The sequence below is a fragment of the Mytilus californianus genome, unplaced genomic scaffold (assembly GCF_021869535.1).
Source record: "Mytilus californianus isolate M0D057914Y unplaced genomic scaffold, xbMytCali1.0.p SCAF_12, whole genome shotgun sequence".
NCBI lineage: Eukaryota > Metazoa > Mollusca > Bivalvia > Mytilida > Mytilidae > Mytilus > Mytilus californianus.
In genome coordinates, this window is record NW_026262604.1 from 14,346,260 (window position 1) to 14,418,169 (window position 71,910).

At 32.4% G+C, this 71,910-nt stretch overlaps 1 protein-coding gene and 1 long non-coding RNA gene across 3 annotated transcripts; both read right to left on the reverse strand.

Annotated features, from left to right (window-relative positions):
- Nucleotides 1–459: 459 nt before the first annotated feature.
- LOC127721423 (collectin-12-like) lies at nt 460–29,698 on the reverse strand. Its single transcript, XM_052228145.1, has 6 exons — nt 29,308–29,698; nt 27,759–27,857; nt 25,996–26,610; nt 24,136–24,230; nt 23,578–23,659; nt 460–3,083 (listed from the first exon to the last, which is right to left on the reverse strand). The coding sequence occupies exons 1-6, from the start codon at nt 29,498–29,500 to the stop codon at nt 2,857–2,859; spliced, it is 1,311 nt and encodes a 436-aa protein (XP_052084105.1). The 5' UTR covers nt 29,501–29,698; the 3' UTR covers nt 460–2,856.
- LOC127721425 (uncharacterized) lies at nt 4,330–9,965 on the reverse strand. 2 transcript variants are annotated; one of them, XR_007991250.1, is made up of 3 exons: nt 9,938–9,965; nt 5,530–5,630; nt 4,330–4,986 (listed from the first exon to the last, which is right to left on the reverse strand). It is a non-coding gene; the product is annotated as an uncharacterized LOC127721425 (long non-coding RNA). The 2 variants fall into 2 exon arrangements; XR_007991249.1 differs by having other exon boundaries at nt 5,530–5,635; nt 9,938–9,962.
- Nucleotides 29,699–71,910: the final 42,212 nt, after the last annotated feature.

The window sequence follows — 71,910 nt, forward strand, 5'->3', positions numbered from 1 at the left end:
TTTAATAAATCTCATTTGACAGACATTGTTTAAAGACTTTATAATTGGTCTAAGGGTTGTTTTTTTTTTGGAGAGTCCTATGTATTTTAACTATATGAATGTTCGTTCATATTGCAATACATGTATTTATGTCTGTTATGCGGAAGGAGTTTAAAAGATTGCGTAATGATTTATAAAAGAGAGTTAAAAAAGGTTGTGTAACATTTATTATTATTCGGTTTAGCGGTCAGTATAAAGAGTAACTGCACGAGTTTTAAGTTATCGATGATTCGGTAGTGACAAAACCAGTACACTTTATAGTTAGAATTCTAATTTCATCCAGACACATATTAAATCCTGTACAACTACATGCTGTAAATCATTGTCTCTTAATTTCTGTTTGGGTTTTTTTTTATTGAAAATTTATTTCAGCAACAAATTGTCGGAAATTGAAAGGACTGTGGCTGACACTACACAGAATAATAATAATAAGAGTTTATTGTCTTGATTTCTTCTTCTAGATATATCCTGCGGTCATCATACAGTTAAAATAAAGTCAATATAAGCAACACAAAGCTTAGCAAAAGTTTGAAATCTTTTTTACGGATCCGAAAAATACTTCTATTTTGGCTTTTACTTGTAATTGGAACGGTAATGATAATTAGTTAGTCCTCTTTTTATATTCTATTGATGAAAAAAGGCAACAATCATTTAGTTACAAGCAAATCAGAATGAACATAAGTTGTTCCAGAATGACCATCGTTTGTGTTTTAGTAGCTTCTATTAAAAATGAATTTAAAAGATGTTCAGTTTGTGTAAGATGTTTAAGAATTTCAAGAAACTGGTGACTTTAAGTGCAGGTATTGATAAGGCTTTGATGTTTGCGAACGGGAAATTTATGTTTCAGACATGATTTGATATGTTTTTATCATAATTTACAGTTTGTATGTAAAGATTTTTTAACCACTTGGTTTTTTTATATACTGTGTATCCTAGGCATCCTTAAATGTCACTGGACCGTAGTCACTCGGAGGTCACTGGACTGTTAACATTCAGAGGTCACGGAACCGTAAACTTTGAGAAGTCATTTCTAATAGGAGTACGGGACTAACAATTAATGAGATATTTTTTCATGTATTGACATAGTGTAAAGTTGGTCACTGGACCAGATTAAAATCATAACGGTATGGATCAATTATAGATTAATTTGAAGTGTTACGTAAACATACAAAATCTTTTCTATTTAATAGTGGTCCAAAACCATGAAGTGGCACATCCAGAGCTTCGACTGCATAACACATTTTACCAGCAGCTGATGGGAAGGGGGGGTTAAGATATGCAAAATGGACAGAAAGTGTCGAACATTAACTTGTTTTTTACCATCCAAAGAAAATCATGATCCTTACCTTCAACCTTTCACGAAATATACTGCAATGCATTTAATATTTCAGTTCACTTTTTATAGTATCATTTGGGCACACAATTAGCGGGAAAACATGGAAAAATTATCGTGATTCAGATTTAATTTCTGCAAGGTATCCATGACAAAAATATCTAGTAATATAAAGAAAAATAACCTCTGATTTTTATATCATTAAGTTTTTTTGCTGAACTTATACTTGCAGTAGAACACTCAAACTTGCACTTGCTTACTATGCGTTCTTTAGCTTATACATGTTAACACGCTTAAATGAATTTTCACATATTAAAGTGAACATCTAAATTGTTTGTGATGGTTACGAACGTGTTGTTGTCTAATAAAGATATATGACATATGATACGTTTATATGTATAACGATATCGTTCTTTAGTCTCTAATCATTTTGCATTAAGAAAAGAAAATCTGCACGATATTAGCTGAATTTGGCTCTAGTGTAACTGTTTTCGGTTTATATAGTTTAAAGCGGGTGAGGCTACAGCTGCCGCTCAGAATTATAAATCTGATAGAAAATGTTGAATGCACGGTCACTGGAAATCAAAAAGATCAAACAATAGAAACCAGCTAGAATTTTTACATAATCGTATAGCAGTTTCTAAGAATTTTGGAATTTAGCTTTAATTTAGCCTGCTTTCTTTGTGGGTCTAGCTGGTCACTGCGCCATTCATTATCCAAATATTGTGTTTGTGTTTCATTGCATTGAGTAAGAAAATGGAACATAATTGCATGTGCTCAATTATTTGCACATGGTTTCAAAGAAGATGGAGTATTTTAGCAAAAAAATAGTTTGTTTTTGTTTAAACAAAGTGAATTAAAGCGTTATGCGGAATGAGTATGAAAGATTGCGCAATGATTTTATAAAGGAGAGTTTGAATAGGTTTGTTTAACAATTGTTGTTATTCGGCGTGGCGGTCAGTATTTACGGTAACTTCACACGATTTAAGTTACCGAGAATTAGGTAGTGACTAATCCAGCACACGTTTTATAGTTAGAAGTCTTAATTTTTTTCTTCAAAAATATTTTTTTAGTTTTGCTTTCATATTGTTTAAGTATCTTTAACTTGTTTCTTATATTTTGTAGATTGTTTTGTTACAGAACACGTGTAGGATTCTGCAAAACAGTTTCTTTTGTGTTAATAGAGACTTTATATTTTAGTTTGGACTTTGAGGCAGAGGAGATATTTTGTATTTGAAAATAAAAGTTTAAGCTGGTCACTAGGCCATTCAGTACCCAAACATTAATTGTGTTTGTGTTTCATTGTTTTGAGTAAGAAAGTGAACATAATTGCAAGTAGCTGGAGCATTTTAGCACTTAAATATTTTATATATGATTTTACAAAAGTGAATTAAATCATAAAATAGAACGACTCAAAAGTTGTCATGTCCGATTGTTATTTCGATTGCTTTTCTTTCAACTTTTCAGCTTGATACTCAATGCAATTATTGTTTTTCACAAATGTATCCTAATCTCTTTGAACAGCTATTATCATTCCATGTGTTTGACAGGCCGTAGTCCAAATGAACACAATCTTCGCCATTTCGCCAATTATCAGGTTGGCGAGATGCCCAGTCGGTAAAAGTAACATCTGTATTGTCAGCTTCCCACACAAAATGAGATTCTCTCATTGAATCATGTGCTCCGATCCAAACGTGACCTGCATTCCTATCTGAAATGAAGTATGCTAATCAAATGTACGCCATGACAGGAAATTTGAATATATATATCTCTCTCTCTCTCTCTTCGTACGTTTTTATATGCTAACCTTCCTCAGTTAGCCTGCGTTTTCCTGTATCATCACAATTGACTCGTATCTATTTGCAACTATCTTGATTTTTTTTTAAAGAAAACGGTTGATATAATTTACTTGAAGTATTTAAGTATAAATAAAGGCAACAGTAGTATACCGCTGTTCGAAATTCATAAATCGATTGAGAAAAAAACAAATCCGGGTTACAAACTAAAAATACTGAGGGAAACACATCAAATATAAGAGGAGAACTACGACACAACAGAAACACAACATTAAAATGTAACACACACAGAAACGGACTATAATATAACAATGGCCATTTTCCTGACTTGGTACAGGACATTTTAAGAAAAAAATGGTGGGTTGAACCTGGATTTGTGGCTAGCTAAACCTCCCGATTTTATGGCAATGTTAAATATAAAACAGTTTCCGGGACAAGTTTGCACTTCCGCTGAGTGCAAAAGTTGTCACCTTAATTTTTGGAGTTAAGTCAAAATGAAGTTGATAACTTGGTTGGTATTGGTTCCCTGATATTTGTCTTAACAAATTTTGGCTCTAGCACCACTGTTGAAAAAGTTATGCCCCTTTTTTCAACAATTTCCTCAGAGAAAAAGTAGTTTCCCTCAAGGGAAATCAAATTTCCCTACAGGAAAAAGATTTTTCCTCAAGGGAATTGTATTTTCCTCAAGGGAAAAAGATTTCCCTTAGGGAATTTGCTGCATTAACATTTCCTTTGAGGAAATTCTATTTCCTTTGAGGAAATTCTATTTCCTTTGAGGAAATTCTATTTCCTTTGAGGAAATTTGCGGCTTCAAATTTTCCTTTGAGGAAATTCTATTTCCTGTGAGGAAATTTGAGGCTTCAGATTTTACTCTGAGGAAATACTTTTTCCTGTGAGGAAATTTGCATCTTCAAATTTTCCTTTCAGGAAATACTTTTTCATGTGAGGAAATTTTGTCAACAACAATTTCCTCTGAGGAAATTTTTGACAAACACTTTTCCTTGAGGAAAAATTCAAGACCAAAAATTTCCTCTTAGGAAAACATTGTTCTCCAAATTTCCTATGGAAATTTCTGTTATTCAATTTTCCTCTATGAAAATTTCATAACAGTAAAAACAGTATGAATATAATTTTTCCTGAGACTGAATAATTGATACAAAAGATAATTAAAACTTTAATAAAATGTTCACTGATGAGTAACATGACATACTAAAACAATAGGCTAGCTGTTTGAGACAATACAATAATAAGCAAAACGCTATGAATATCATACTATTTGTGATGTTATTAATATTGTGCTCATATTTGCAGATTAAATAAAATAACCACTTTTCATGTTAATTTAACTTTTCTTCTATTTAAGCTGTTGCGTACAATTATTCAATCCCCTACATAACAGTTCAGTGCATAAATAATTCCATCCACCAGACATCTTCCTTCAATTGGTAGAGAATACATTTTTGCAATTTGTTCTTCAAACATCTTCCTCTGTATATTTGATATGACAGAGCTATGTACATGAATGGATAAAGCAGGTGTTTATTTCGACAACAAAATACTATTTTTTTCTACATTTCTCCATAATCCTTCAGTGAATATGTAGGTTGTTGCAATTACACAATTGTGTTCTTGTGTGCATCTATGATTGTACTCCATTTTGTTTACAGCCATTTTGTAGAAATTTCCTATTTTTCTTTTTCCAGGTAAGCACACATTTCATTTCACATTAATCCTATTAGTACACCATGTAGAAAAGTATTAACCTTAAGTTTCCTCTGTACTGACCTGTTGATGATCATGAAAACCAAGAAGTCTCACCTATAAATACACAAAATATGAATTGAGAAAAAAACAGCAATATGAAATAAGCTTATTTTATCATGTTTAATATGAACATTTTGAGAAACTTAAATTTGATATTCTTACTAATCATGATTATGAGTTCTGTTATTTCAGTGCTTTGTGTCCACGACTTAATATCAGTCGTTTTAGTGCCTTGCAGTGATAATGAGTTGAGCCACTTGCAACAGTTTTTACAGTTTGTTCATATGTTGTGCTATTTGAACCACTGTCCTAGATTATGGTTAGGTGACTCGAGTGCTCACAGACATGATTTTTTTTATAAATTGTTATTGGCTTTGAACTAATTTGGATTGTTTAAATCTTTTCATGTTGGGGTCTTTATTTGCTGACTTAAAAGGTATGGGTTTTCTCATTATCGAAGGCAGTCATTGGTCTTTAATTGCTTGCATCCACTTCATTAAACTCTGGTGGATAGATAACTCACATACCACATCTTCTTATTTTTATAATAGTCATCATTCAAGGGCAATCACTTTTATTATATAGAAATGGTCTTACCATTTAGGCCTTGTTGTCTTCTGTTTATCTTGTATTGCCGATCATTTCTACTGTACAGTTTTAATTGTTTATATTTTTCTTTATCTTCTATATTTCTTGCCCTAAACTTAAAAAAGGTAAAAACTATAATTTAATGACTATAACTATTATTATACATCAGTATGTGTTTTTCTATATACCATGATATAAAAAAGGAATGAAATACTTGTGCTATTTCATTTCACAGACTATTAGCCAGTCAACAGTTTCAAAGACATAACCACGGTCAATAGTTTAACAAACAAGCATTCCCGTACTTTTTCATCGTGTTCATACTAATTTTTTAATGGACAGCAATGACGTGATTAACTATTCTTCTATGATTTGTGTGCTTGACAACATTAAACTCTGAAATATTGTAAACGGTATAATCTGTATGTGTCTTTCGTCAAAATTTCAAATTAATATATTACTTACAGAAGCAATTAAAACAAGAGGCTCACAAAATAAATGTGGTCTAAGAACTTAAAAATTTCTAATTTACCGATTCAAACCATATCATTATTATTTGCTTTTATATATAAATCAGTAATAACAAAATTTTAAAGAAAACAAAAGGAAAAAAAAATCCTCCCCCCCCCCCATTTGTTGAACCCCCTTATGATTCATCACCCTCTAATTCAATCCTAATCTTCCCTATGTGGTATGGTACCTTGCAGTACAATTTCAGAGAGATCCATACACTTGAACACAAGTTATTGTCTGGAAACTAGAAAAATGCTTTTTTTGCCCCTTTTTGGCCCCAAATTCCTAAACGTTTAGGGCAATTACCCCCAAACTCAATCCCAGCTTTCCCTTTGTGATATGGAACCTTGTAGTACAATACATAGATCCATACACTTACACACAAGTTATTGTCCTAAAACGAGAAAAATGCTTGTTTTTTGCCCCTTATTCCTAAAATTTTGATGCAATTACCCCCAAAATCAATCCCAGCCTTCCCTTTGTGGTATGGTACCTTGCAGTACAATTTCAGAGAAATCCATACACTTGAACACAAGTTAGTGTCTGGAAACTAGAAAAATGCTTATTTTTGGCGCCTTTTTGGCCCCTTATTCCTAAACATTGTGGGCAATTACCCCCAAAATCAATTCAAGTTTTTCCTTTGTGATAATGAACCATGTAGTATAATTTCAGAAAGATCCATGCACTTACACACAAGTTATTGTCATGAAACTAGACAAATGCTTGTTTTTTGCCCCTTTTCTGCCCCTAATTCCTAAAATTTTGATGCAATTACCCCCAAAATCAATCCCAGCATTCCCTTTGTGATATGGAACCTTGTGGTACAATGTCAGAGAGATCAATACACTAACACACAAGTTTGTCTGGAAGTTACAAAAATGCTTATTTTTTGCCCCCTTTTAGCCCCTAATTCCTTAACTGTTAGTACCATAACCCCCAAAATCAATCCCAACCTTCCTTTTGTGGTATTGAACCTTAAGGTGAAATTTCATAGAGATCCATTAACTTAAACTAAAGTTAGAGTGCGAAAACCAATGTGTCTTTGGACGACGACGCCAACGTCATACCAATATTTTTTTGCGGTCTTATAAAAACTGCAAAGTTTCCTTAAAATTACCAATCTAGTGGCAGCAACCCAACAAGGGATTGTTAGATTCATCTGAAAATTTAATGGCTGATAGAACTTGACATAATAAACAATTTTACCTCACATAAGATTTGCTCTAAATGCATTAGCGTTTGAGATATAAGCCAAAAACTGCATTTTACTCCTATGTTCTATTTTTAGACATGGCAGCCATGTTTATTGATGAAACAGAAAATAAAATACAAGCTTTATTCTAAATACCCTAAGGAACCTTTAGCCTAAGTTTGGTTGGAATTGGTTCAGTAGTTTCAGAGGAGAAGGATTTTTTCACGTTATAAAACATAAACAAATTGTGTAAAATTGTCGTTAAAGTGCAATAACTCCTTAAGGGGTTCATTGACAATTTTGGTTATGAAACTTATTTGTAGATCTTACTTTGCTGAACATTTTTGCTGTTTACAGTTTATCTTTATCATTAATTATATTCAAGATAATAACCAAAAACTGCAAATTTTCCTTGAAATTACCAATTTAGTGACAGCAACCCAACAATCATGACAATGGGTTATTAGATTCATCAGAAAATTTCAAGGCTGATAGCACTTTGAACCCCTAATGAACAATTGACTCTGTGTCAGATTTGCTCTAAATGCTTTGGGTTTTGAAATAAAAGCCAAAAACTGCATTTACCCCTATGTTCTTATTTAGCCATGACAACAATGTTTTTTGATGTAACAAAAACAAAACACAAAATTTATTGTAGATACCCTAAAGTTCATTCAGCTTAAGTTTGGTAGGAATTGGTTCAGTAGAGGGGAAGATGTATGAAATAGTTTACACCTGACGGACGCCAACGGTTGGCGACAGACAATGACAGACGACGACGGACGCCAAGTGATGGCAAAATCTCACTGTTCCTTCGGAACAATGAGCTAAAAAGGCAAATTTAAAAAATTGCGCTGGCTCTATCCAAAAAAGATTTTTACAGTGTAGTGTACTACTTTTGGGACAGGACATATTAACATAATAGAAAAATCTATAAGCTATAACACAAAATATGGACATTTCAATGTTTAAAGGGTCTATAATTTAGTTTGACAACATCAGACATACTAATATTTGACCTTTTCAAACTATACCAAATCACTACTTAAGGATGTTCGCTACTCTGTTTCAAAATAACAAGCTTTTTAAAAGACTGTTATAAATTGAAGGTATATGAATAAAGGAACTAAAAAAACAGAAAAAATGAAGGGTCCGTGTGCTTGTTTTTAAGATTTAAGCCATTAAAAATTTGGCGGGAAGTGATTCTCTCTAGATTTTTCATACACTTAACACTGGCACCTTTTTCTTTCAAAAGCTATGAAAAAAAAAAGGATTTTATAAGATTTTAAATATGGCTTTTTAAACAATGTAATGAAAATATGAAGAGAAAAGTATGCGGGCAAAGTTTTTTAATGGCACTGCATGGATAAAACCAGAGGATTCCGAATATCTGGTTAAAATTCAAAATCAAGAGGAGCGAACATCCTCAACCTAAAAAAAATTGCCACATTTTTTTCCAATGTAATTTCATCCATAATATTTAAAGCAATAAATTTGGGAGGAGTATGAAAATAATTTGCAAGTTATACACTATCCACACTAGAGACCTAATAGAGTAGAAACACTAATTTTAATCAAACTTGGCATGAACTAAGATTAGGGAATTATAAGAAAGTTTAGCTAGTTTCATGGCAATAGCATATATACATTAAAGACTATAAGTTCATTCTTATGTTTGAACTTTGGGTGTTAATTTTTTGCCGTTTAAAGTTTAACGTTTAACTTACTATCAAGATATGGGCCTACATAATTTAAATATTGCAAAAAATTGTTTTTAAATGTCTTTATAACTATTTATATGTAATTGTGTATTACTTTTTATGCATAAAAAATATGAATAAATAAATTTTGAAGTAATACATGGTCAACACTAGGGAATTTTTTTGTAAAAAATGAAAGTCAATGGATGATAACTGTGTAACAGTGATGTATGTACATGATTTATTTTAATGTAAAGCAGCTGAATACTCATTTGCTGTCTCAGATATATTTCAATTCTTCAAAAGTCGAATTTATATGAGCCTATGCCTGAAAATAGAGATTTCAAATTAAGGGAGGGGGAGGCTGATATAAAAATTCTTCATGTATATTTAAGAAGTTATTTGTAATACAAAAGGAAAGAAAATAACTTATCTGCTTATAGCATACCACATGAGTAATACAAGGTCCCAGTAGGCCATGCAAGACTGAATTAAACATTTAAGGTCAAAATAGGCAGTAACACATTCTTACATGTATATGAAAAGGCATACACATAAGCTAGAGGAAATAGAAATGTGTTTCTTTTTGGTAATTTGTAGGCTAAGGTGACATCATACAAGAAGTATGAGTGATTCTCAAACTAAAATAAAATGATTCCATCCCCCTACTTCATTGCACTTACTTTTTATGCATAAAAAATATAAATAAATAAATTTTGAAGTAATACATGGTCCACACTAGGGAATCTTTTTGTAAAAACTGAAAGTCAATGGATGATAACTGTGTACTTGGACTAGCAATTAAGAGTTCACATGCTGAAATGTCTCGTCAGCCCAATCTCAATCAGTGAAATAAATTATTGTTTGGTTTTTTTTTAAATTCATATGGAAGCAGTCCAAATAATTATGACGCATTGCAAAGCTTTTTTTTTTCTCTCTGACGCCGCAGGAAGGTGAAGTGAGTTGACATAACATGTATGTTATCATGCAAAATCAACAGTAATGAGTATACCTATGATTGTCATCGTCACTGCAAAGCAAATGGATCATTAATACTAGGGGAAATGGAACCAATAAATTGATCGGATCCGGTATGAAGTTCCCAGTAACGGAGAACCTCTAACTTTGAGGTATTATTATTAGTGTCGGTGGTCATACAAATGAATCAGGGTGAATTGCAGGTACATTAATTAGCAGAGAATAGACAATTATCAACTTGTTATTCATTATCTCGCAGTTATTTACGGTTAATTAGCTGTATATATTCCAAAACAGGTGCTCGGAGCTTGTACTAGTCTATGACTTTAAAGTAACAATTATATTTATATTCACAATTAGTGGCTGATCGAAGGGTGATGGGATCCGGGGGTTTGACTCCCCTTTTTGTGAACGATCAATGCATTTAATGGAGACATATATTTGGACCCCCTTTATCCAGGCTGGAATCGCCCCTGATATTACATGTAAATCAAGTCCGGGGTTACTCTTAACATAATAGCATAACGGTAATCATAAAGAGTGTGGTAATTTTTAAAAGGACGAGGATTTATAAATATACAATTCTTGAAGAGGGGGAGAGTGCACTTCACGATGATCGAAAAAAAAGTGCCTTGCACGTTATTTTCATCATCTTGTCTGAAACAGTCTGAATAATGAGCTTCAAGGCGAAGCGCGAAAACAATAAGTCATGTGAAATACTAATGACAAACACGTTGTACGGACAAACCCTTAAATCCCTCAACGTTATGTCAAATGAATTATAGCGAGGAAAGGTAAATTTAATTAATATCAAAACTAAATATTTGTTATATTTCGCTCCTGATTTCTCAAGAAATCATAGAATCAAGAAATGTATAAATTTTAATTATGCATGTCTTTGTGAGATCCATTTCATGAGACCAAGGATTTCTATAAAATCCTTGATGTGACCCTTTATATATACAGTTTTCTATTTTCCCCGGAAAAAGATTAAAAAAAATATAATCTTTTGGGAAATAATCCGATTTTGTTGAATTATTTCCTTTCATATTTATGATAAATCCTTTTAGTTCTTCAATTTTAAATTAAAATAAATATTTCATTTTGATCTAACGACAAACTTTTTAAATTGTAGTGGCATGGTCAGTCATCTGATTAGTTGCATGGCTGATTACCAGTTTACTGGTGACCCAGTAATTTTCCATATAACAGTGGCGTGTACCCTTGGGGTGTGTATAACTTATTTTGAATACCTTAATTTTCTGGGGAACATCCTGTCCACGTGTAATACTTAGTATATATTGCAACTGATGACATTAAACAAATTTTCTTTGTAGCATCGGTGTCCATTTCATGTTTAACCACTCAAAATTTTCACTAAAAAGATAATATAATAAAATCATTAAAAAAAAAATTAAAAAAACACTAACAAATAAACTTCGCAATGAGTAAACGTGGATTTGTGTTTTAAAGGGCTTATTTCCAGTGGATATATTTCGTACTAGATAACTAGACCTGAGATTACTTTTTTTGTAATATATATTTTATTATTTTCATATCATTCTCAAATCTCGATCATCTTAAATAAAGATGTACAAAAAATAATTTTGTTATAACTCATAAATATATGGTTAATCACAATTGTTACAAATTATAAAATGGTAAGTCAATGTCCGATGTGCCACCGTCTGTTGCAAACTACGATTTAATCTTTTAAATGAAAGACGTGCACTGCCTTCATCGGAACAGAGGAAAGTCCACCTAGTGTATCCGTTTGTTATGCTGAAAAAAAGAGATCATCATAAACTTTTTAGCAGACCTTCTCGTGTAAAAAAAAAACCAAACTTTTAACTGAATTAAACAAAAAATTATCAAACAAAACTCATTAGAACACTCATAGTAACATTTTGTTTAGACCTGAGATAACTTATAGTAAGATTATTTATATTTATAACAGTTAAAAAAATGTCCGATCTGATACACGTACCTATAATGTACAAAATTTTGAACAGCTTCAAATATATGGCCTTATCATTGGTAATATATCATTTTTGTATCAGTTATTGCTGAACGTGTAACCAAATTAAAATGAAGAAATAGGCTCGAAACCGCATTTTTTAAAGATTTTTTTTAAATCCCAAAACAGATAATAGCAGAGACATATATACACATATGTGTATATATGTCTCTGATAATAGATATGCAGATTAAAGTCCAGGTGAGAAGATTAATAACTTTCTTTTCTACCGAAGTAAATATATTAACAAGGATTTAGGATATCAATAAATTATTAAATTCATCAATTTATTAAATCTGAACATGTGAACCAAACAACGAAAAAAATAAACGGGAAATTGGCTATACCTTTTTAGCTCACCTGGCTCAAAGGGCCAAGTGAGCTTTTCTCATCACTTGGCGTCCGTCGTCCGTCGTCCGTCGTCCGGTCTCCTGCGTCCTGCGTCCGTAAACTTTTACAAAAATCATCTCCTCTGAAACCACTGTGCCAAATTTAACCAAACTTGGCCACAATCATCATTAGGGTATCTAGTTTTAAAATGTGTCCGATGACCCCGCCAACCAACCCAGATGGCCGCCATGGTTAAAAATAGAACATAGGGGTAAAATGTAGATTTTGGCTTATATCTCTGAAACCAAGGCATTTAGAGTAAATCTGACAGGGTAAAACTGATTATCAGGTCAAGATCTATCTGCCCTGAAATTTTTAGACAAATTTCACAACCTGTTGTTGGGTTGCTGCCCCTGAATTGGTAATTTTAAGGAAATTTTGCAGTTTTTGGTTATTATCTTGAATATTTTTATAGATAGAGATAAACTGTAAATAGCAATAATGTTCAGCAAAGTAAGACCTACAAATAAGTTGTCATGACCAAAATTGTCAGTCGACTCCTTTAGGAGTTATTGCCCTTAAAAGTCAATTTTTAACAATTTTTCATAACTTTGTGTTATCTTTTACAAAAATCTTCTTCTCTGAAACTACTGAGACAAATTTAACCATACTTGGCCATAATCATTATTAGGGAATCTAGTTTAAAAAATTTGTCCGATGACCCCGCCTTCCAACCATCATGGCTGACTTGGTTGAAAATAGAACATAGGGGTAAAATGCAGTTTTTGGTTTATATCTCTGAAACTAAAGCATTTAGAGCAAATCTGACAGGTGGCAAAATGTTTATCAGATTTAGATTTATCTGCCCTGTAATTCTCAGACGAATCCGACAACCCGTTGTTGGGTTGCTGCCCCTGAGTTAGAGATATCATTATAATATCTAATATCTAATACTATTAATTATGATTTTAACCTTATTTTACATGATTTCCAAAGCATCAGTAAATACAGGTGAGCGACACAGGCTCTTGAGAGCCTCTAGTTGGTATTAGCCATGAAGCCATGTATGTACTAACCATTTTAACTTATTGTTTTCTTAACCTTTAAAGAATACATTTTAAAATGAACTACTTTATTTATAGTAGTTCAAGAAAAATATCTATATATTAGATAACTCTTTCCTTTATATTCAATGGAACAAGAAGCGAATTCGTTAGCGAACTAGAGTAACTATAGAAATAGCGTCGTTACAGGTCTTCTTCTGACCGGCAATAAATCCTTAGCAGTAATGATAGTGGAACGTCCATTGCATGGGCTGTGCTCAGCCACGTCCGAATGGGGACGTTGAATCCTTGCAACAACTCTTCGAGTGGACTGTAAGTAGCCTGGTATTAGGCCAATTTTTTGTCCCTCCTTTTTCATTGGCAGTCGAAATCTTCCGACCGTATCACGGGCGGTCTCAATTACAAGACCTATATGTACCTATCATATATTATTCGGTACGTCAGACACACCCGACATTAATCAACCAAAAACTCAATATTTTACAATAGGGAATGAATATCTCCAACGTTCACTTGTCCCTTGAAGGATCAATATTGAATTTCTTCCATCGCCCCCCCCCCCCCCTTTTTTTTTATAAGATTACATTATGACGTATGTTTTTTTTTTTTAATTTTACGAAAGACCAACAAATCGATTTTTATCACCAAATTTGTTTTTGCTGAGATTAACACTAAAAAAGTATAACAAAACGTAACGATTGAAAACCGTTGGCTCACAGTTCAGTTTTTAAGAAATTTTTTTCTTTGAAAACTAACAGACTAATTTTCAAAAAGTTTTTTTCTTGAACCATTATTTATTAAAACGAATTTGTAAACAAAAGTTATTCTTAAATATTAATAATGATCAATGATTGTAAAGAAAAAAATCCATCATAGTAGTTTGTTAATTTACTGGATCCATAGTGTTAAACATGTCACCTTTCTTTTACAAATAACTGATTAAAAATATGAAGCCTTTACTGTAAAATAAATCATTCTAATAAAAATAAATTCATCCAGATTTTTCTCTCATAATCTTTCAACAGTTATTGTAAACAAATTTATTCGAACTATAATAGTCCTATGACTTGCTGTCCGTTTACCAATATTTATACTTTATAAAGTGTTTTCATATTCATTGATCATTAACTTCATGTTTTGCGAATACTTATAAGGGGGTAATTATTATAGCCAGTAATAGCTTACAATTTATTTTAAGAAAACGAGATGCTATATTCAAATTCTGAGATATGAATCTAGTTCTTAAAAAAAAAATCTCAACAACAAAATTCTACACATTTATCTGGGTCTTTTTGTCTCCGCTTCGAAGCCGCCATCCCGTACCAAACATATCTATTCGTTTGGCAATATACAATCATGTAAGCAATATACAACAGGCAGTAGATCTGAATTTGTAAATTGTTATTTTGGATTTTACCTGATTAGGACGTGTCTCGTTGAATTTTCTAATAAACTTACACACACATAATCTGACTTTTAATCGTAATGTTATGAGATCTATAAGAACATAGAGCTACTGTATAGTATGGAAAGCCACAGTGAACCCCCCGATTATTATTATTTTTCTTTTAAAAATACATGGATACAAATAAATCTTCGGCTTTTAAAATCCCGCCGATTATTATCAATTCTAAAATCTTCGGCTTTTCAAAATCTTCGGCTTTCAAAATCTTCGGCTTTTCAAAATCTTCGGCTTTCAAAATCTTCGGCTTTTCAAAATCTTCGGCTTTCCAAAATCTTCGGCTTTCAAAATTTTCGGCTTTTCATAATCTTCGGCTTTTCAAAATCTTCGGCTTTTCAAAATTCACCGCCGATTATTATATTATAAAATCTTCGGCTTTTAAAAGTCTGAAAATCTTCGGCTTTTCAAAATCTTCGGCTTTCAAAATCTTCGGCTTTTCAAAATCTTCGGCTTTCAAAATCTTCGGCTTTCAAAATCTTCAGCTTTTCAAAATCTTCGGCTTTCAAAATCTTCGGCTTTTTAAAATCTTCGGCTTTTCAAAATCTTCGGCTTTTCAAAATCTTCGGCTTTTCAAAATCTTCGGCTTTCAAAATCTTCGGCTTTTCAAAATCTTCGGCTTTTCAAAATCTTCGGCTTTCAAAATCTTCGGCTTTTTAAAATCTTCGGCTTTTCAAAATCTTCGGCTTTTCAAAATCTTCGGCTTTTCAAAATCTTCGGCTTTCAAAATCTTCGGCTTTTCAAAATCTTCGGCTTTTCAAAATCTCCGGCTTTTCAAAATCTTCGGCTTTCAAAATTTTCGGCTTTTCAAAATCTTCGGCTTTTTCAAATCTTCGGCTTTTCAAAATTCACCGCCGATTATTATATCATAAAATCTTCGGCTTTTGATCAAATGGCCGCCGATTATTATGAATTGTTAAATCTTCGGCTTTTAATCAGCCCGCAGATTATTTTCAATAATAATATCTTCGGCTTTGAATCAAGAGCCCGCAGATTATTTTCAATAATGAAATCTTCGGCTTTTAATCAAGATCCCGTAGATTATTTTCAATAATAAAGTCACCGCGCTGAAGTACGTCCATTATTCATTTTTCATTATTCAAAATTCAATAATGAATAATGAAATAGTTCATTATTCACTATTCAGTCTTTGGCTTTTAATCAAGAGCCCACCGATTATTATCAATAATCAAATCTTCGGTTTTTATAAACCAAACCAAAAATAATCTCCGGGACTCGAATATTATGATTGTTATAATCTGCGTGAAAATAAAAATGCAAAGACTTACATCAAATGAAGACGCGGAACAGAGAAATACATTTAAAACTCTCTATATTTGCATATTCTGGTTCATTACACCAAGAAAGGTTGAGATAGGTAGGTGTTATTGTTGAAAAGACAACTGAAAACCTTAAACACGCAAGCACATGCAGACTATAAAGTACGTGTGTATGTATATATTTAAGTGTGTGCGAAAGCGTCTGGATAATTTTTAAGCCCCCGGACGAACAGACGGACGGACAGGGGGTAAATTAATATCCCCCCTATTTTGTCACCGGGGGGGGGGGGGGGGGGGGGGGGGGGGGCGTAAAGGATTTTCAGACTGTTCGTCCGGGGGCTTAAAAATTCCCGGGGATTATTTTTGGTTTGGTTTATAAAAGCCGAAGATTTTATTATTGAAAATAATCTGCGGGCTCTTGATTAAAAGCCGAAGATTTTACAATTGATAATAATCGGCGGGGGTCAGACTTAAAAGCCGAAGATTTTATAATATAATAATTGGCGGTGAATTTTGAAAAGCCGAGATTTTGAAAAGCCGAAGATTATGAAAAGCCGAAAATTTTGAAAGCCGAAGATTTTGGAAAGCCGAAGATTATGAAAAGCCGAAAATTTTGAAAGCCGAAGATTTTGGAAAGCCGAAGATTTTGAAAAGCCCAAGATTATGAAAAGCCGAAAATTTTGAAAGACGAAGGTTTTGGAAAGCCGAAGATTTTGAAAAGCCGAAGATTTTGAAAAGCCGAAGATTTTCAGACTTTTAAAAGCCGAAGATTTTATAATATAATTATCGGCGGTGAATTTTGAAAAGCCGAAGATTTTGAAAAGCCGAAGATTTTGAAAAGCCGAAGATTTTGAAAGCCGAAGATTTTGAAAAGCCGAAGATTTTGAGACTTTTAAAAGCCGAAGATTTTCAGACTTTTAAAAGCCGAAGATTTTCAGACTTTTAAAAGCCGAAGATTTTATAATATAATTATCGGCGGTGAATTTTGAAAAGCCGAAGATTTTGAAAAGCCGAAGATTTTGAAAAGCCGAAGATTTTGAAAGCCGAAGATTTTGAAAAGCCGAAGATTTTAGAATTGATAATAATCGGCGGGATTCTGAAAGCCGAAGATTTATTTGTATCCATGTATTTTTAAAGCAAAAATAATAATAATCGGGGGGTTCACTGTGGCTTTCCATAGTATAGGCCTAGTTACATGCAAGTCTTTACAAATTATATATTTTGGTATGCTATAAAATTGAGAATGGAAATGGGTTTGTTTTTATAGACTATTTGTCATTTGGTCGGGTTTTTTTTTTTTTTTATAGTTTTTGACATGGCGTTAACTCGAGTTTGATATATTATGCATCTTTTGTGCTGTATTTTAACAATTATTTACAAGCATGCTGCATGTTTACACATTCATCACTATACCGCATCTAGATATAGCTTTATTGTAAAAAAAAAATAAGGTGATGAGACAACTATCAACCAGAATTTAAAATACCTGGCTGATATAAGCAATTGTGACTTACTTTCTTTACTCAGAGTGATCGAAAATGAATTAGCATTAGCTTTTTGTGATAAATATATAATAAACTCTCAGTAACAGAAATAGCTCTTGAAAGCTCTCTCAGATCCCGGCACTTTTAACTGTTTTTTGACGCGTGCTAAAAAATGCAGCACCTGGTTACAGGGGCTCATTTGACAAATTATCATCTTTCGTAATTTAAGTTATAAAATCTAAACTTTAAGTGATCTAAAATGTTCATGACTAACGAGTATATTTCCTTGTACGATTTTTCTGTGAAATGAGTCTAAGAGTATATATGTATATCGGGATACTCACTAAATAGTAAAATATTCATGTACCTATTAGTTGCGGCTCATTTTGGTCTTTTAAGTAAGTTTCTTTCCCCTGCATTACTTGATCGCTTTTGTAAAAAATAAACAGCACAACAACAACAGCACTCGACGTCAGTATTGTACCAAAAAATGAAAAAAATATTCAAAAAGAAGGCTCATAAAATTCAAATATTGGTAAGCACACACACTAACTTGTCACTACAGACATGATCTTTTTGTTAATGCGCCAAACTCGTTTCTTCCACAGGACGATGTCGATGACAATGGTGGGGAAAACTAGTCCAAATAATTATGACGTCTTGCAAGGCTATTTAGGCGTCCCAGAAAAAAAATTAAAATAGCCTTGTCAGACGTCATAATTATTTGGACTAGGGAAAACCCAACAAATCATTAGTTCCCCAAATGAGTATCCTAGTATAAAGGTTTTTTAATTAATATATACATGATATAGCTATTTTATATTGGAATGGCACATATTCATGAAAAATCAACAAATGATCCAAAAGTCGGAAAGATGAATAGTCCTCTGACTTCACAAACTTGGAAACAGTTGTGATGTTGCTTCGCTGAGCTATAGATAAACGTACGACCTTCAACAATGAGCAAAATTCACACCATATAGAAAGCTGTAAATATAATTAAAGGCCTAGAAATGACAAATGTAAAACAAATCAACAAGAAGCCTAACATTTATAATAGAATTTAAAATAAAATTGAAAATAGAAATGGGGAATGTGTCAGAGAGACAACAAAATAAAATTGAAAATAGAAATGGGGAATGTGTCAGAGAGACAACATCCCGAGCAAAGAGCAGATAACAGTCGAAGGTCACCAATGTGACTTCAATGCAGCGAGAAAATCCCACAACCTGAGGCGTGCTTCAGCTGGCTCCTAAACAAAAATGTATACTAGTTCAGTGATAATGGACGTCATACTAAACTCCGAAATATATAATAGAAACTAAAATTAAAAATCATACAAAACTGACAAATGCCATAGGCTCCTGACTTGGGACAGGTGCAAAAATATGGTGGGGTTAAAAGACTATTTACTGTAAATTTCAGAAATTATTGCATGCATTTATTAATATTGCCAATTATCATAATCATGATAATTTCCCTTTCAATTTTTAAAAATTTCTGATTTAAGTTTTTGTTGTATATTGGGACTTTGGATAGTCTCAAGAATGCTTTCACCATTTTTTATGAAACTTTGGTGAATTGTTTTTATATCTTAACTTAAACTCCCTTTTCATTTTTATGACCCATAGTGGAAGGGGGCATTAAGTTTAACCCTTGACCGTTAGTCCGTCTGTCCCAGTCATGAAAGTTGGTTTTTGTTCTCTAATTTAGATTGCCTCAACCAAATGTTATAAAACTTTTACAAAAGCTTATTACCACAATACTCAGATCAAGTGTGAATTTTGGTGGTGTCAGTGTTACCGTTTTAGAGTTATGCCCCTTTACAAATGGAAAAATTGCTGATTTTTTGGTTTCCCGCTCTCTAACTTTAACTTTGTTTGCCTTAACCAAATGTTATGAAATTTGCACACAATGCTTATTACCACAAAAAACAGTTTGAATTTTGGTGGTGTCACTTTTACTGTTCTAGAGTTATGTCCTTTACAAATGGAAAAATGATGAATTTTTTGTTTCCGTCCTCTAAATTAAGTTTGCCTCAACCAAATTTTATTAAACTTTAACGCAATACTTTTTACCACAAAATCAGATCAAGTTCAAATTTTAGTAGTATAAATTTTACCGTTCTTCAGTTATCTTCCTTTATAACTTTATATGATATGCAAGCCGGAGTATCATCCCCTATTTATTTTTATATAAGATGCAGAGTTATGGAATTTTAGTTGTTGGAAAATTGTTTAAAATTGTCCATTTTCACATTTTGGAAGGTTTTAGAATTGTATTTGTTAAAAAATCACTGCCTTAAACTTATATACACTTGCGATATCCCTAAATGGAGCCAAATTATTTTCATGTTTTGTTTCAATGAATACCACTCTGTGTGCATGTCCTTTTTTAGCTCTTCTGGCTTGAAAGGCCAAGTGAGTTTTTTTCATCACTTGGCGTCCGTCGTCGTCCGTCGCCGTTGTTAACTTTTTACATTTTGAACTTTTCTAGAGAACCACTGAATGGAATGGAATCAAACATGGCATGAATGTTCCTTATGAGGTGCTGACCAAGAGTTGTTACTTTGTTGCCGATCTATCATCCAAGATGGCCGGCAGCGGGGGACTTAGTTTAAGATAGGACCCTATCGGAAATACATACACATGTATTCTTTTAGAGAACCACTGAATGGAATGAAACCAAACATAGCATGACTGTTCCTTATGGGGTGTTGACCAAGTGTTGTTACTCTGTAGCCGATCCATCATCCACGATGGCCGCCAGCGGAGTAGGATAATATTAAACCAAATATGGTCTCAATCATTATTAAAGTATCTGTTATGATTTTTATCTTTTTTATATGATTTCAAAAACCCAAATAGAGTCAGGTGAGCGACACAAAAGAGCCTGTAGTTTTGTTTTTTTAGGGGGGAGGGTGTCTTAGTTGCGCAGTGCTCACAGTTTTTCTATAATGTAGTTGATCATTAAAATTCATTTAAAACATAAATCCAAGCTAAAAGGGCAACAAGCTTATCAAGCACTCATGGTACTGCTTTTTATGAAACACGCATTGATATATACATTAAACAGCAAAATAATTATTGATGCAAGATGTCATTAAATAATAATTTTTACTCTTCTTATGTGTAGGACAAGAACTATAGAAGATACAGAGAAATTATAAACAGCAGAAATGATAGGCAATTTTAAATTTGCAGAAGTCAACAAAATCTAAATGGTAAGTAAACTCATCATAGATACCAGGATTAAATTTTGTATTTACGCCAGACGCGCGTTTCGTCTACAAAACACTCATCAGTGACGCTCGATAAGACTCATAAGGCCACTTTTATAAAAGTTATTGCCCGTGAAAGATGATTATCATGATTATTATAAAAATAAAAAGATGTGGTATATTAAATATGAAAACTATTGATCACGACTCTAAGAAAGCAATAATAGGCCAGTGACCGCCTTCAAGAATGAGAAAATCCATACCCTTTTGTCAAAGTAGTCAGCTATAAAAGGCCCTCAGAAGATGAAAAATTTAAATAATCCCAACTGTAGAACTAATTGCCTAGTTTATAACAAAACAAATTAAGAAAAATGAATATGACAGATATGAAACAACAACAACCACTAAATTTTAGTGTCAGAATAAACTACAGGCTCCGATCTTGGGACAGGCACAATAAGAATATGGCAAGGTTATATAAAAATAAGAAGATGTGGCATGATTGCCAATAAGACAACTCTTCACCAGACAACAAATGACATACCGGTAGATTTCCTGCAAAACAATAAACAGTCCGGACTAAGCAGAAAATTTATACCTTTCCCTTAATCGAAAGCCACAAAGATCTGTTAGTACTCACAGTTACTGACAGCTAGTTAAAATAAATAAAAAAACTAATACATGTAAAAAAAAAACAGGTTTGTGAGCACTCAACCCTACCTTAACTTTGGACAGTGGTTTAACAGCTCAACATATAAAGAACAAACTGTAAAATAACCGTTGCAATTGCCTCAACTCTAAAGATTGATAAAATGCACAAAATCAACCAATATAAAAACCCATAGACAAAAAGCACGGAATTAAGAGAACTCACAAGTAAGAAAGGAAATATTCTTAATATGTTCATAAACATGACAAAATAAGCTTTTTTATTGCTGTTTCTCTCTCCATTTATAACATTTTATTTGTTTATTTTGTGTTTTTATAGGTGATCAGACATCTTGGTTTTCATGATCAATAGGTCAATACTGAAGAGGAAACTGAAAGTTGATATCTATCTACATGGTGCACTAATTGGATTAATGTAAATTGGAATGTGTGCTTTCCTGCAAAAAAGAAATAGGAAATTTCATCATAATCACATGATAATGGCTTTAAACAAAATGGAGTTCTATCATAGATGCAGAAACACACAATTGTATAAATGCAACAACATATTATATATATTCGTCAAAAGAAGGGAGAAATGAAGAAATAAATTGTATTTTGTTGTTGAAAGGAACACCAGCTTTATCCACTCATTATCAAATATACTGAAGAAGATCTTCGAAGAACAAATTGCAAAAATGTTTTCTCTAAAATTGAAGGAAATTGTTTAGTGAATGGAATAATTTATGCATTGAACTTTTACGTAGTGGATTGAATAACTGTACACAGCAGCTGAAACAGAGGAAAATTAAAATTTACAAAGAAAGTGTTTATTTTATTATTTAATTTGCAAATACTTGAAATATGAACGCATTCTTAAGAACACCACAAATGGTATGACATTCAAATTGGTTGCTTATCAATGTATACCATTGAAACAATAAAAAAGAAAACAGAATACTTTGCTACAAAAAATATTTTATAAATCAAAGTTAAAGTCATATAAAGTATGTACAAAACCTTGACCTAAACAGTCAGACTCGCTGTATTGTTTTTGTATGTCATGATAATTTTGAGTCAAAAATTTATTAAAGTTTTAAATATCATTTGTATTATTTATTAAGTCTTGTAAACATTATGTTCATACTGTTTGTATAGTGAAGAAATTTACAATGAGTAAAAATAGGGGAAACATTTCCTACAGGAAAAGTTGATGTACAGAAATTTCCTTAGAGGAAATTTGGAGAACAATGTTTTCCTTAGAGGAAATTTGTGGTATTGAATTTTCCCTCAAGGAAAAGTGTTTGTTAAAAATTTCCTCAAAGGAAATTGCAGTTGACAAAATTTCCTCACAGGAAAACAATATTTCCTCAAAGGAAAATTTGAAGCTGCAAATTTCCTCACAGGAAAAAGTATTTCCACAGAGGAAAATTTGAAGCCGCAAATTTCCTCAGAGGAAATAGAATTTCCTCAAAGGAAAATTTGAAGCCGCAAATTCTTTAAGGGAAATCTTTTACCTTGAGGAAAATACAATTTCCCTTAAGGAAAAATCTTTTTCCTTTAGGGAAATTTGATTTCCCTTGAGGAAAACTACTTTTCCTCTGAGAAAATTGTTGAAAAAGGGGGCATAACTTTTTCAACAGTGGTGCTAGAGCCAAAATTTTTTAGGACAAATATCAGGGAACCAATACCAACCAAGTTATCAACTTCATTTTGACTTAACTCCAAAAATTAAGGTGACAACTTTTGCACTCAGCGGAAGTGCAAACTTGTCCCGGAGACTGTTATAACATTAAAATGAAAACAGTACATGACAGGACTACCATACAAATAAATGGGAGAACATATAGGACAGGGAAACATACGAACAATAGCTAACAAAAGGTACCAGGTTTAAAATTTAATACGCAAGACGCGATTTTCGTCCACACAAGACTAACCAGTGACGCTCAGATAAAAAAAAGTACGAAAGCCAAAACAAGTACAAAGTTGAAGAGCATTGAGGACCAAAAGTTCTAAACCTGCCAAATACGGCTAAGGTTTTATGTCTGGGATAAAAAAATCCTTAGTATTTAGAGTAATTCATACTTTTGCAAACAGTAAATTTATAAAAATGACTATATAATAGATATACATGAAAACACCGAAGTGGTGACTAACGACTTAGTATACCTTTTGCAAAGGATTTCAAAAAGCTATTTTCAAAGGCGTTGTCTATTTTCACAAGTCTGCTTCCTTTAATGCGACAGTCCATCTTGAAAATAAAGTACAAATTTCATTCAGATAATGGCATATAAGATAATACAGTATACAAGAACCAAGAAACAAGCAATAATATTTATTCCAGTTGGAGCATATGACAAATCTCATTAGGCGATTGATAAAAAACAAAATAGCAAATGAACTAATAGACTGTAATGTACCAAGAAACATATAAAGAAGTAACATTTTAAGGTGCCTTTTGGTCATATTGCTTTTCACATTCGTTTGATGTGTTTGAGCTTTTGATTTTGCCATTTGATTAGGGACTTTCCGTTTTGAATTTTCCTCGGCGTTCAGTATTTTTGTGATTTAACTTTTCACGTGTGAAGGTCTAATTTCCAAGTCGGGTTTTGAGCGTTCCTGTTGAAGGCGAATTTAAATACCCGCGATATATTTTTGTATTGGTGTTTGTCGTCGTATTTACAAACCTATTTTAATTGTAAGAAACATAAGTCTTATAAATCTTACTTTTGCCTCATTCCATGTCTTCGTTGGTCTTATTTCAATGTAATAACAGCTTTGTATAAACTGTTCCCATCCAGAACCACATGACTTTTTCTGAACTGCAAAACAAAACAATTACTATCTGTATTTTAACTATAGTATGTATACACTGACCAAACTGTTATTCATATTCAGAGTATGTTCACAGTATACCAGTGGTAATATTTGAAAATAGGCATAATCAAGAAAAATGAGAGGATTTATTTTTTACATAATTCGAATAAGGCAGGCTTATTTGGTAAAATCTGACCATTAACCTGACAATAACAAACCAATGGTTTCTTCGAAAGAGTTGTTTCCTCTGATCTAACTGCTTTTTTGTCGAATTGTATTATATTAGTTAAATGGCTTTTCAGAGGCTACCTTATGGTAACAGTCATGTCAAAATGACAAGCCGTGATGTTTCAACACAAGACAATTAATGTGTTGACTTAAAGTCGGTAAGGCAGCAATTTAACACACAGTCAAAGCAAAGACATCTTAGTAATCTTGTATGATTTTACTGTGTTATGAGTAAAACGATATCAAGTTAATAATCATATGAATTAAAAAGTTTTTCAAACCAACAGTATTATTTTAAGTTTATTGAGTTTATCGTTTATGTTGTTGGTTTGTTTTTTTTTTTTGTTTTTTTTTAATTAAATTTACCGTAGCCAAAGTTTATACAACTGTTTTAAGTTTTTTGGGGTTGTCAATGCTTTTCAACTTCGTTACTTATCTGTTCTACTGAATTTAATTGAGCGCCACTGATGAGTCTTATGCATGTCTAGAGTAGAGAATTGAAAACCTAGTATCTTAAATAAATTAATAATCTTCCTCAGGTTTGTATATGTAAATTGTGCATAGCCCTTCAACTTTTGACGACGAGTATTCAAGATGGTGGTTATAATCATTAACTACCTGGATTTTGAAATTACGAGTTACCAATACTGGACCTGATTCTCCAGGACTTCCTTTTTCTCCATCTCCTCCACGTGTTTTTTTCAAATTTGAATAGAATATCTTGGCTTACAAAATTTTAATCCTGGCATCTATGATAAGATTTACTATCTTATACACCTTTTTTTGTTGGCGTCTTTGTTAGATTAATTTGCATGTTTGTTTGACTGTTTTAGTTAGTTGTGTTGTATTTCTGTGATGTATGCCCTAAGGGTGACTGGGGAATATGAATATGGTCACTGCAGTAGCCACGTCCGGTCAGAATGGGGACGTTAAATCCGATGTCTCGTGTAGATAGAGTGCCACGCTCTCTGCACGTTAAGAACCTTTGTAACAACTCTATGAGGGATCTGTAAGTGGCCTGTTGCAAGGCACAATTTCGGTCCCTATCCAATGTACCATCATTTTCCAGTGGCAGTCTAAATATCTCCGACCTTCATCCGGGACGACCTCTATTATAGGACCTACCTTTTGCATTTATTGTTAATTTGTTCTCGTCCTGAACATGCATGAAATATTTGCCACTGGACGTTAAGCAACTATCAATCAATCAAGCAATCTGTGATGCATGTACCAACTCAGTAATATGACAGTTGTTTTTGATTTGTTCCGTTAATGGATAGCGCTTGATTTTTTATGAACTTCCCCTTTTTGAATTTGCCTTAAGTTGGAGTGCGGTTTTTTTATTATAATACTTAAATAATAGTTCAAATATCTTTTATGTTTACACCTATTGGCTCTTTATTTCAACAATATGAAAACCTAAGTCAATCGTTTCTCTAATCAAATTATACATGAATATTTACAGTACTTTCTAATTTAATGCATTAATACACTTAGCATTTCAAGTTAGCTTGACTTTTAATGAATTTTATATACTTGTACCTTTTTGACCATTATCGCCACTAGGACCCTCATTTCCAATCGTGCCCTTGTCACCATTGGTACCCTTTTCGCCATGTTTCCCTTTTAAGCCAGGTAGTCCAGTTTCTCCCTGAGGTCCTTTTTCACCTGTCAATCCATTTTCACCAGGCAAACCTTTGTTTCCAGTAGAACCAACTATGCCTGTCGAGCCCTTTTTGCCCCTGTAACCCTTATCTCCTTCTCGACCTTTAACTCCAAATTCTCCTTTGTCTCCGTCTGGGCCTTTTGTCCCATTTACACCTTTGTTTCCGGCTTGACCTTTATCACCTATTTGGCCTTTATCTCCAACTGGTCCTCTTTCACCTTTTTGACCTTTCATTCCAGTTGGTCCCTTTTCTCCAAGTGGACCTTTATCTCCTATTTGTCCCTTGTCTCCACTTGAACCTTTGTCTCCTATTTCGCCTTTGTCGCCCGATACGCCAGTTAAACCTCTTAGTCCATAATCACCTCTCTCACCTTTCTCTCCCTTATCGCCAGCGTTGCATTTTGTACCCAACGGACCTGTTTTAAGATTAGAACCAGCTTCATCTCTGTTGACCTTTTCAACTTTAGATAGCGCTTCCAATCCTCTGTTACCTTTTAATAAATTACATTTCATCAACGAAGTAAAACAAAAGGAAGACCAACTATATAATTAAAAAGTGACGGTAATGAGACAGTATTTAATCCAGACCTAATAAAATAGATATGGTGAATTCACATGCTTCAGCATTATACAAGTGGATATACTATTTGTAAATGCAGAATCGCCAAGATCCTGCAACAATGTTTTACAAATAACCATACACTATGCAAGACCAGCCGCCAATTGCAAATTTGGCAATCAAACAGGAATAATTAATACATATTAAAAGACAACAACTATCGAAGTTCCTGAGTCTCGACATACACATAAACATGTTGTGAAGTTACACATATATATATCTTATCCATTCCGTGTTTTATTTCAATAAGGGTGAATTATAAAAAAGAAAGAGAGGAGAAAGATACAATCGACAAAAAGAGGAGCGGATTGTGGTTACTATTGGGCATACAAGAAAGTACCATAGAAGTCAGTACATCAAACTCATTTTACTTTATAGTGTTGCTAAAATCAAGTTGCACAAATTCATGTACAATTTTCATTTCGAAGAAACTCATATATACAAAGCATTCCGCGGATATATTTACGCTTTATCAACCACGTAGAATAATTAGTATGGAGATATTTTGTTACTGAATCAACCAAATAATGCAAAGTAGCAAACATACAAAACCGAAAACTTAAACATACGTCAAATATTCTAATCAGTTTGTAAGAAGCAATATAGGTAAAAGAAATGAAATGAATGGTCAATTCTATTGTGAATATTACACATCCCCACAATATAAAAGAACATGCAGTGAGAGGTATATTCGTATTAAGAATTCATATTGATTTGCAATAACTACATGATATATTTTTTCCTGGATACTACAGACAATGGTAATTTACACCATTTACCATATCTATTGTAAGTATTATTGACCAATTAACCATAAAACTAGCTCTGTCCTTGGCTGTGCAAAATTGTGGTCTCGAACTTAACCTGATTCATTGTGATTATAGTTGTTCAATAATCACGTGACATGCACACGGACATCTGTATCATAGTTTGTTTTGTCATACATTTCCTGAAAAAAATCTTAGGTTAACCGTGTGGTAGTATCAAGGCTCAAAACTCTTCAATTCTACATGAACTCACTTGATAACTGAACTAGTCTATCTACACTTGCTAATTTCGAAGTATTAAAAGTCAATTGTTGTATCTGCGTTTCTAGTCTTGCAATCTTTTCAATATAAGCTGAAAAAAATATCTGATGTTCAATTAATTATCAAATAGTATTAGCATAAAAGGTTAGATATATATAGAATCAACTGCTTCGCTCTAGTAGTACGGTGATCGCCTGATGCAATGGTATGTGGCTTTAAATTTAACTACAGACCTCTTAATTTGTATTTGCTGTTTTCTCTCCAACACGCATCATGTAGAAAAAAAACTTCAAAAATGGTCGGTACGGAGTAAAAATGATGAGTCCTGGCAAGGTAGCATGTACTCCTACTATCTGTCATAGTATTGATTAATCATCCGACACAGCGTGTCAGTATTATACTAGTTAGTCCCATTCATAGCTAATAGACATGTTCGCGTTCTTTTTGAGCAAGTAATTTTTTCCCGCTGAATGTATGTAGCTAATTTTGAATTAATAAATTTGGGAAATAGAAACAAATATCATAGGTATTAGAAAGAACTATTTTAAAGACCGTATGGTGACATTTATAAAACTCATGGGGGTTATTTTGTCGTTGGATTTCGGTTACATTTATTCAACCCACATCCTCTGTTTGCATGTCTATCATTTCTTATCCAACTGCATGGCCCATGATTGATGACGTACTGACACTTCACCCTAGAATCTCTGAAATGTCTTTATAACTTTAAAGTCTGGGTTTTGTTTGAAGTACTCAGTACTCTGACTTTAAAGTTTTTATTGTTTTATGTGCGGGCGTGACCGCAAAAATTGTTTTTATTAGATGAGATTTTCATCCATTATTCACTGTTTGCTCTGATATTGTATTGATTCTAACATATAATTAAACTTGTTAGTTAATAGTTATATATTTATACTTGTGGTAGTCTTACGCAATGTAAGAGCATTGTGATCATTGTTTTAATTCTATATCTGTGTTGTTTCCATTCTGATATGACGGGGCTATTGTTTTCCGCTGCGTATTTTGTTACCTGTAGAAGGGTATTGGAAGTCCTTTTTTGTCTTTTTTTTGGGGGGGGGGGGGGGGGGGGGATGGGGTGTTTCGGGGAGTTTTGTTGGATTTTTTCGGTGGCTTTGTTTTTGGTTTTTTTTTTTTTTCTTGTTTTTTTTATTTTTTGCAATTGAACAAATCTATAATAGTCTCTGCTAACTTTGTTCACAACTTCTTTTTAGACTCGGAACAAATTTGAGTTTGATGACAATACATCAACCTCTAGATGTATTATGTGTCGCTTGGTTCCTGTTTCAGTAACAAAATCGACCCACACTTTCCTTTTTTTTTTCTTTTTTTTTTCCTTGATAGTACGATGTTGAAATGTTTCTCACGTCACAATTACAATATCTTTAGGTAAGATTTAAGTAAATAAGTGTATCATCTAAAACCCATATCATCTAAAACCCATAAGTTTTTGCTTGTGTATATTGTCAGTAATAGAATGTTTTCCTAACTGAAAAAAGGTTCAGAGATTCAAATATGCTTACCATTCAAATATGCAACTGTCAGAGAAATACAAATCACTTGCACTACTATAAAGACTAAAATTAATTTATCTCTATTCCTAACAGCCTTGTGGATTTTAGCAAGTGTCTGATTCCACACATTAGTTTTGATATTATCCACGCTCTGAAAGTCTTCCGTTTCTAGAATATTTACAAGCTCAACCTGATCACCCATGTTGAAATATGACGATGTTTCTTCTTTAAATTGTCTTCCTTTTTAATGATCTTAACAAAGCCGTAACTTTTATACGCAGTGCTTAAATTTTCTTCCATATGTGTTGAAATTATTTTCAAACAATAAAGTTTGTTTAATTGTACTGAACGATTTAACCATTTTCCAGAGACACACACTTCATGATGACTTCCGACTAACCTCAATTATCATATGTATAAATATGATCTACTAAAATGTTGCGGTCACATAGTTCATATTAAGGAAGTACTTGTAAATCATTCTAGGTCAGTTAAATTAAATTTGAGAACTACATTCTGCTTAGTTCCATAAATCTCATTGGGGTTCCATTTGTGTATTTGTTTACTTTATACTACCTAGATAGTATTGGATAACACATCATTGCTTAATTTCATGATGTAGAACAATTTTACAATAAAAATTTTGTAGCCTCTATGACATGTGTGAGGTCCAGAATAAAGTAACAAGTTGGACTCTTTCCTAAGTTATATATTGATGGTTCATAGGTTGATATATGACAAATATATACATATTGATATGTCGTCGTTTTATATGTGACCATTTCACTGACTCGGAGATATTCATTGTAGTGAGGACGAAACACACATAACAATATGATGCTCAGATATGCATTATTGACTTCTTGAAATTATTTGTGAAATCAAATGATAAATGATTTGTCTAAAGAATGTTTAGAAGTCTAGAAAAATAATCGATTAGAACAATGGCTAACATATAGGATAAAAGGAGTTTATATCAAGCTTAATCTTAGTTTAAGTTCAGATGATGTTCATGGATAAAACTATAAATAGACATTCTAATACAAAATATTGTTGTATGTGGTCCTTTATTACGAACCAAATGAAAGTTTTCCACAGAGTCGTCTGCTCTTGACCAGGGTATTTAAACGTTTGTCTATTCTCTTGTCCTATTGAATAAATACAATAGCTATTGTTCTCTGTGTAGTTTTTTCACTGGCACCTTTAAATTTCTTCTAGGAGAAATCTATCACTCATTGATTAATTTACCTGACCAAAATATTATCTTCTTTTTGGGGGGAAATAGTTGTATAAACTCGTATAAACTGCGTGCAATATTGTATTTAATCAATATCAATAATATATTTTCAATCAATTCATTATAAACACTGATTTAATTATAATATGTTTATTTCTGACAAAATTTTTAGTATTGTTCCAATGAATTTGCATGTTTTTGTTGTTGTTCAGTTATAGAATACATTTATCAAGACCTTAAATTAAACACAATAATTTTTAAGTTTTTATTTGTCAAACACACAAAAAAAAGCAAATTTTAATAGGAAAAATATAAAAAATTTGTTCAGAAATCAACTTTTAATTTTTGAATCAGTGTTTATATTGAAACTATTAAAAATGAATTATTGATATTGAATAAATACATCACCACATGCAGTTTACTGAGTCCTTATTTAGTATTTGTACGTGTATTTTCATTATTGACAGTTCAATTTTTTGTTCAGGTAAATTAATCAGTGAGTGATAGATTTCTCTTGGAAGAAATTTAAAGGTCTCATCAAATAAACTACACAGAGAACAATAGTTATTGTATTTAATAGATGGGACAAAAGAACTTACAAAAGTTTAAATCGACAGGTAACTTGCTGGTGAATCTGTGGAAAAGTATCATTGGGTTCGCAATAATTCATTGTTATTGACATTTATTTGAAGACAACGTTGACTTATTGATATTTTGTATTCAAATATTTGGTTTGCTGTCTCAGAGCCGTTTTATCAGCGTTATTTTTTTCATAGAAAAATACAAATTTTGCTTTTGTCAGCATATACAAGTGCTATAATATTACATCTGTTATTTTTGTGTTTTTCCCCGATGTAAACACAATTTGAAACAATAATTGTATTTTGTCATTTCTAAATACATAGTTCCTTTTTTATAAGTACGTACTTCCTTGTGCTTATAAAACAGGAAAAATAAGCTATTGTGTCAAAGGATATTCATTGTCAGAAATAAAAAAATCTAGTGAATTTGTGGCGTCCATCCTGAAGTATTTAAATTGTAGACTATTGATATACATAATATACCAAAATCAATTTTCAAACCAAAAGGTTTATTTTGATGAATCAAGTCAAACCATGTTCATAATTTAACAATAAATGGCAAACCCTACTAACAATTCCTCCCTCTCAAAGGATTTGTCTATTTGCATAAGTCTGTTTTCTCTCCGGCGACAATTAATCTTAAAAAAATCTGCAAATTCATTAGAATTTATATTCTAATAGAATTTTGTTCAGCAATTTTTTTCTATTCTCGTCTTATTCTTTGTTTCCAGCTGTAATTCAGTTTTTGTCAGATGTCTTTAAACATCTGCAGCCTTATTGCCCTTGAGTGCTTTTTCATCAGTTAAAACTCACTTTCCTTCATTACGTGTAAAGTCGATCCGACAAATACCTGTATCCTTGATCTGTCATGTCTTTCCCTGTTATTCTGTGTTTTCATAACACCTTTATTATCCGCTTGACTCTTGACACAAATATAAATTCGGCTGTTTTCTGCTCTATGGTCGGGTTGTTGTCTCTTTGACACATTCCCCATTTCCATTCTCAATTTTATTGATCTCTCAGTCTTTAATTTTCTATTTTGTGTGTTTTGTACTTTTGTTTGTCTTCTCTACTTTTTGTTTTTTGGTTTTGTCATGGCTTCGACTTATGAGTTTGAAAATCCCTTTTGTATTCTTTGTCTGTACTTTACCTATCATCAACTTTCTTGCCCTCCACCTCAAACCAACTTTCTCAACCTTTCGGTCTTCTTTCTTAAAGTTAACCATCCTTTCTCACTTGTCCTTCAAAAAGAAAAGCGCACTTGAATTTTCTGTCTCTTTTGCAAAGAGAGGGTCTATACTGTTAATATTCATTCTTTACGTTTATTTTTTGATATTCACTGTTATCACTAATATTTCCTCTTGCGATGTAAATTTCTGTCCTACCTATAACCTTTTTATCTGCTATGCTTTATGGAGATCTTGCATTCCTCTGTTTCTTTTCATAAAGAAATAAATGTGTGAATTTCATTAGTTTAAAGGTACACTTCCAGTCAATTATATCATAACAATGCTTAATCATTGCATTTTGTAACGTTTTTTCTCACCAAAGAATGGTTATAAGGTCGAAACTAAATGTAAAGCACTTAAGTTTTACACTGCTAAATTTCCATGTTTTGCTAACAATATCCAAAAAAAACTAAAGTATGTATTTAGCAAATGTTATGATATTCCATAGCTTACATTTCCTTGATTTTTCAAGTTTAACTGCTTATGACGTAGCTACTTGACTATGTCCTTGGGACAGTTATTGCTCTGAACACTAGTGGACACTAACGGACACGTCGTAATTTGATTATCTGTTTCACTCATAGATGTTCACTTATTTTTTATGTTCTTAAGCAGCACAACGAGTGTTACTACTGGTGCAGAAACTGCCCCTACCGACCAGAACACACGACTTTAACTTCAGTTGTTATGCGGGGTTTGCTGTATTTTTGCCTTGATTTGCATTGTTGATTTGCAATTCGAAGGCTTGACATGAAATTTACAGTTCTATACAGACGACCTTTTAAATGCTCATGTTATTGTTTAATGATGTTTTTACACTAATTATCCTCATGAAAGAGAAGTTAATATTGATTTAACTTATCTTGTTAAAAGCTAAAAGAAAGCTGATCATTTCTTTTGTCTTAGGAAAAGACAGGCAATATATTCTAATCCGCCGCTGTTCAAAGCATTACTATCAATAATTACGACTTATTATCGGATTTAAACAGCATTAACACGACGGAGGGGGGAAATAAGAAACCAAGAAAAATGTTCGTATGTACAGAATAATAATTTGATTCAGTAAAGATTATCCTTTTTGCAAATCCAATGAGTTTATTTTTAATGTCTATATGAATTGATTATAATATGTCTATGTTTTCGGAAAACCTTAATGCAAATGATATCGTAAAATAATAATTATATACTAAATATTTCAAAGTTTAATTGTACACACTTAACTACTTTACAACTTAATATGTCTTTCGAAAGGAAAAATTTTTGACAAATTAAATGTCAATTGATGTATCCACTTTTGAAGCTACGTACTGTTTCCTTTATAAACTGAAATATGTGTGTACCATATTCAAACAGATTTGAATGTGGATAATTGGACGGAGATTCTAATTGATAAGAAAATAGAATGAATAGGAAATAATGTATAAGGTTCTCCAAGTTAGGGGGTTGAATTGGGATTATTACTATTATTATGAAAAGTTAAAACTGAATACTTTAAAAAATATCTATATAAAATGTAAAAATAAACGGCAACCGTGGCTTACACACTTAACTACTTTACAACTTAATATGTCTTTCGAAAGGAATAAGTTTTGACAAATTAAATGTCAATTGATGTATCCACTTTTGAAGCTACGTACTCAGTTTTAGTTTGTAACCCAGATTTGTTTTTTTTTCTCAATCGATTTATGAATTTCGAACAGCGGTATACTACTGTTGCCTTTATTTACCAATGTACGTTCAAAAATCTATTTGAAATAAAAGAACTAAGACAAATCCGAAAAAATTGGAATCCAGAAAAGACAAGAAATAAATGCAAAACCTTTAGATTAACAGTACTCTCGGCATGTTTGGATACCCTTGGATAAAAATCTCAGAAAAAAATTTGTTTATTTAGAAGGAATATCTTGGTATGCATATGACTTACACTACGATGCAGTATGATAATTTATTTTATTTAAAATATCATAAATTCTAAATTACATAGTATGACAACTGCGATTGAAAACCAAACTTATAGTATCACTGTTAGAGCCAAGATTAATTTATCATCTCTTCGAAATTTTTACTTGGTTGATCGAATAGCTGAGTCACATGTGACGACGAATATGTTCCAGTTATCGTGACCACAATTCCGTCCTTTTTCCTCGAATGTGACCTACCGAATTAGACTTATCACCGGGTTTGTACTTTCATCAGCAACACGACGGGTGGCACATGTGGAGCAGGATCTGTGTTCCCTTCCGGGGCACCTTACAAAATTCGCGGTTTTTGTTTGGGTTCGCATTCCCAGTCTTTCGTTATCTGTCTTGTGTTTTGTTTATTTTTTTTTCTTTTGACCGATTTTTGCTTTTGCCATGGCATTGTCAGATGTTTGCCACTAACGAGTTTGCCTCTATTTTTTACCTTTATTTATCAGATTGGACTCCAGAATACTTTCTACACATATTGATTTATTCTAATTATCAATGTTAAACCGTAACTAATACAACTGTGTCATCCATTTCTATCAATTATGTGGCATCTTAAGTCAGTGTCCACCAGTAACAAGGTATATTATCTAGGCTTTGTTTTTAAATGGTTTTCAATGTTTTAGTTTTATGGAATTGTTATTGATTTTAAAAAAGATCTCGAATATAAAGATTTTCAGCAGGACAATAAGACATTTAAATTATTTAAGAAACTTCCTTGATAAAACACATCCGAATATCCTCAACTGTCTTTTTTCAAATAACCCGCGTAAATCATGCAGATGAATATATTCACAGATACTTCCTAAATATTCTATTTTTCTGCAAATACTTTTTACAATGATAAAAGCAAGTGAAAATAAAGTTTCTTCATTTGAATTTACCTCTTAGTACTGATAACCAGATTCTTTAAAGTACTTCACATCTCTGAAATCTAATCTTTTCAGCTTTAATAGAGAAAATTAACTTTCTTTTCTGGAAAACGTAATAATTGTTCTTATTACAATGCACTATATCATGTGTGTTTCAATTTAGATATACGAATTGTACAACAATCACAAGTATCAGTTCGTGTAACCAATTATTCTTAAAATGTGTAACTTGATATATTGAAAATACACGATTTAATAAGACAATATTACCATACAGGAAAGTTTATGTGTACATAAAAGTGTAACCGTTTATTAAGAAAAGATATAATTTCTTGTAACGATATCACATAATGAATTTTACAAAGTAAATGCACAAAACTTTTTTGTCAAGATAGAAACAGACATAATTTAATGAGAAACAATTCTTTCTCGTATTTTTTTAATTTGTTAATGGGTTGAGCGTCACTGGTTAGTCTTGTGTGGACGAGACGCACGTCTGGCGTATTGAATTTTAAGCCTAGTACCTTCTGCTAGCTATTATTCGTGTGTTCCTTTGTCCTATATGTTCTCCCATTTATTTGTATTGTGGTCCTGTCATGTGATGTTGTCGTTTTGGTGTTGTGTTTGACGTTGCCATAAAAGCGGGAGGTTTGGCATGCGACAAAACCAGGTTCAACCCACCATTTTGTTCTTAAAATGTCCTGTACCAAGTCAGGAAAATGGCCATTGTTATATTATAGTTCGTTTCTGTGTGTGTTACATTTTAATGTTGTGTTTTTGTTGTGTCGTTGTTCTCCTCTTATATTTGATGCGTTTCTCTTAGTTGAATAATAGGAGAAATTCTGCATTATGTTGGTGAATCATATCATTCTTTAATCCAATAACGATTGCAGATTAATAATGATTTTCGTTCTTCTGTAATCAAGAGTGATAGAATTGAGATCGACATTCACATTTAATATGAAAAATGATTCTGAATACGAACATCAAAACCATTCAGATATTAGATTTTACAGTGAACAATCAACTAAAGAAGAGATACATAATGTTCTTTTTTTTTTAAATTGTTTTTGTTATGTTTGTGGCATGATTTCGTTGACTTTGGTATGTTGTACAATCCAACAGTTTTTGTAATTCCTGTAAACTTCTTTGTATATTATGTAAAAGTAAACATGTTTTCGCACTTTACGCTTCTTTTATTGTGAGGGCCAAATAATGGTTTCTTTTTAGCCTTAGTGGCTTTGAAAACGTTTGGGTTCAAAAGTGTTAGAGGAGGGAGCGGCGATAATTCCAAAGTGTTGTGGCATCCGGAACAAACGAAGTGTAAGTGTGAGATGTAACAAAGATTCCTCCGCTTATGATTACAGCAAGATGCTGATGTTTCTGATTGTCATGTTATCCAATGCTAGATTTTCTTTGTTACAATAGAACATTTATGGTCACAATTTATAGTATATTCAAGTCTATTTGCGCAGGAATCTGCCTATTGCAACTTTTTTATTGATAATAATAATGGAGTATTTCTGCTATGTATTTGTAAATCCTATCACTCTAAAATTACTATTACGCAGAATATTAATAATGCTTTCTTTTGCTCGTGATAAAAGATTTATAAAGCAATAGTCATTACATACATTCATTACAGATATTGGTCCTTATAGAACAATACGAAAAAACATAAACATTCTGATCATAAAACTTTCATAGTTAATAAACATTAAACCTTAACAATGATATTATATCAGGAGTCAATAAGATAATTAAGAGTCAATAAAATAGTCATAGTCAATATCGATATGATCGCATACAGCTGATTAAAGATACATAAATTTTATATGGTCAAAAAGATAAAACTGTCGTAGTGTAAAAGATACTCCAGTTTTTTACAAGGTAAGCTGTCTTATTATTTTGAATTGTAGATATTGAGTAAATTTGATATTTATTGTTACTTTAAATGTTCACATTTATAAACTAATTTCAATTACCCTTCTAAAGTCTGACGACAATGTCGTGTAAGAGAACAACAGTGAAATTAAGAAATCAAACAGGACATGTTTGTGATAGTAACATGTATTATGATTAATATACACACAACATACTATAACTTAAAAGCAAATATACAATTAAACTTACACATTTACTATTGTCATGTATAAGGAGTGTTTGGTATACTCAAAAGGATGAGATTGTTAAAAATGATTATGTTTTAATATATTTAAATTAAATTGGAAGTTCAAGCAAATAATGTTTAATCAAAGAGTATCATCTTTTGGAATTTCACAATTACACTCATAAAAAAGAAATTCATAATTTATTGTTAGAACTGTAGAAATTATGATGCCAAAATTTCTAACTGCGAAAATATGATTGTATACATGACCTTCACTTTGAATGATAAAAAGTTATCGATTTCGATAAACTGCTGCGTAAGAAAAACTATACGTACATCATTTCGCGGTATCTTTTTGAACATAATAATAATGTATAGCATATTTAGACTCATTTAAATTGATATGTTAATAGTAATTATCAGTCAATTTTAAACAATTTCGTGTGTCAAAATCTCCTATCTATAACAAAAAAACAAACAAAACAAAGACACGTACAGTTTAAATATATTTCATACATTTTTGGATTTATTAGAATTATTATTTATTCCAATTTATTCTAAATGCTTTAATGCTACCAATATCATGTTTCCGATATAAGATGGAGGTAAACTATATCTAATACATACATCAATTAATATATACTCCAAAATAACTTCCTATTACGTATACGGTGCATTAATACAAAAAGAAGTTCCAATAAAATGATATTTAAGCTACTAGACGCATAGCAAAATCCTTTAAACATATGTTGTATTTGAAATACAACTATAATACTGCTGTGAACATTTATGAAAAAAGGGGATATGAAAAAATTAAAAAAAAGGTACATTGCAATTTAAAAGAAATAAAGAGTTTTCTATAAAGCCAGTCGACAAAACTCATCACGGATACCAGGCCTATAATTTTATTCACCAGATGCGCGTGTCGCCTACATAAGTCTCATCAGAGATGCTCAAATCAAAACAGATGGAAGGCCAAATCAAATACCAAGTTGAAGAGCATTAAAACCTTAAAATTCCCAAAGAGTTGTGCAAAAACGGGTGAGGCAATGTATAACTAGGGAATGGGCGGGAGATGAAAAACCGCAGGTCCATGTGAATTATTGTCAAAACATCTGTTGGTGTACAATCAGTCCATCGATACCTTCTACCTGTTATGTCCTTAAATGAATATGTTATACCCAGTGTTTCCGTTGTTGTACAAGAAATTTATAGAAGTTATTATCTTCAATTAACTTTACTTCATTCAAAATATTCTCTCGGTGGATATAGTACAAACTGGTTACAATGTTTGTAAGGTGTCTGCTACTATTGTGAAATTCAAATTTAAATTTCGTGCCCAAGGTTTACATGCTGCATGTGTTTGCCAAGAAAGCGACTTATACAACATTTAGTTTCAATTTTTGCACACATGTTGGGTTCTTTTTCAGATGACGTATACTCAGTACATTTCTTGGCTAATATTGTTCGGTGAAATGAAAGGTAATGAGTTTTCTTTTGTTCAATAATAACACATGACCAGAGGTACGATTTTTATTGTTATGAACATGCTATAGGAATGAAAAACCTAATCATGAATATAATTCTTCGATTAAAATCACCGTAACATTTAGAGTGTTTCCCTTGATGGAAGTAAATTTTGATTATATATATATAAAAAGACCGTTTAATATTAAAGTAAGGTAAGGTTTTTGGGTAGATAACATAACATATTATAATTAAGACCACGATTTAAAAAAAACAATTCTCAAATATCAGTTTATGTTCTGTTTTTAAACTAAAAACTTTAAAAAATGAATTTAAAGTATATTGATGACTAAATGATTTCATTCAAATTCTAATTTCCGATCACACTTATTGTATTAATGTCTATTGCTGTTAAGATTTTACAAATGTTTATGTTTGTTCACATAGGAAGTCATTGCAATATGGAATCCTCACATGTATTGGAACAACAAGGTAAGTTTAACATTCGAATGACATTTTTGTCTGGACAATCAGAACGTGAATAAAACATACTTATCCTATTCTGCTATCATAATTTGTTTTTTTTTTAAATACTGCAGATTATATCAAATTAAGTTGTGTGTTTGTTGTGGTGGTTTTTTTTTTTTTTTTTTTTTTTTTGTTATTTGATAAGCTCGGTTGCTGTCTCATTGACGTTTGTATCACAAATCTATTATTAATTTCAAGCAATGAAAAGTTTTGCTTAGTTTGATCGCAGATGTTAAAACTTGTACGTAATATTCATTTTATCCACAAAAAAATTAGGGAATATACTAAAGGAATCTTTAAAATTCTTAAGTCGAAGAGAAGCTGACAAAACTGTTGAAAACACTAAACGACTAAAAGATAACCAACCTTCTACTAAAAACAACAAGGAAAAGTAAAGACTTATCATCCCGACACCTTGCAGGGTGATCTCATGTGATCCGAAAGTGTAGTCAGATCCTACATCCGTTGTCATGTTCATTGTAAGTACAAATTCGGTTAAATCACAATGGACGCAAAGAGGACATGATTGTGGCTACAACAATTCAAACAAATCCGTTTTTATCTGTGACAAAGATAGCCCAAAACGGTTAATCCAATCATAATGGCGTCTTCAAAACTATAGAAGGATTACTCTGGTAAATCAACTCTAAAAATAGGAACCCATAGTTAAAATGATTCCTTGTATCTACAAGCAAACGAAGTGCATCACTGGCTCATTTCTCAAAATTTAACAATTTTTAGTAGTTCTCTGTTATCAATAGTAAAATAAACTTTTCAAATAATTGTCGTAATACAAAAATATATATTATAATATTTGGTTTCGATAGGGGTGGGGGTGTTCTATGATTTAAAGGTTTATTTTTTAATATGCATTTTAGAATGTGGAGAATCCAATATGGCTGTCCAAGGTGACGAATCGTGTTTATCTATCAAGCCTGTTCCTCGTTATAGTCAGTCAATCGGATCTCTCATTCGTTTTGATTGTGAAGCTAGGTCAAATACTATGTCTGAAGCTAAGTTTGGATATTGCCCTGTGCAAGTTTGTCAGTCAAATGGGACATGGAGTACAGCGAGCTTGTCATGTGCCAGTAAGTAAGAGTTAGATTGTTTCACGTTACAAAGCAACTGTTGTCATATTTGGTTGAAAAACATTAATTATTACTATCTTTTATATCAACTGCCTGTTATTTGATTTGGCCTACAACTGTTTTGATTCGAGCGCTACCTATGAGTCTTATTTAGCCAAAACGCGCATCAGGAGTACCAATTCATAAGTCTGGGTGATTTTTTTTATATAAATCTTATTATATAGTGATATATTAGTTCTTTCCATTGATGTCTTTGCAGTTTATATATTCTTTAAATATAGTGTTTATGGTGGCTTCTTATATTTTGATGAAAAATATCTTATATCATTTCGAGGACTCATTTTGAACCATGCAGTTTAAACACTTAGATCTTTTCATTAATCTAATAAGTTAATACTGTCTAAATGTATTTATTTCATTTGGTATCGACAGCTTATAATGATCTGTATGTGCATTTCATCAATGAGATTTGCAATCAAGAGAAATTTGATCAGCAAAATCATATATATAACAAAACATGTATCATGCAAGATAAGAAGTTACTTACTAAAATTAGCTGGCAGACGAATGCAGCAGAAAGTACTGATAACAAATGAAAATAACACTTTATGAATGTTATGTGACCACAGCCCTTTCTGGACTTATCTTCATCATCTACTCAAACATGACAAAGGTGCTTTTGTTTTTCTCTGAATTTCTTATATGTATTTTAATAAGCTGAAACAATTCTTACCACCTACAAACGGAAAAGATTATTTTTTTTTTAATTCAACAAACATTACTGAATGTCAACCTGGTTAAGGCATAGTCACAATAGGGTTCCACAAACATTTCAAGTTAGATATTTTATTTGTTATAATATATTTATATATATATATATATATATATATAAGTCTAAATTGAAAACAACGTTAAAATCTAGGATTGCGTTGGATAAAAAACCGCAATTTTTATACGTGTGCATGCAAAATAAATTTCTTGGTAGAGGAGTTTAGATACAGCACAAACAACATTTTCCAAAAGACCAAAAAAGTGAAAAAGTATATTTTAACAAAACGCATTTGACTAGCAGGTCGAACAACGGATGTTCTTAAACCCTGCTGACTGCCATGGCAATTACCAAATAAACGGATCACCAGATGTAACAAAATGGATCTTAATTATTAATTTAATACCAAACAGAAAACAATAAAATTGCGGAAAAGATGGTATACTGCAAACATGAGGTGCAAAAATTGGTACACCATATCCGGATTTCGACAATAAATGTCTCTTCGGTGATGTTAGGGATCGAAACGGTATTTGGAAGGCCATATAATTTACCTCAATTTAGGATAGACTCTTGAATTTTGATGATTCGAAATAGGATGAACGGATTATATAAACCCGAAGGCAAATATAATACAAGCCCAAACGAAAAAATATAAACAAGTCTAAATTCAAAACAACGTTTAAACCTATGATTGCGTTGGATAAAAACCGCAATTTTTATACGTGTGCATGCAAAACAAATTTCTTGGTGGAGGGGTCTAAATACAGCACAAACAACATTTTCCAAAAGACCAAAAAGTGAAAAAGTATATTTTAACAAAACGCATTTGACTAGCAGGTCGAACATCGGATGTTCTTAAACCCTGCTGATTGCTATGGCGATTGCCAAATAAACGGATCACCAGATGTAGCAAAATGGATCTTAATTATTAATTAAATACCAAACAGAAAACAATAAACTTGCGGATAATACAAGCCCAAACGAAAAAAATATAAACAGGTCTAAATTGAAAATAACGTTCAAACCTATGATTGCGGATATGTATAACTTTGCAAATACTTTTTTGTCGATGCAAGCGCTATATGGTTTTTTTTTTTTTGAATTTGGTTATAAATTGATGATAAGTGGGACTCCTTAAAAAGAAAACCGAATACAAAACTCTTCAAAAGTTAACTTTTTATAATATATTTGTATCATCTTTCAGAAAATGAGTGTATAGAAATAGGGAAACACTATAATGGACGTCGTGTTTGTACAAAATCTGGAATTCCATGCCAGTCTTGGACCAGCCAGATGCCACATGCCCATGGATTTGTCTATGGTAACGTGTTTCCAGATAAAACTATTGAACATGCTGGTAGGACTTGCAGGGATCCCGGTTTTCTGCGTGGCTCACCTTGGTGTTATACGCAAAACAACAATGTTGAATGGGACTTTTGTGATATACCAAAATGCCAAGGTATAAAACATATTCCTAATTACGCATTTGTTTAATAAAACGCTAATTGCATCTGCGAAAAATCATTGCTTTGATAAAGCAGCAAATATATGCTTCTGGTAAAAGTTGTCAAATTCTTTTAAGAATATGGGCTACAAACGAATTTACCTTCTGCTTGTGATAAACAATCATTGAATTAAAAACAATGCAAAGTTGATATTAAATGCAGAATCAAAAAGTGTAATTAGGAATTCGAACTTTTGTTATGAACAGCGTGAAAAAATGTAGCATTACATGTTTGCGGTAAAATTATATGATCTTAGATAATAGTAATTGACAAAAAGTGTTCAGATCCGAGACATTATTTAAAAACGGAATAAAATATCTCAAAAGAGTTAGTATATTATACCTTTACTATTCTATGCATTATAGATGTACCTGTAAATGAAATTCCTTGCTCAGAAGGCAAGTTGTTTATATTGTTATCATTATGTCGTGTATGTGGTATATATAGCTTTTTTATGTTATTCATTTGTGTTGTACTTTCGTCCTAATATTTGTTTTGCATTCTTTTCACATGTTGGTTAGACTTATACTTACTTATAAATCACCAAAATCTATTTCTATCATAATTCAAACACCAAATTCCCATCTTGAAATATTGCGTATGAGACACTTCATCGTAATAACCTTCATCTTTTCAAGGGAAACATCATTTTATAATCAGCACTTCAAAGTAAAGAGAAAACTCGAAATGACCGAGTTCGCCTGAATGAGTGGTGTAACTTTTGTGTCAGTATAAAATAATAGCATATGACTGTCTTCTAAGACGTATCAACACTTTCGTATATAATAAAAAAAAACAATCTCACTTTTATAGTAAATAAAATACATCGATATTTGGATTAAAATTTTGTACGCCTGACGCGCATTTCGTCTACAAAAGACTCATCAGTGATGCTCGAATCAAAAACATTAAAAAAGGTTAAAAAAGGTACGAAGTTGAAAAGCATTGAGGACCACAAAATTCGGAAAGGTTTTACCAAATACGGCTAACGTTGTCTATTCCGGTGGTAGAAAATCCTTAGTATTTCGAACAGTTCAAAGTGTGCTACAGTTAATGTATATTGTGACCATATAAATGATAATTCGTGTTAACACAGAAGTGCTGACAACTGGGTTGGTGATACCCTCGGGTAGGAAACCTCCACCACCAGTGCATCGACTCAGTCGTTGCAAATGAAAGATAATATTTTGCTGACTTGGAATATAATGCAAAAATGAAATGTATTCTCTGCCCAAAATCACAAAAACTGGTGGAAATCTTAGGTTCCATTATAAATCAGTCTACAGTACCAAGGGTAAGGGACTCGTAATATAATTATAAGTTTGTTTAATCACACATGCTTTCTTCTTGACATTTATACATGTTGTTATTTTTTGTTTACTTTGTAGCAAATTATTTAAATTGATTACCATGACAATAGAGTTTTGAATTAAATATAAATTTAACTAATGATGCGTTACTTTTGCAGGTCAAATTGAACAAACAGGTAATTTTAATCATACAAAAAAATCCAAGTTATACGCCTGATATCTTCATGATCTTAGATGAATTTTTCAACACAAATGAAAAGAAAAAAAGTTGTATCACTGACAATTTATTTTTATGTCATCGTTAACCAATTTAAATGTATATGAAAATATCCAAAGATATGAATAAGCAGATACCTGTGGTCGCCAATAAGACAACTTTCCACCTGACGTAGATGTGAGGAAATAAAGGTCGTTGTACGGCGTTGAAATATGAATAAAACCCATAATGAACAGTCTAAGTATTTTTAGATTCTGAACCTGACACCTGTCTATTTCAAAATGTTGGTCAAATAATCAGATTATTGAGAGTATATGATGGTCACAAAAGATTGTAGTGTGTTAAAATAATATTAAATAATTTATAATAAAATTTAAAGTATTCATTTGTGACCATTGATGCGTTATAACAAATGTGTCAGCTTTTGATGGGTTTAACAATCTTAAATCAATTTATTGTTACTATGTACAATTTTGCCTTCAAATTGTTTTATTCGAGAGCCATAGATAAGTCTTATGTAGACTAAACACTTAGCTGGCGTCACATACTTTAAGTTTGGTATCTTTACTACCTACTTCTATAAAAGTCCAATTTGGGGTCATTAGTATTTATAATATTACATCTTTAGCAGACTGTGAGCTGCCGGATTTCCAAATTAGAGCGGACAATGAGTGTGTGTCGTTGGCGCCATTGGACACTTTTGAAACCACTGAAAGAAGCGCACTTATTTATAAATGTGCCAAACTCCAGAAAGGTGTGATGTCATTCAATAATTATTGTCCTGTGGAAGTTTGTCAGGCAAATGGAACATGGAGTCCTGCTTATGTATCTTGTGCAGGTATTGACAAACTATTCAGAATTGATTTTAAATAAACCGAAAGGATTTATATTTTATTAATATAAAAAAGGACATGTGGGATGATTGCAAATAAGACAGAGCCTTAATGAAGTGAGAGCAAGTACGACCATCAACAAGGATCAAAAACCATACCGTATAGAACGCTATAAAAATATGTTAATTTACGGGTTTCCGAGACTACATTACCGAAGAAAACTAAGATGTGATATTCCGTCTGTAATAAGGTTTCTACAGGTTTCCAAATATTTGTATTAGATAAAAAAAAATAGCAATGGTTAAAAGAAATATATGGTAGCAATAAACCCCTGACTTAATAATTTTCCAATCATACAAAGATTATGTTCATTAAAAATCAAAACCTAAAACCTTACTTCAGGCGATAAATAGTCCATTTTCCAATCACCGTCTTCTGTCCTATTGAAGAATATTTTGCAAAGGGAAACAATATTGTAGTAGGACAAACTGAAGCCTGGTCTATACAATACATGCGTAGGGGAATAGGAATTGTTAATGTGCGGGATCGTACAATAATATTGACTTGAAAAGAAGGGCAACACCTTAGAAGGAGACATATACCCCTGTCTTAACAAGGAACAGTAATTGTGAAATATGAAGGATCTGACAATTATTTTTACTTTGTAAGTGCATTATCGCTCGGGATGAAATAATCGAATATAAATGCCCAACCCATGGTTAAATGAAAACAAATCTACGGCTGCCATGAATTATTTCTTAACTATAGATATTAAAACCATCAAAATACTGTTTATGCAGGCATGTATATCGAATGTGCGATCAAGGTAATTCTTCCCTTTGACACATTGCCAGTAATTTAAAAATGCACTATTTGGTCAATGTAGTGTTGTAGTCGAAAACGTTACATGATCCTATTAATGAACGTTTGAAGTGGAGCCGATGAAATACCTGAGATTATAAGAATGCAAACTATACTTTTGTAAAAGCAGGGATCGACATCTTATCAAAAGAGGCTTAATGTTCTGTTATTTACCTTTTATAGCAATATTGATGCTCTTTGAATGAAATTTTATATGCAATTTCTATTTCAATGTCAGAGGAAGACCATTTCATTCTTTGTTTAGGAGGGACGGTTTGTCATTCGTCCCATCTTAGGCAGAGTAATTTTACCCAGTTGTATCCCGATCAGAATACTAGTATTGATATCTAAAGCCTCCTGACATACCCCTTTGTATATCAAATAGGCATCCCCTTATTTCGAGTTCGTTCTGGGTGATCTTTCTGATGTTATATTTTCTTCTTCAGAAAATGAATGCTATGTTGACGGTAAAAGTAGAGAGTATAAGGGTAGGAGAATATGCACATCGAACGGATTACAGTGTAAACCGTGGAATGAACTTAAAGACAAAACATTTAACTTACACTCATTTCACGACGAAAACATTACTTTGGCTGGTGCATACTGCAGAGACCCTGATGGAGAAAAGGGGTCACCATGGTGCTACACTGACACTGTTTTGTGGGATTATTGCAATGTTCCGAAATGTTCAGGTAACAAAATAAAGTTCTATCATAATTAAACTATAGGCTATAGATAATATGAAAACGATATAAATGACGCCATAATACGGTCAAATGTACTTTAAACCTGATTCGGACAATTTAAATTTTGGTCAAAACCATATAAGGTGATCTGAGGGTAAAGACAGAACATGCTAGTGTGCAAATATATGTAACTCACTATCAATCAAGATTATTCCTACAAAAAGTAACATATTAAATGAAATTATACCAATAAAAATTAGTAACAGTTCTGTATGAATTTCACTATAAATGACACGTAGAAACGTTTATTACTCAGCGATGGATCCATTTCGGTATTCGGAAAGGATCGAAATCCGTAAAAAGACTAAAATAATATTTCAACAATTAATAGATTAGAGACAAAAATTGTTTTGGTTTGCCGACCATGAAACTTTTTAAGGGATGATAGCATTTTCAATCACGTTATGACATAAAAAAAATTCATTGACAAATAAACATTTACACTATCTCACAAGCCATATCAAATGATGATGATCTCTAAAATACAAACAGCGGTTTTTTTATTATTTCAGATATTCTTTCTGAAGAGTTCATTTGTAGAGGTTAGTATATATAATTAATTTGGAAAATCAGATTTGATTGATTAATTCACAAATAATTAAGAAACAAATTACAATCCTTTTCGTTTATGGTCTCTGTAAATCCAGGTTAAGTAAAACATTATCTTCGAAAAACGCAAGAATCAAGTCAAGTATATGTTAATACAGTCAAGCCTTTTGGTTTTGTAAGATTTCATGGAATTTTCTCCTTTTTTAATTTGCCTTAGAGTATTTTTGGTGATACATTTAGGTGGTTATATAACCCCATACATATGGCGCCACACATGCATTTTTGGTTTTCCATTCTTTGAATTCGAGTGTTCTTCATATGGTGAATATATAAAAATACCATAGACGCACTAAATTTAAAAAAAGTAGTATCTTAATGTCAAAGATTAGGTATTTCACTGTCAAATCAAAACATGTTAACTCATTATAATATTATAAACATAATAGACAGCACAACGTTCCAACATCGTCAAGCAATGCATTAAATGATGTAGTCGTTGAAGAATTTCCAAACATTGCTGTAAGACTCCCGTTCATTACTACTTAAAAAAAAAAAACAAATCAAAAAAACTGAATTAGTAAGTAACTTCTATCAACAGTTTTCCTCTGTGATTTCCTGCTTTGACTATGCAGTCCTTGAAGGGTGTAAGTTCCCCACAAAAAAATACCGGGAAGGTTGTGTGGTGTAATGGGAATGGTGTTTGGTGCATAAGGAATGTTATATACCATTTTTTTCAAATTAAGTTTTGTATTAGAAAATTATTGATATCTACTATTACCTCACATTCGTTACATTCGTTACATTTTAGGTAATTATGATCAGTGCGAATGGTGTATAATTCAAATGGGTTGAATGGTGTGTGATGTAATGGTGTATGATGTGAGTGGGATGTTTACACCATCCAAAGACTATACGTGATTGTTTAAGAAATAACTTAATTTTAATTAATTACATGCAGTTCCTTCTTTTTCTTATTACAACAAACATCAAGTTCTATGTTTTTTAAAATTATTGAATTTGCTTATATTTTATTTCTTTCTATAAAGAGACTGAAGCCACAACTGTGATGGTACCGTCTTATTCATTAGATACCACAGTGATCTCTGCTCATCGATTGGAAATAGAAAAAAGCCAATTTGTAGATCAAGAAGTCACCACTTACTATACAAAAATCGTCGATGTCAACAAAGTTACCAGACCGGAGAGCTTAAAACAATCCAAATTTATCTACACTACAATTTCACCAACGACTGATGCTAAAGACATGTATTCTGCTAACATGTTTGAAACTGATAAGATCCAAACAAATGATGATTTATTATTACAGCATCAACTTCAAACAGCAGGGACGAAAAAAGTTATCGAGTCTTCTAAAACTGGTTGGAATTTGCAAATTGGTGAAAAATATCAAACCGAAGAGTCGATGGAGGCTAGCAAGCAATTAACAACTTTTGGCTTGAAAGACGGAACTGAACATTTTCAGATATCCAGTGCGTTGGATTCTGGACAATTCTATACTGCTACTGCAACGTCCCAAATGACAGAGAATACGGCTGGTGCGCAGCTTCAGACTAATGGAATAGAAGACGAAACTAAGCCGGTTCAAATATCAGAGGCTATGGGTGTTTCAAAAGATGATACAGGTACTTCAACCTCTCAAACCACAAGTTTAAAACAATTGAAGACGACAAAGATAAATGAAGCGTCTCAGAAATCCCGGATAAACGAAGTTACTAAGGATCTGATGACTTTTCAGTCAGCAACAGTGGATAATTTACAAACAATACAAAATACTATATATTCGCAAGATCATGATTTAACTGCACTTGATGAAGACATTGCAACTGTGCAGACAAAAGAAGGCAAAACAGAGAATCCAACATTCTTGATATCTCAAAGTATCGACGCATCTCCAACTACCATAGCTGTTGAAAGAACTCATAAATATCTGTCAGTATGGACCGAACAAACTGAACCGAACAGTATGTATACTAAAGAACCTGAGAGTATTCATACGTTAACTGATGATAAACATATTTCAACAAAGACGACAGCTGCAATAGATGGACTATTAAAAAATACTGAAATGATAGAGATGGTAAATCAGATCAAGCAGGATCAAACTACTGATCAAGTAATAGATTCAGATCAGTATACATTTACAGAATCAATAATAAACCATATCCCCGTTAATAATGAACTAACAACAGATTTACATGACCGCATTGCGTCTTTTAGCGCAATGACATATAACAACAAGCTGGAAGGTGAATCCAAAACAGACACATTATTGAATACGCAAAAAGCCGGAAAAGAACAAAATAGTTTAGTCCATGAAACAGATTTAGGTTTAGGAGTCACCAGTAAGGAGGCTAGAACGTTCCCTCTTCCTGACGGTAACATTGCAAACGATACTAACGACACAAACGAAAATGAACGTGGATCTTCTTCGAATGAGAGGCAAAGAGATAGCGTAACCGCAAATGGACAAGCTGGTACAATCCAGAATTATTTCAATGAGTTGGGAGATACAACCCGAAATACTCTGTTGTCTTCTCATTTCGGATCAACGGTAAATGATCCAATCACGAAACAGACAGAAACTAATTCAAATAATCACCAAAAAATAAAAGCTTCTACAGACAACATTTGGACTAGACAGTCTTTTGATAATAATCAGAATCATATGTCTTCTTTCTCTAGTTCTCATAAAGACACATCACCCAAAACAAAATCTAATTTAGAACGCCCAATCGATAAAGCGATAATTTTCAATTCCACAACAAATATTAAATTTAAACCAGATAAATCAGAAACGGCTTCAAATATCATCATAAAATGTCAAACAGGAAGTGTATCATTTACTGAATTTAAGAAAGCAGCAGTTCAGTCTCACCAAATCCAACGTAATTCAAATCAGCGCAACATTCTGGATTGTGCTCGGATGTGTCGTGGTAACTCCGATTGTGTGTTATTTAAATATTTGGCGGATGAATGTACTATTTTTGGATCAGATTATATGGGATATGAAACAATCGATTGTTCATCTGGCCAGTCGTGTTACAGAAGAATTAACTAAACCAGCATGGCCTTCGTCTTTTCCGAGCTGCCATTTGGGCACAAGTATGTGAATAATGGGTCAATCGTATAACTGTTTAATCGAAGTTATATCATACTCTCATAAGCCACAGAACAGGGCGATCGGAAGAAAGCAATTAAAAACAAGAGTGCACACGCTGAAATATCTCGTCTTCTTTACTAACCATTGATATTATGTTGATAATCCTGAATTAAAAGCTTTACTACAACTATCACATACACTTAAAATGATGCAAGAAAATGAGGTCAAGGTCAGATAAACCAAACTGGAAGTACATGTACACCGTACAATCATTCCATACACCCAATATACTTTAAATATAGTTGACCTATTGCATATCCAAGAAACAAACTTAACATTGATCAATGAACCATGAAAATGAGGCCAAGGTCAGATGAATCCTGCCAGACAGACATGTACACCTTACAATCATTACGTGCTTTAAATATAGTTGACCTATTGCATATAGTATCTAAGAAACAAACTTAAACAAGAAAAATGAAGATTGACCAATAAACCATGAAAATGAGGTCATGGTCAGATGATAATTGTCAGACATATACACCTTACAATCATTCCATATACCAAATATAGTTGACATATTGCTTATAGTATTAGAAACACAGACCAAAAAACAAAAAACTTAACATTTAGCAATGAACGGTAAAAATGAGGCCAGACCGACATGTATATATATCGTAAAATATTTTCATACACCAAATTTAGTTGACCTATTGCATACAATACAGGGTTGGCAAAAACCCGGGTTTTATAAGTATTGCCCAGCCCAGTGGGAAATACTGGGAAAACCCGGGTTTTACTGGGTTTTACCGGGTAATACTGGGCAATACTGGGTAATATGAAATACTGTCCTGAATTTTAAGGAGGATTAATCACAAATACAATAATTTAAAGATTTTTTTAAAAATAAGATATAGCATTTTAATTTATAAGTTCACTTGTTTGAGATTATTAATAAAAAGTGTATAAATCTGAGAAAAGATTAATTGTCCAGCAACTCTAAGACAAGTGTACATGAAGAAACATAAGACAAATGTGAAAAGCTTTTCTTAATAATCCTCCTAAAATCTATTTAATAACCATTCTGTCTAGTTAGGTCAAAGTGTTGACTTAAATCGAAGAATTCAATTTTTTTTTTAATAAATATAACTTGTATTAAGAATTAACAATTATATTAAATTTGTTTTCATTATCTAAAAATGTTTATTTAGTTTTAGCATATGTTTATGTACATCACTAATTGATAAGTAATTATTCAGATTATAACACAGATTTGTTTATATAACAACAATCAGCCTTTTGATTTCGATGAGTGTTTATGGCCTGTCCCCTTTGGGTGTTTATTTACCAATAGGATTGTATAACAATTAAAATCAAAATTCACTTAAACACTGCAATTAAATGCATTTTTTCAAAGTTTCAAATTGGATTATTGAAACAAAGCTTGGAAATTAACAAGGTATCCTGAAATGTGCAAAACTAGTATTCTCCCTACGTACTTATAACTAGTAGAGAAAAGGAGGAAATTGAATTTTCAATCTTCAGGAATGACCCTTGATGGTTATCTGTATAGAATGTATATATTTAGCTATAATACTATTAAACTACAACAAACCTTTACTATTTTGTGTAAAAATAAGCTTGAAAAATCATATTACGCAGTATTGCCCAGTATTACCCGTTTCTGGGAGTATTGCCCAGCCCGGGAAAACCCGGGTTTTTCCTACCGGGTAATACTTTGCCAACCCTGATACAATACTAGAAAAACTTAACTTTAACCACTGAACCATGAAAATGAGGTCAATGTCGGATGACAACTGCTAATTGGACATGTACACCTTACAATCATTCCATACACCAAATGTAGTAGACCTATTGCTTATAGTATCTGAGATATATAGACTTGACCATGAAAACCTTAACCTTGTTCACTGATCCATAAAATCATATTGGGGTCAAGTGAAAACTGTATGACGGGCATGAGGACCTTGCAAGGTATGCAAATACCAAATATAGTTATCCTATTACTCATAATACATGTAATAAAAGAGAAATTAAGAATACTAAATATCTTAACTTTTTTTTTCAAGTAGTCACTGAACCATAAAAATGAGGTCAAGGACAATGGACGTATGACAAACAGAAATTTCCTAACAGAAAGCTAAATACAAAGTATGAAGGATCAACGTCTTCTACCTTCTTAAATATTAGGCTATTAAGAAGTTTGCCAACGCCTATGTGGCGGCCGCCACCAGATCACTATCCCTATGCTCGACAAAAACCATGCACACTCACTTTTAACCTCTATTGTGTTTTATACAGATGTCTGAACAAAATTCAAATTCATATATAACTAATAAAGGACAATTTAATGGTGTTGATTAAAAATTACATCATTCCAGGCCCTTTTGTTTTCCACATAATTGATATTACCATTAATTAACAAGTCCCAGGTTGAATCAGTTACCAATATATCGATACCAATAGTACCTGGGTCTAGGTCTGGCGCACCACCAAACAGGGTATCTGGGATTTGCTATATACACGGGTCATAATCACACCTGAACTTCGTTATTATACAGGGATTGACATTACTAAATTCAATCATTGACAAAAAAATATCTACAAGTAGTTTCAGATTGTAGTAAGAAATCAAAGACAGATTCAAACAGAAAGATTTTGAAAGCAGAGAAAATTGTGCACCTTATAATCAACATGACTTTGTCAAATTATCAAATGACAACACGAATACTAAAAATCTTGGCTGAAATTAAGGCGTAGGAACTTTTATTCATTCATGGACCTGCGATGTCGCAGGTGAGTTCTAGTAAATTCTAAAAACTGACAAGCACAGTGAGAGAATCAGCCTTTCTGCATCATGATTGATTTTGAATGGATTTTTCGTATTCTAATTGATAAAAAGTTAAATTTTGAGGAGAAAATATTGAGAAAAAGGTTATTATCACATACTTTTAAATTTTTACTTTTAAAATCTATTTTTTGACTTGAGCCTAAATGATATGTCTTTTGTAAACAAAATACATGTCTGGCACAGCAAATTTTTAAGTCATACCCCTGACTGGTCACTGAACCATGAAAATAAGGTCAAGGACAATAACGATATGAAAGATAGAAACTTCTTATCATAACATAAGGCATCTATATACAAGGAATGATGCATCCAGGTCCTTCCCTAACTTTTAAAAATAAAAAGGTTTTAGTAATAGTTTATGCCTTCTCCCCTTCTACCGCCTGATTAGCATATTTATAATGTATGTCTTTAGTTTATCATGTCTTTTAAACCACAGTTTTGTCTGTTTTCTTCGACTTATACTTGCTATAATTTTTTATTGTCCCTTTGGTATTTTTTTTTTTTTAACATTTATAAAAAACAAACAATCAACTTACAAAACCAACAACAATGAATGCCAAAAGATAAATAAATGAGGATGGCTAAACAATGGGCTATTTGAAAATAATTTTATCTGAATTCTTTCTAAAACATCCCAGTTTACTCCGATGACTTTAAATATATAGTGTCAACATTGTTTCCTACTGTTTCAAAGTTTTCCAGATGAACGTTTTGGAAGTTTTCTGGCATTATGATGCAAGTCAATGAAGATGCTGCATTGTTTCCAAACTCAGTTGTGAAATTCTGGTTTTGGTTGTCCAAAACGATAACAGTATTTTTTGCTTGCTCTGCATTCTCTGGAATGGAACTTTGTTTGTTCAGGTTTTGTTTTTCCTTTGCTACAAGACAACGATGCTTTTTTGAATCAATGTGTCTGTTGAAGTGAGACTTGTTCCAGAAACTCATGCCACAAGTTACACATAATAATCTGTTTTTATCCACGTGAGTTTTACGGTGGATATTAAGTGCAGAATTTGTCGGAAATGGTTTCATGCATTCCAAACACTCAAAAGGTTTCTCGCCTGTATGAGATCTGACGTGCCTGACATGAACATGTTTAAGTCCCGTCTTTTTACCACAATGGTCGCAGGTATAAATTTTATTCTTGTACAATTTTAGTTCCTCTTCTGTCATATGATATTTGATTTTATGATTTTTCAACCCTTCAGTTGACCTAAATTCTCTGTCACATGACACACATTTGTATTTTTTATCTTGCACATGCGTTCGCAAATGTAGACGGTAGCTTAAAACACATTCCACAAGATTCGCATTGATGAGGACGCATAGAACTATGGGATATCATATGTCTATTGAAAGACATCTTGTGAATGAAACCTTTTCCACACTCTGCACAAATGAACCTTGACCCATTTGTGTGTTCCTCCATATGTGTCTCAAAATCTCTTTTTTTAAAGAATACATCAGAACACTGAGAACATCTAATTACCCTGTCTTTATGAACATCATTTAAATGTTTGTTGAATTCCAGATTAGTTTCAAATATAGCTCTACATCCCTCAAAAGTGGTAGTAGTTTTGTGTTGCGTTTCTAAATGATAACTCAAATCTTCCCTTTTATCAAAACATTCTGTACAAAATCGACAGATACTGACTTTTAGACCGTGGGCTAACTTCTTATGAGTATAGAGATATTTTATGCTCATGAAATGTTTGCCACAAGTTTTACACTGGACACTTGCTATATTTTTCTTCAGGCAAATATTTTGTAATTTATGCTCAGTAAATACTGATTCAGATTCAAATAAGGATTGACATGGAAAACAACAGGGTCTTAATTCTTGATGGATCTTCTTTAAGTGCTTTTTAACTGATTGCTCATTATAAAATTTATTTTTACACAATGGGCAAGTCACACTTTTCTTACTTGAATGCCTTTGTTTATGTTTCTTTAAATGTTTTCCTGATAAAAACTGTCCATTGCAAAGATCGCAACAAAGGTCAGTCCTTTCTGGTACAATGTCATCATCAAATATATTTTTGTGAATGTCAATATTGTGTGATGTATATTCAGCTTTAGTTACAAAAATTAACTTGCAAAAGCTGGATTCAAAATTTCTTTCGCCTTCTAATACTTCATGATGCATTAAAATCTTGAACTTCATCTATTTCAGATTTGATGCCATTAAAGTCTTGATCTTCATCCATTTCAGACTTGATTCCATTAATATTGTAACCACCCTCAGTTTCAATATCCATACTGCTATACTTTTTCGTCTCTTTATTTTCCAACCTTGATGACTTCCTAACAGCGCTATTTGAATTAGTTTGCCGTAGTTTTTTTCTTTTCAGTCAAATTTTCATTATATTGTATTTTACTCTGTTTTGAATCCTCAGCACTGTCATGTTTTGACAATTGGACTTTGTTTATTGAAAGATCAACCCCTTTGTCTTGTATGTCTCCTTCCATTGCTATATCTGATTCTGTATTTCCTTCACCATCTTCCAATGCAATAGATTTAATTGTCTCAGTTTTCCAAATTATGCTCCCATCTTTAGTTAAACCATACTTATCTACATATTAATGAAATATAACATTTATTTTTATAGTTTAGCACATTTGGCAGATGACCGAAATTCAAACATAGTTTTGGGAAAATTTAGAAATTGAAAGCTTTAACATGTTTAAAGCTATAACTTGTCCCCAGTAATTATATAATTTTGGCACATTTTGGATGTCACATACTCATGTTATTACCTCACAGTGAGAATTGATTGTTCAATAATGTGAACAGGCGTAATTCATTCTTTATACAGAACTCAAAATTGGTCTATCAAATGATATGAATTACTGACAACAGTACTGATTCCAATACAGCTTTTGTTTTAAATGAAAAAAGATAGGGCAGATTTTTGTGCACTTAACTATATATTGCATCTTAATTTTTTAATTAACTAGAATTGTCAGTTTTCCTACCGAAGGCACTCCGGCTTCCTCAACCAATAAAAACTGACTGCCACAAAATAGCACATTAGTGCTGAAAGTGACTTTAAACAACAATCAATCAATCATAAACACAATTCAGACTTGACTCAAACAAAGCTACGATTTTGTTACACAGTGTAAATTTTAAAATCAAAATATCTATTTTAAATTTTGGACTTGATGAAGTCAGAAAGTGAGAGACTTGTCAACTTATTGACTGTCCCTCTGGTATCTTTCGTCCCTCTTTTATCATGTCTTTGATTCATAAAACACTTTGAAACACATATTTGACCTGATGTGGGCAAAGACCAACTCTTATGACCATGATTACATGTACATTTAAAATTTTACTGAGAATTAACAATGGTTTGATCATGAGCTACATGCATATGTAAGCTATGATCTTATTTTCCTCACATTATATGTGGATGTGATTTTTTTTATATTTGTACTTGGGTACTGACGTTTTGAAACTGTGTAGCCTCCAACTCATTTACTTAAAACATTAAGTGTAAAAAATATATTTACAGAAGAAAAATTTATTTCATTTAAGAACTTTATAAAGAATAAACATTTGATTTTGTTGATACATTAAACATGTTTAAAAATTGATGGACCACTCAAGTTTTTAAATGTATATATGTTTAATGGCTCACTGTCTTCTTCCTAGAAATTTTAAATATCTGTAGCATGCACGTTTTATGATTTTTTGTCAGATATTTGGAATCCTCAGATTTTATCCATGTGGGGCCATTAAATTCTATTTTAAAATATTTTATTACACATAGTTTAAATAACTTTTTTTTAAATCTCATAAAGTCCTTGTTATTTTTTCATAGTTTTTGAAAGAAAAAAGATGCCAATGTTAAATGTATGAGAAATCTAGAGAGAATCATTTCCTGCCAAATTTTTCATGGCTTATAGCTCAAAAACTAGGACACCTTGCATATTTTTCTGCTTTGTTAGTTCTATTACATATATACTATCAATTTATTACTCTCTTTTAAAAAGCTTGTTGTTTTTAGACAGAGTAGCGACCATCCTTATACATGTAACTCCTAGAAGGAATCATCGATGGTATTAGTCATATCAGCATTAATGTATATCTTGTACTGCTGATCATTTTTGCTGTTAACAGGTTCTTATATCTTTTATAGTTTTCGAGATGAAAGGCGAAAACAGGAATATAAGTAAACAAGAAATAAGCAAACCAGATTTTTTTTTATTTTGAAGGCGCTTTCATGTTTGTTTGACCTACCATGTTCTGTGTCTTATATCTATAAGTTATATCATTGGCACTAATCATTTTTTACAACATCTCCTTATTTATATTGTTTTGGTAGTTGATACATGGTGAAATCAAATTGTAATATGATAATCTAACATCTGCATCATATCAAATTCCTTAAAGTTAAAACTTAACCAAAAACTTTACTGAACCTTAAAATACAGGTTATATAATCATGATAAAGGGTTTGGTAACCAACTTCAAGGTAAATTAAAAACGGAAAGTCCTTGATAAAATGGCAAAACCAAAAGCTCAAACACATCTAACGAATGTAAAACAGCTGTCGTATTTCTGACTTGGTACAGGCATTTCCCCATTTCCATTCTCAATTTCATTTCCTTATGTAGAAAATGGTGGATTAAATCTGGTTTTATAGCTAGCTAAACATCTCACTTGTATAAAGAGGGGCGAAAGATACCAGAGGGACATTCAAACTCATAAATCGAAAATAAACTGACAACGCCATGGCTAAAAAAGAAAAAGACAAACAGACAAACAATAGTACACAAAACACAACATAGAAATCTAAAGACTAAGCAACACGAACCCAACCAAAAACTGGGGGTGGTCTCAGGTGCTCTGGAAGGGTAAGCAGATCCTGCTCCACATGTGGCACCCGTCTTGTTACTCATGTTAGTACAAACCCGGTAAATAGTCTAATTCGGTAGGTCAAATTCGTGAAAAGGGAACGGGATTGTAGTTACGACATTAGGAACATATCCGCTATCATCTGTGAAACGGATATTCCGTATGACAGTCGCATTGAATTCCATTACATTGACAACAATGTGTAAGCAAAATCAACAAATATAATAGGTCAAAAAATTGGGGTACAGCAGTCAACATTGTAATATAATCTTAATCACTATAAAAAAAAATAACTGTTTCAACAAAGAAACACAAAATGGCATATAGACAAAGTACTTAAGCAAAAATGAAATACAAGAATTTAAAACTGATCATAGCACAATAACACAACGGCGGGATATATAAGTACCGAGCCACGTCATAAATATATTATCAAAAATGCACTAAGCAGTAAAGGTTAAAATTAAACAAGGACAAAAAGGGGAACTTAAACACGTAATTAAGATCATCAACAACGTCAGTACCTAGAATCTAGAATCTATACTTCAAGACCATCATGTATAATTTGTGAAGTTGATACGGAATATTTATCAACAAGTTCTTAGTATCTTCCAATGAACTTTTTTAGAAAAAGGACGAGACGTTCTTTGACATAACCCTGGCTCATCAACTTTCTGCTCAGACACTGGTGACGTTTTATAAAGTCTGAGTATCAGCTACAAGGTCTTGAATACCGAATGAGTTAGGACATGTATATCCCATATGCAGGTGCAGTTTGTATATTACTGGTAAGGTGGGGGAAAAAGTACTAAATCACAATAGCGATTCATGATTTCCATTGAAATAAAAAAAAATAATGCATTCTTATCCAACACAAACAAAAGTTAAAGTATCTTTATCCTGTTTAATTCTCAGGAACTCGGGAAAAGCAAGTTATTTCTTTGGAAATTTGGGAATATATGATTTGATTATATCGTGATGCGGGAATGGACATATTGTTCTCACGGAAATTCGGATCTTTTGGTGCTTTTCTTTCTTTGCCAAGGCGTCGTGAGTTTATTTTCGACTAATATCTTTAGATATCCCTTTTGTATCTTTCGCCTTTTTTATTGAACAAACCTGGTAAAAAGTAAAATAACAAAAATACCCAACTTCAAAACATGCCATCTTTAATTACCTGACAACAGCTAGTATCGTAACTATATCCCTTCTGAATAAGTCTGTTTAAAGGTTTGGTTTGTTTTTGTGGTGAATGTCCTCAGTTTTGTTCTTTGTATAGAATATTACCATAAAAGATGGGATGTGAAATATCTGAACGTATAAGATGTCTGCATGTTGATTTATATTTACGAATGATGTCCTTGTACCGATGATAATATTTAGTAAATGTTTTGTTTAGTTTGTGATATCGAAAACCCTGGTGTAATAAATTTTCAGTAATACAGAGGTTTCTTTCGTTAAAAACAAATACGTTGTTTCATACAGGAGCGAATCGAACAAGTTGAGATATATAAACACCATAAGATGGTGACAAGGTAACGTCAACAACTAAAAATGGATAATTAACAATAGGAAATGAAAAATCATCTCTTTTATCATAAATTTTGGTATCAAGCTTCCCGTTAAAGATATAGATATCAAGATCCAGGAAAGGGCAGTGTTCATTGTTAGTATTTGCTTTGTTTGAAGTCAGTTCAGTGGGATAAATCTCTTTAGTGTACATACTGAATTATGACCACAACACACAATGCATCTTACTCGAAACAAAAAAGCAAATCACATGAAACTACAAGGTAACTCTAAGCAGATTTGGTTCACATGGACATTCTAACTACTTAGTATGACGTGATCTGACAACACATGACGTTATCAGTTGTTCTCGACTTATGAGTTCCCCTTGGTATCGTCCGCCTTTTTATTAGTAGACATCACGTACGGAAAGATTGTTTTGCGAAGACTGGCATATTGGGCATTTTTTTTATTTGTTTGTCTGTTTGTTTATTGCAAAACACTTGTACTACCTCCATGACAAATATGTTGTTGTCCCCGCATATAAAGCCCAAAACAACATCGTTTTTTGTGTAAATCCTAATGTCGTAACTACATTCCCGTCCCCTTTTTCCCGAATGTGACCTACCAAATTAGACTTATTACCGGGTTTGTACTGACATGAGTAACACGATGGGTGCCACATGTGGAGCAGGATCTACTTACCCTTCCGGAGCACCTGGGATCACCCCCAGTTTTTGGTTGGGTTCGTGTTGCTCAGATTTTAATTTTTTATGTTGTGTTTTGTGAACTATTGTTTGTCTGTTGGTCTTTTTCTTTTTTAGTCATGGCGTTGTCAGTTTATTTTCGACTTATGTGTTTGAATGTCCCTATGGTATTTTTCGCCTCTCTTTTTATTCATATGCATAGTGTTGTGCAGGATAAGAGACCTTATAAAATTAGAGACATGTTTTATTATATGGTTATACCTCTAAGCCGGTCATACGACCGGTTTTTGAAGATCTATAACAAAATAGGACAATTGATGAGTGGTAATTTATTCCTCATATTTCTGACATATTCCAGATATGACAAATAAACAATTCAAATGACAGGATGAGCAATGTGATGAATAAGCTTCTTGTTTTTTCACAGATATAACCAGCAAAAGTTTAACATGGTACATCATTCCATCTGAAGTCATATTGATAACTCATAAATACACAATCCTCACCATCATCATGTATATCGTTAGGTTCGTCAGGACCCCAGTCAGTAAACGTAACAGCTGAATTGTAGCCTTCCCACACAAAGTGAGATTCCAGGACAGAATCATGTGCTCCAATCCACACATTCGTAGAAGTATCTATCAATAAACATCAACATTTTCCGATATAGTTTTATCTAAATTTTAGACGGAAGTATCAAAATTGAACGTTTTGAATTAATGTTACAGAGTACATATAATATATATAAATATGAAAAATGTAGTGTTGTCAAATCGAACAGTTTTGTCAAACCGATTACTCGGATAATCTTTCGATCGACTAATCGGTTAACCGGTAGTTTCGTTGATATTTAAAGGCCATATCTATAGTACTCTACACATGTAAGTGTTTATAATACATGTCCGATAAATTGAAGGTTATTTTTGAGCATTATAAGGCCTGATTTCAATTAGTTTCAATTAGAGATGATTAAGCTTGTTGCTTTTACCAAGTAGACATTAATTCCATTCACATGATTTGTATTTCACCATTTTTGAGTCGGCTTTTCGTGTAATTAAATCAAAATCGAAATGATGAAATGAAAAGTAAAATTTAATCAGCTTACAACAGTTCAAAATACATGTATGCTTATTATATAGATATAAGAAGATGTGGTATGAGTGCTAATGAGACAACTCTCCATCCAAGTCAAAATTTATAAAAGTAAACCATTAAAGGTCACAGTACGGTCTTCAACACGGAGCCTTGGCTCACACCGAACAGTAAGCTATAAAGGGCCCCAAAAATTACTAGTGTAAAACCATTCAAACGGGAAAACCAACGGTCTAATCTATATAAAAAACGAGAAACGAGAAACACTTATCAACCACATCAAGAAACGACAACTACTGAACATCAGATTCATTATATTTACTTTATTTCTTGCCCTAAGCTGATCGACAAGTTGTCTTTGTGCTAATCAATTTCGTAAAATTGGAATGTTTTCAAGGATATATAATTAACAATAGCAATCAAATTAATTACCATGACGATCATTTTTCAATGATTTCAAAACACATTTATATCAAATCTATTAAAAAGTGAAAAAGGTCCGGTTAACCAGTTAGCCTTTCTAATATTCAATTTTCGGCCCTTCCAACGATTAAACTGTTAACCGTTGACAACACTAAAAAATGTGAAAATTAGTAGTGTATGATGTGTAAGCAAAGTATACAGGGAAAACAAGTGTGGGAAAATCCGAGGTGTTCCCTGGCAGGGCACTAAGAGAAATGGTCAATACATATTTCAAAAATATATAATTTGTATTTATTTTCTTTGAAATAAGGAAATTTTCAGCTACATCTGGTTTCAAAAAGTCCCATCAGGTGTCAGCTGATATTTTACATTTCACTGATTCTAAAAATATACGGTTTCTATGTATTTCTCCTGACAATAAGGGAGATAATTGGTAACTTCCGGTGTACACAATTCCACTTCCATTAGTGATTGGTGGATAGTTGTCTCATTGGCAATAATACCAAGTTTTGATATCGATCTATTCGAGTGACTTCTGCATTTCGTTTAAATATTTACAATTTCGTTTTCAAAAGCAACTTACAAGTCTTTAAAAAAGATTTCAGAAAACGATTTTCGACGGCATTATCAATTTTTACAAGGAATCCTCCTTTCGCATGACATGTCATCTAAAACAGAAAATTTAATATTAACAAGAGGGGAAACTTGAGCTTTAAATTCAGTAGAAATAGCACCTAAATATTGCGAACATGTATTACTTGCAAAATATTCTTTGATAAGCACACTATTTCATGGTATTATCAGTACATGATAAGATTCGTAATGAAACAAAATATTTCATTTGATAACATTAACTGATGTTTTTTAAATATTCCAATATTCATGTTGTTAATGTAACATCAAAGTTTATTCCTTATCATTTAAGTAATTAGTACTTAAAGCAATCAACTAGTTTATCCACGTAGCATAACATTTTGTTATTTTGTAATTTTATAATTTTCCCTCATAATAATTCAGGCATTCATGTTCCAGCCAGGCCTTATTTTAGCTCCGATATTTTTAACTTTTGTCCAGTCTTCCAAAGCATATTTATTCTTTACTCTATTAATAAAATGATATTAAGATTAAAGAAAGAAATAAGTAAAAATGTTATTTTATTGTTTAGGACATGCATATGCAGAATGACTACAATACACTCAAGTTCAAAAACGCTAAGAACAAGACAAGCACTTTTAAACCAAAAGAACTAAATTTTACTGGCATCTTAACTCATGTCTCATATAAAAATTAAAGTTTAGTGTCTTGACAGGACAGCCATTTTATGATGAAAAAATATGTGATATCTTAGATAGCTCTTGAACAAAAGACAATAATTTGAAACCCCTTTTGTTTGGGGGTTTCTTTTTTTAAGCGATCAACGATAAACACATGTGTGACATACAACTTTCAGCAAATTTTAATTGTTTTACAGTACAGATTGGAAAACATATTACTTTCTCTCCATTGTTTTACTTTAGTGACGGGATTTGAATATAATTACAGTACTGCTGTGCTGTCATTTATTTCCTTCTGGGAGTTAAGTTCTTCGCTTTAAAACAATCGACAAGTTTTTATGTGAGTTTGTGGCAATATGTTTTCCACAGCGTGAATAAATAATTTTTTTATTCATAAACAATATTAAAGTATGCTAACAGGTAATATTAATAATTAAAAATTCTGGGAGTTCTTTCATATTATCAGACAACGTTTTAATGCCATGCTTGCTTGTCAGACATATTGCACTAATTCTACCTTTGCTTTATTCAATGTCACATGTTCAGCATGAAAATAATAACAACTAGACATAAACAGATCCCACCCATGTCCACAAGCTAATTGCCTTACTGCAAATAAAATAAAACATTTTCATTTTTATAACTACATACATAACATAAGATTCTTTATGTTTATATATAACAAGCATTTAAACGATACGCAAGAGCTTGCTTACAAAAAAGCTACTGATAAATATGCTCTTAATGGTAAAGTGGAATCGATATCTCTGATAGCTAAGAGGAAATATTTGGATTGACTATTCGACACATACATGCCTGTCACAGATGACTACGGATATATTATATTATGTCAAATTAAATGTTTAAAACATCTCTTAAATTGTATTGGACAAAGAAATTGTGTAAGACGCGACATACTCTCTGTTTATTATTGTACAATATTGGTTATGGTCTTTTTGAATTATTCTATGGTCCACGCCGTTGTAAATTCAGTGTTCCGTTTTCTTGGTTTAAAATAATGTATAGAAAAAGTAAAAAAGGCATCAACTCAACAACAGAATCAGTCCAAAGACAAAACTTTTTACTTTAATATAACTCCAGGAACCGGTTGTTCATCTCTTGGTTAAATTTTAACCAAGGGTTAGATATCATAACCCTTGGTTAAAATTTACCTATCATACATTTTCAAATCGACATTAGTTTGCCCTGTCATCTTCTATGTCAATAAACAAATTTATGCAGCAAAATTAAGATATTTCTTAGTAAGATAATGTACTTATCTAGACAATCAAATAATTTTCGATCAACGCGTCTTTTCAAACAAAAGGTGCTCTCTGTCACGTCTGCGGTGTTATGTTTAATGAACTTAGACGCTAAAAAGCGTTTTGTTTTTGATAAGAAATCATATTTATTGACCAAACAGTTTTTCTAGGACCAGAAAAAGTGTTCATAGTTCTTATTTTGATAAAAATGAAAATTCAATGAAAATTTTACCATGAGTTACGTAATTAAGGGTTAAAAAGAAGTTGAACAAGTAACCCTTTGTTACGTAACCCTCAGTTAAAAGATTTAACCCTGGGTTATATTTAACCAAGGATTATATTTAACCAAGAGATGAACAACCGGGTCTTGGAATTATGTGATTTGTCAAACACTCGGTCCATGAAACAGCAATAACAAACCCTCTGATCCATCGTTTAGTGTTCACATATTTCAGTTAATACGTTGTACCCGTGCATGTTCACACTACACGGACTTCATCAACAGGGGTTTGCTCCTTTCACAAAAACTTTTCGAATAGAGTTATGAGGATGAATGACTGAAATCGACACAACATACGTTTTACGGTCACCATTACGAATCGATTGACCGATATGTCATTGTCTCAACTCACTAGCGACATGTACTTGCGATCTCAGATCTTAAGATACAAGTATAGTCGTCTGATTTGTTATTTAAACGATTGTGTCATATTCTCGATTGTGACACTTAAGACTGAGTGTGAAGTTGCCTTAATTTACATTTTGATGTTAAATGTAGAATATGAACTATTGCTTGTTATATGTTCCAATTTAATCATTAAACAACAGTCTATAGTAGAATTCTGCTTTGTATTAATCTGATGAGTTAAGCCCTTTTGAACTGATTTTTATATTTAGTTCTTATGATGTGCTGTAACACCACTGTCCCAGGTTAGGGGGTAGTGTTGGTGCCAGCAAACTTGTTTAACCCCGCCACATTCTTCATGTGCCTGTCACAAGTCAGGAGCCTGCAATTTAGTGGATATCGTTTGTTGCTGTATATCATATTTGATTTTCGTTTATTGTTTTGTACACAAATCAGGCTGTTAGTTTTCTCGTTTGAATTATTTTACAGTTGTCATTTCGGTATGGGTTTTGCTCATTGTAGAAGGCCGTACGGTAACCTATAGCTTTTAACCTCTTTGTCATTTGTGCTCTGGTGTAGAGTTGTTTTATTGGCAATCATACCACATCTTCTTATTTTTGTAACAACGTCGCCAACAATTTACCATTATGTGGTACGAAAAATGAACATAACCCTAAATCTAAAATTACGTATAATGATAATCAATAATGTACTTCCTAAATCTCCAGGACTTCCTTTTTCGCCTTTTTGGCCATTTTGTCCTACAATCTATACATTTATATTAGAATGCTCTTTTTCTTTATCATAAAACTTCCACCATTTTTACAAAGAATACCTAAACCAAAAGTATTTTTTCATTATTTCTCATTTTGTTATGAACAATTAAAATATGAGATACCAAGATGGAATAAAAGTATTGTCAATGAACGAGAGACAAAATTGTGCCGAGTAGAAAGGACACAAGACATCCCAAAGTGTTAAACAAAACTACCTAGAAAACTAAAGGTTAGGCCATACCAGAATAACATTAGACCAAATTCCAATATTTATTAACTACTTTCTATAATAGAAAAACAAAGGATATGGAGTATTCATCCATGACACAAAATCAGCAAAACAATACACAAAAAGCAAAGGAAAAGCGCTGTTATTGCTGTTTTTCGTCTCAAATTCACAGTAAGGCCTTCAAAATGGAACAAAAATCAACAAAAAAACTCACTGCAAGTTTAAGACAGCCCCTAGCACCGGTTTGATTGGAATTCTTTGCAAAATGATTAGGAAAGGCTTTGTAATATGTAAGACCACCAAATCGGGGCCGGTAAAAAAAGAACATATTTGAAAGAAGTACATATTCAAAACAAAATAGTTACTACGCATAGGTGTTAATATCTATCTATGAAGAGTATGAAGAGTATCTTTTAGTAATTAAGGTATCAAATAAACAATGAAGGCCTGGAACACATGTTTTTATGTTTAATTCAGAAATTTATTCCCAAGCTATTTTACATTTTGTCACCGACTTTTTAATATACATGTTAACACTAGTATGTGCCCTGAGTATTGGGATTGATAAACAGTAATTATTTTTTTTTAAATTCATTTATAAACATTTATTACATGTAAAAAAATGTTAGTTTGGAGTAATTAATCTCGCATTTTTGCCCATTTTTTTAGAATCCTGATAATAGATGCACGCAATAATTTCTGCATTTACAATAATTATTCCGGCTTGGCCATTGACCTGGTATGAACCTCATATTTTCTAGTGTTAGCTTTGATACCGAATTCGTAATGTTCACCTGTTAAGCCATGTCTGCCCATTTCGCCCTTGGAACCCTTTTCACCAAGTACACAGATGTCTCCATTTGCACTCTTTGTGCCAACTTCACCTTTGTCGCCGCGTGAGTCTTTTGACCCGTTTAAGCCTTTATCTCCCATAGGTCCTTTTTCTACATTGTGGCATTGGCTCCTTTTTTGCCTCTGCACCCCTTATCATCTTCAGGTACGTCAATTCTACAATTACCTTTAATTAACATTGAAATAATTTCACCGAATAAAAAAAGTTGTCGAAGGTTAATAACCAAGATGGAGAAAAAGCAGTTTTAATCATTTTTATAAAGGCATCTAAATATCCAATCTTAACACCTGTCGGCTGATGCATTTTGTCTTTTCATATCAGATTCATCGGTAGCAACCAGCTAGAATAATTTGAACGGATCACCCAAATTTTAAACTTTATTTCAATGGATCAAAGCTATTCTGTTATGTATTTAAAAGCACATTTAAAATCTACAACGAACAATAAGCACACGGTTTTCTAGCCCTTTCAAGATGCCCGATGATGTGGATGCTTTACAGCAAATACGTTGTTGTTCCAGCAGCCAAAGCATCTAACAATATTGTGTTATATGCAAAAAATCATTATTTTTAAAGTCTAACTGCAGAACTCGGAATGTACAACAAAACTGGGAATCCCACATATACCACTACATTATTCATGAAAGAGGAGATTTTAGAAAATCACAAATCCGTCCTTTTTTTATGTTTGGTATTAACATAATAAAGGATTATGGAAATTTTTCGTCTTTACAGGATACATAAACTCCCCAAAACATCCTTTTAAAGAACGATATATTGCCGGGTCGTCATCATGTTGGATCAAACATATACTAAAGTTCTTACATCCATTTTTTCTACAGTAAAAGATGACAATCAGAAAAATTGTGATGAGGTATTTTCACCAAAAGGTGTCAGTCAGATGTTGATTCTTAAAACTTCGTAAGATTTACTGCAAGATCTACAATAACACTGTTTACAATTATGCAGTAGTATCTAAATCTAATTTTTCGACGTTTTAAACTACTATTTCCAATGCTTAATTGAAGATCGAATAGATCGTCTCATTACACAGAATTTTTTCTATAAAAATTAGAATTGTAGATACACATTTCTTGTTGCAGGTATTGAGTAATCTTACACCGTAAAGAACCGCACTGATTCCAAAAACAACTAAACCAAAAATGATATCATCAAAATACTGGACTATTTGATCGACAACATATTTGTTTGATTTTTGTAAATTGATTTTTCAACAGACAGTCGGTTTTCCAATGGGAACTTATTGTGCACCCCTACTGGCCTCCTTGTTTGTGTACTTATATAAAGCAGAATTCATATAAAACCTTCTCAAAGACAAATATGAAGAACAAAAACATCTGACAAATTTCTTTAATATCATTTTCAGATATATTGATAATATCCTGTCACCCAATAACCCATATTTCACTGAGTATTCATATATCCCAGCGAACCTAAAATTAAGGATACTACATAAACTAGATGATATGCTTTATATCTTGATATTTTGTTCGATATTGACACAGTCGACTTGGAACAAGAATCTATGACAGATGTGATGATTTCAACTTTCCAAATCGCAACTTCCCATTTCGCAGCAGTAACAAATCCTCTGTTTCAACGTCTGGCGTTTACGTGACTCCATTTGAACGTTACGTTCGTTCTAGTTCATACTATAAGAACTCCATAAGAAGGGGTAACTTTTTAACATAAACACTGCTCCAACATAGTTATGAGGTTAAGGACTGAAATCGACATTGTAACAGTTTTACAGTCACTTTCGTGAATTGATTGACTGATACGGATGTATGTGACTCAACTAACTAGCGGCCTGTTTTCGCAGTATTAGATCCTTAGATAACAGAAAAGTCGTCTGATCTATGATTTTACCGATTATGTCCTTTTCCCAATTGTGAAATTTTGACTGAGTGGTGGATTTTCCAGGACTGGTGATACAGGCATTGCAGGAGATACCTACTCTATCGACGCACCGATCTCGTTATTTTTTCTTTTTTTTTTTAATTCATGCGATTCCCTCTGTGTTTGTTTACAACATTGATTTGTCGCCTTAATCGATTTAAGATATTAGAACATCGGTAACGTTTTGTTGTCTATATCTTATGTTAAATATTTGAAGATTTTTGATCGCGAAACACGTCTCTCATAAGTTGAATTCTGATAAGTAGTATCTGTTAAACTATTTGAGTCAAATTTAAAATCCGCCATTGCGTGATGCCTAACCAATTGATATAACTTATCAAAATATTTAGTAGAAGTAACACGACGGGTTCCAAATATGGAGCAGGATCTGCAAACCCTTACAATGCACCCGAGATCTCCTCTGGTTTTCCTGGGGTTTGTGTTGCCATTTTTGTAGTGTGTCTATGTTATGTTTTGTGTACTGTTTGCAGTTTCGTTGTTTTTCTATCTGTGCTATGGTGTTGTCAGTTTGTTTTCGGCTTATAAATAGTATGTTTTTGGTATCATCCACCTTACTTTCATTGTGTAAATTGTGTTCATGCTTTTGATGCACCCACCACCGTGGTTCTATTAGTCTACTATAAACTTAAGTGACGACCTTGTGTCGGATCTAAAGGTTATTACATCTGGTAGTATAAATCTGAGAAATGAGCAAAAATGAAGAAATCCTTTGAAATGTGTTTTGACTATATCAGAAAGACCAAAGGGTTCTTTGTTTAGTCATGTGTATAATCGGAATGTAGTGATCCTCATACACATACATACACCTTACGTGCATACGTTTTTTCTTTTCCTTTTCTTCCTAATTTTTCCCTTCTTTTTATTGCTTGTTAATATGAATTCTGAATAACAGATGTCTGATTAGAATTGTGTAATGATGAATTTGAGATTTGCGTGCTATGAACTGCTATTGATATATAGTGTATCTTAGTAGATGACGCTATAAGTTGAACTTTAACTTGTGTCGAATCCGTTTTGTGATATTCTGCAAATGAAATAAAATTAAACAAGTGATACAGTAAACTCGAATACGTGTCCATGGACTTAGTATTGCAATTGCTTTACAATAGGTAAAGATAGAAAGTCTTAGTTTTTGTAAAAAAAAACTATCACGTCACAATCTTTGCAAAATTAAAACATCCAAAAAATTCGGAATTTACAGTAACCGAACTTGTCTGACTTAACTGGTAAGATTCAAATTGTTTGATATCAATTGTTGCTTCTGCTTTTATAGAACTGCTATATTTCCCATATAAGCGGAAATATTTATCCTGCATTTAATTAATTATCATTTTCATTGACATAAACGTATCAATAAAGTGAACTCCCTCAGACTAGTTGAAGCATGCTCGCAAAGAGTGCAGGATGTTTTCTATCAAACGAAATTTTTTTTCATTCAATTTGGTATTTATTGCTTAAATGCCACGCAACCAGCGTATAGGGACAATAGCAAATACAGTTTGATTCGGAGTAAAATGATTGATTCATAATATGATGACACGATCTTCAGATGCCAATTGTGGAGTATCAGATTAAAATTATTCTGAGCCCGTTGGTCTTATACTAAGCAGGATAAACTAATCAATCAATCTTATAAAAATATACGTGTTTACCATATCGGTATAATATTTGTCTATTGGTAAAGAACATATATTGACTTGCAGGTGCCTTTTGGTTTTAATAACTTTGGTTTGGGATGTCATTGGTAAAAATCCACATCGCCATTTTCAAGTATAATCTATTTTTCACCAATGAGAAAATTGAGTTGTTTAGGATTAATAAAATTGAGAATGGAAATGGGGAATTTGTCAAAGAGACAACAAACCGACCAAAGAGCAGAAAACAGCCCAAGGCCACCAATGGGTATTCAACACAGCGTGAAAATCCTGCACCCGCTGGCGGGCTTCAGCTGGCCCCTACACAAAAATATGTACTAGCTCAGCGAAAATGAACGTTACACCAAACTCCGAAACATATAAATGAACCAAAATTAAAACAAAAACATACAAGAATAACAAAGGCTCCTGACTTGGAACAGGCACAAAATTGCGGAGGGGTTAAACATGTTTTGTGAGATCTCAACCCTCCCCCTATACCTCTAGCCAATCTATGGAAACATCCTCTCAAGTATCTCTGTATAATCACTGGTTCTCTTTGGCTAAAAATCTGAAGTGCTTTGTGGAATGTATATCTTGTTCGTCTTAATTTTTGCATTATTTTTTTGCGGTCACCATCACGCATCGGTTAATACGAAGTGTATGTTTCTCAACTCACTAGTGATATGTTTCTCGGTCTTATATCTTTTCAGATATCAGAATAGTCGTCTGATCTGTAAATTGACCAATATAACCTATTCCTTATATGATATTTGGACTGAATGTAGATATGTATGATGGATGATGCATGCATTATTTACTTTTTGGACACGCCCAATTTTACTCCCTTTCCTCAGTTCTGTATTTCACAATAATTACATTACATGTATGTTTCATTATACTACGTTATTTTGTTTAGCTAACAGCAATCTCACGTCATTCTGAAATTAACTTTCATTTCAAAATGAAATGTAACATTCATGATGACAAGAGCTTCCACAAAAGAGTGCACAGGTAAATAAAAGAAAACCTTGATAGAAATCGTGTTTCCATGATCCTAGCAAAAAAAATGTAATTATAAGTATTGAATGCTTCTTTTAGTAATTTTATAGGGTTGTAAAAGCGTAGACCGTTCGCACATTTTTAGAATGAAGCACTTCCGCGCTTCATACAAAATGTACTTCGGTCAACGCTTTTACACCCCAATAAATTTACATAAAGAAGCATTCAATTCTTAATTGATTTGAACATTCTTGGTGGATTTATGACACTCGAAAATCAATCCGTAAACTAATGTTGCCTTTTTCATGCATTGTTACTTGAATTTACACTGATTCTGCTGTATATTGTCGAGTAGGAGAATTGGAAATTTTTTCTTGATTGTAACTGCATGACGTCGAAATAGTTTATACAAATCAAACGCAAATCATTGAAATGTAACTTGAAAAGTGTCACTTTTGAAATGAAAAAATAACAGTTAGTGTTTGTTTAAAAAAAGATGGAATAACGTTCAGTCCAAATATATTTTTTTTCTAAAAACGTTTTCTAAAAATGATCTACCT

What these genes read in the sequence shown, in the direction of transcription:
- LOC127721423 (XM_052228145.1), bottom strand. Translation starts at nt 29,500, where the DNA reads ATGGGTGATCAGGTTGAGCTTGTAAATATTCTAGAAACGGAAGACTTT. An exon ending in GACAGTTGCATATTTGAATG is followed by an intron (nt 27,858 to 29,307) that starts GTAAGCATATTT and finishes TATTTTTTTCAG; the next exon opens with CTTATATTGAAAAGATTGCA. An exon ending in AGACATGGAATGAGGCAAAA is followed by an intron (nt 23,660 to 24,135) that starts GTAAGATTTATA and finishes TTTATTTTCAAG; the next exon opens with ATGGACTGTCGCATTAAAGG.